Source organism: Sciurus vulgaris (assembly GCF_902686455.1).
Source record: "Sciurus vulgaris genome assembly, chromosome: 9".
Classification (NCBI taxonomy): domain Eukaryota; kingdom Metazoa; phylum Chordata; class Mammalia; order Rodentia; family Sciuridae; genus Sciurus; species Sciurus vulgaris.
In genome coordinates this window covers 45,647,745-45,719,833 of record NC_136469.1, presented here as the reverse complement: position 1 = coordinate 45,719,833, position 72,089 = coordinate 45,647,745, and the positions used below count along the sequence as shown (strand labels likewise).

Below are 72,089 nucleotides of genomic sequence, written 5' to 3'. Positions count from 1 at the left end.
AGTGAGAAGTTTAACCAGGCTCATACTTGACTCTTGGGAACATGCAGTTTTTTTGCTGTTCCCATCTCCCATGAACATCTGACTCTGGATTCTTCAGTCTTTTAATGTAGATTTGCACTGCAAATCTCCAAGAAGTTTCAAGGCCTTCTGTATCAGTCTAGGACTGCATCATTGGTTCCTCTTGGACCGAGCTTCCAACTTCTTAGATTGAGAAACTACTGATTTCCCTGACTCCTCATCCTGAAGATAGTCATCATGGGTCTATTCATCCTCTAATCATGAAATACAATCTAATAAATCCTCCTTTGTAATTACGTATGCATTCTATTGGTTCTGTTCCTCTGGAAAACCCTAATGTAAAAGAAAATAAACTGAGGATTGGCACAAGGTCAAGGAAGAGTTATTACATATGTTTTTATCATTATTTACAATTTCAGGAAATTGAATTCGAGAATTGAATGAATTAAATTCACATCAAGCCAAATCATCATCATCATTAAATCCATGTGAGATTCTGCTCTTAATTCATTTACTCATGCATTTGTTCCTTTTTATTGTATGACCCACTCCTGATTCCCTTCTTCTCCTATATCCCAATATGCAACCATTCAAATAAATTTAATACATTTATTTTTGTTTCATTGCACTGTGGAAAATATTGCCTGATTTTTTTGTGTGTTTAGAATTTGAAGGTATTTTTTGAAGGTTTTAAAATGGTGTTACTCTTGCCTGTTTAATTTTTGTCTCCAGTTGTCTTCATTTTTATTTCCACTTAGCACTATATCTTTAAAGTTGTTCATGTTGCTAAGCATTCTCCATTGCTTCTACCTAGTGCATGATATTCCATGATGTTTCTGACCCTCTCTCACCCTATGGTGATGGAACCATAGAATTTCTCCAACTGTCCACCTCCATGAATAATGCTGCAAAGGACAGTCTCTTACAAGTCACCTACAGCTTACTATTATGTTATATGCTAATATAAAGACAAGTTTATTGATTTCCTCAAACACATCTACTAGAACATTAGAATGAGAAAACACTGAATATACGAATTGAAGAATGCATAATTTACATATTTATAATATTATCCCATCTCATCCAAGAGCATAAATCTCTCCAATTATTTTTTTCTATAGATGTTTTATGTATATTTGATTTATATATTGTTTAGGGCATTTAGTTTTTCTATTACATTTTATTATTACCTGCAGCATCTCACTTTTTGTTGTGTTCTCAACTGTTCTTGTTAGTGTAAAAATAATATGATTGATTTATATCCTGAAATTTTGTTATTGATTCTATTTGTCTATCAATTGTTTCTATTTGTTTTTTCCTGCTAATCATACAATCTTTGAATGAGAATTTACTTCTTCCCTTCTAATATTTATAACTTTTATTTTTTTTGTCTTTTATTATGGTTTTGACCTAGTTTTCCAGGGTTACTTTAAGTGATATCAATGAAAGCAGTCTTTAGCTCCTGATCTTAAAAGTAGTACACCATATGTTTCTCCATTATGTTAATATTCTATAGATTTTTATATAGAAATTTTACCAAGTTAAGGAATCTTCCTTCTCTTCTTGGATTGCCAAGATTTTTTATTATAGGTTTATTAAAAATTTTTATTAAAAATTTTCATTTATATATATACATAAATATTATATATACACAGACATATATATAAACATAATCATATGCATGAACTATCTTGATTATTTTATTTTTTAGGAGCAGTGACTTTTAAAACATTTTCTGAAAAACACAAAAAGTAAATATTTTAGATTACAGATCACATATAGTCTCTGGCAAATATTCCTTCTTTTGTTGGTTTGTGCACAACCCACTTAAAAGGTAAAAGTCATTCTCAATAACCATAAAAACCAAACTACACTCTGAATAGTGTTGTAATTTACTAATCCCTACTTTAGTGTTTTTGTTTGTTTTGTTTTGTTGGTGCTGGAGATTGAACTCAGAACCGTATGATACTAGGCACACACTCTGCCACTGAGCTATACCCTAGTCCTATTTTAGATTATTAAAGTGATAACTTATAGAGACAAATTGTCTAATGTTGAAACATCCTTAAATACTAGAATTAATGTGATTACTTTGTGTCATGTTTTTTAAATAGTTTGGTAATCTAGTGTTAAATTTCGCATCTACAATAGGTCTAAAATTTTACTTTTTTGTATTATTTGACTTTGGATCAGATCCACAAGTATAATGCTATGTTGAATTGTATGAGATTTCCAACATTAAAATCAGCTGTATAGTTTTCAAGTCTTTTAAAATTATTTCTAGAACTTGTCTAAGATGTTAATTAGCTGGTGTTTTATAGAATAAATTATTCTATAAAATTACTCTATGGGTAATTACTCTATGGGTAAGAATTTCTTAAAAGGGAAATATTTTGATTGATACTGCAATTATTTAATGCTTATTTATCTATTTGATGAATCCCATATTTATTTTTATCTGAATTTGTAATTTTTTTGAGAAATTTATTCATGTGGTATAGTTTTCAAATTTGTTGGCAAATAATTATTTTAATGGTCTTGCTATGCTTTCAATTCTTGACCTCTCAGTGATGATTTTCTATTTTAATTTTATATTTTATTTACAACTTTCCCTTTTCTTCCCCCTCATCCTTTTTCTCTCTTAATAAGATTTCTAGGCATCTATTTTATTAATCTTTTTAACAACTCTAATGTGAAGTTATGTTTTTGATTCACTCAATATATTTCATCTTTTCTGTCCTCTTTATTTCCCACCTTCTTCTTACTTCAAGGCTACTTTTTTATTCTATTTTCAACTTCTCAAGTTGAATATAAAGTGTGTTAATCTTTCTGAACTCCTAACAAAAATATTTGAAACAATCAATATTCCTCCAAGTATGGCTTTAGCCCTTTCCCACCAAATTCTGACTTTTCCACAACTTTTTATATCATAATTTTGTTATTTTACCTGTATGTTTCTGGTTTTGTAACTGTGTTTTCATTATCAAGTTGCAACTATTTTTACATTTCTTTTATGATTTTCTGTGTTTGCCAAGGTTTACTTAGCAATGTGTCATTTAGTTTTCTAAACATAGGGGTTTTCAGAATTTCACTGGCTTAGAAACACAACTAATAATATCAAAAAGGTGAAGACAGAAAATGACAGAAAAAAAGTGGCTCTTAGAGTCTCTGCTGGGAAGTGGCATGTGTCACTCATGCTCAGACCTCAAGGGTCAAAGCAAATCACATACTTCCTGACAGGAACAGGGCAATGTGATTCTCCTGCAGGGAAGGGTAGCCAAATATATTTTTTTAGAGATAGAATTTACCATAGGCATTCTTATTTCTATTATCACAAGTAGATTTCTTTAGCAATCTACCAATAAAATGATTACAAGAAGATGGTTCAATGTATAAATTAGAACTATAATTTGTGAGAAAAGAAGTATCTACTTTGATTAACTATCCTATTGAGGATGACTATAATAGTGTCTGAAAATGGTAGTTTTTAACAAAAATTTGATAAATTATTATTGTGCACAAATTATGATACATTAAAGACCTACATCAAAGAGCTAAAGTGTCTTTTCTCTTCTTTCAATCTATTCGAAATGTTCTTGTCAGATTCAGTTTCTTAGGTCAAAGTTGACTGAAAAAAATATCTGAATAGGATTTTGAGACTAGTATTTCATTTTTTTTTTCTTTTTATCCTAGGTTAGCTACCATCAGGTGGATGGTTTATACCTCAAGGATGATTATTTGGTGTCTTATAGTTATTGCTAGCAAACCTTTAAAAAATAATAGTAAAGTGGGAAAATATGCAACAAAGCTTTGACTGTATTATAACAATATTAAGCAATTTAGACCAACATTTAGATCAGTATAAACATGGAGAGTCTATTTGTATAAAATTTTTTAAAAATATGGATTTTACTCTTACTCTTTATTTCTAATTTTACTTCATTTTGGTAAGAGGAAAAACTCTATAAAGTACTGATTCTTTGGAACTTATTCATACCTCCTTTATGGGATCATGCATGATCTATTTTTAAAACTGTGTATTGTATTCTGGAAAAGAATGTGTATGTAGTATCAATGTTATGGGCCAAGCTGTAGGGGCAATGACAAAACAGACTCCATTTTACCCTAAGACTCCATGTCATGTAGGAAATGCTTCTCCCATGAAAAATTCCACCTCTGTACCCATCAACAGTTGCCTAGCATAGCATGTTTGGCAACACAAAATTGCAATTCTTATACAATGTAATATTGTTCTCCCTTTGGGTTCCATTTTTCTTGGACAGTGTACTGCAGTATACCCTAACCACATAAAATGTTAATATTTGTTTAAATGTCAATAACCATTCTCATATTCAACTGAAGTTATTGTGACCCACTTCCCCTTCTGCTTATGATCTGAGGGTTCATGATTTTTGTTTATGGGATTAAATCATAGCAACTATCACTTATAATTAGTGAACTGATATGTTTTATTTGTGATCTATAAAAGATTTGCTCTGATTCTTGGAGGGGGGTCCATGGGTATGAAACTTGAAGTTTGCCTCTTGGTCCACCAGCTGGTGAATAAAGGCAGCTTCATAACATTGCATTAAGATCAACTCAGTGATTTATTGCAATCTCGCTATAACATCAGTACAGCAGGATGGATGAATAGATAAACAAAGTAGCTCAAGAATTTTTATTAAATTCTTCAAGTTTTTGATACCTATGTTTATTTTTGGTCTACTTGTTTATATATTTCTGAGAAAGGTATTTTGGAAATTAACAACTACAACTGGTAATTTGTCTTTCTTCAAGCTTTTTAGTTTTTTGTCTCTTGATATACATGCAATGCATGTTGTTAGATGGGCCTATGTTTAGCACAGACCTATCATTCTGCTCTATTGTATCTTTTACAAAAACAATTCCCTTATGATGCCTTTTTACACAAAAATCTATATTGTCAGATATTGATATCGTTTCCTCGGCTTTCTTTTAATTTCATATTTCCCTGTTATCTCTCCCTCCATTCTTCTATTTCACCCTGTTTGGGGGGGGTCTCAAGTGAATTAATGGAGGAAACATATTAATGGATTCCCTTTCTGAATCGAATCTGAAAGTCCAAATTGCTATGTTTTATTTTTGCTCGGTTTTAGCCACATTTTTTTGATTAGAGTTTCATCTTTAAACTCTCAGGGAGAAATGGATCCAAACCCCAAGATGCTGAAGGGGAGGTGATACAAGAGCAAAAGACAAGTCAATCTGTACATGTTCCCATCACCTCAGTGGGATTTCTCCTCCCTGTTATTTATTCCATCAGCACCAACATCAGCAGTCAGGGATGTTGCTGCCAATTTCCAGTAATAAAGAGCAGGAGACAATCATCTAAAGGGAATAAAGAAAGGATCAAAGGCAAAAATCATAAAACACTTGCCTCCATTTATTTTCTCACCACCACCTTCAGTGGACTCCTGTGCCAATTTGCAGCCATTTGTCATCCAGCCATACCAGGGTGGGACAGTCTTCAGACCCAGAGTGGGCTCTTACATTGTTGTTAATTCTTGAATTGTTCCTCTATTGCTTTTATAATCCTGTCAAGACTGACTGAAAGAGAACCAGGAGCCATGCTTGTTCACCACACCATTTTGACAGGTTTTAACAACTCACATTAATATTTTAGATGGAAAAGATGGAAAACTAGATCAAGAGATTTTGGTATTTTCGAGACTCAGCATGCACAGGTGTTAGTAATAAAGATTCACTAACTTCACAACATTCCCTCTTTATTATAATACAAGTAATTGTCATATATTTGCCTTTATTCTAGCCTTGTGCAATTATTTTGATCACGCTTATTATGGCTATGGCAATTTGATCAGACATGTATGCTATAAGTGCTTTTCTCAGCAGTTTCCAAAGAGAGTAAATCAGTACAGGATTTTGATGAGCATTTGTATGCTTCAAATCTTTAGTTTGCTTAAATAATTCAAAAATTGCAGTTTGATCAAGGTAATAGATCAATAAGAAACGAACATACAACAGAGAGATTATCTATAAACAGTGAAAGAATTTCTTGGCAGTAGAAAAAGAAGAGTACAGAAATGGAAGAAAGGAAATAAACCTGACAAAAAGAAATATTAATGAAATTTGTCCTCTCTTATGAAAAGTAGTAAAATATATATGGTGCACATGTTTTTGAATAATAGAAAAAAGTATTTAGTGAATTGTATGGCCTCCAATATAAAAATAAAATTAAAGAATTGCCTCATTTTCTGCTATTGTAGATAGGGAAAAATGTCCATAAAGCAAGAACTTGGTAGAGTATGAATAGAAAAGAAATGGCAATTGCCAATCTCAAATATCAATCAATGAATTAATGTTGAATTTTGAGTTTTATTTACATATGCTAATATACTTCTGTGACATTAGCACTACTGAAATATATATGTATGCAAAATTCCCCAGGTTGAATTTATTGACATCATAATAGATTATGACAAAATAATACCGAATAAACCATACCTTTTGTAATGCCTTCCATGCAAATTTTGGTCTGGCAAGTTTTATGACTTGCATGGGCCAATAGAATGCTTCCTTGTACAGAACATTCAATAAAGTACAGCTTCAATTCCTGGAAGAATTATTTTCAGTTTCTACCTTTACTCTCTTGCTGTGGGACTTCATTTAATGAAGCCTGGGAAAGTCTTTGAGGATGGTAGAGAATCCCAGTAAGATGAAAGACAGAAGCAGAAAGCCCTCCGACTAGCCATGTATTCTAGCAAGCCAGGTGGGGTCCCGACCTGGGGTGAGGCTCTCTCTAACGTAGTCAAGAATACAACAGCTGGCACCAAAGGAAGCAGACAAGAAGTTCAGCTGAGTCCAGACTTGATCACAGATTCACAAATGAACAAATGTCACTGCTGTTCAGTTTGTTCCTTTTATAGCTTTGCTGAAGTATTATGGACCTACAAAACTTTCTTCTCTGTGAAGGGTATAATTTATGAGTTTTAACATAAGAATACAATTGTGATGTCAGGAATGCAATCAAGATAGTATATCCTTTACCACCCCCCTAAATTTCTCATGTTCCTTTGAAATCTCTCCTTCCAACCCCTCCCCATATCATACCCCCCTGGCTTAAACCACTGATATCCTTTCTGGACTGTAGATTAGTTAACATTTTCTAGAGTTTAATATAAGTAAAGTTATACAATATGTATGCTTTGTGAGGAAGGTTGGCTTTTCTCACATAGTTTAATTACTTTGAAATTTGTTGTGTATGGACTTCTTTGTATTGCTGAGTAGCAATCTATCATATAGACATACTGCACTTTGCTTATAAATTTATAACAGGGACTCAGAGGCTGCTTTTGCTAAAAAGCACTGTTTTTTTTCATTGTCTCGCGGATGTTCAATCAGTAACTAAAAGCAGTCTATGAAGTTTGGTATCTCTGCCTTCATTTTGTATCTGTCTCTTTTATTACCTTAAACTTTGGGTCAGATTCCTGATCAACTCTGTGCGTACACATATTAATCATTTAAAGAGTGTTCATCTGCAACTGGTGATCCTCCCCCTTTAAAGGTGAAGACACGAAACTAAGAGTAACTAAGGTATTTTGACATCTTAATTAACAGATTGTCAATGGCTAGTTTTTACAATGTCCTGTTCCAGATACCTAGAACAATGCCTATAAGTTTCCAGTCATTGCTCTAAACCTACCAGGAACAGAGGGACCTTTCAGACAGATGAACCCATGATGAGTCTGTTCCTGGCAAAGAGGGTGCAAGTACCCCATGACAGGAACTGAGGCTGCCTCCCCGCAAGCAGCAACGATCATCTCATATGAACCAAATTCTTCCCTCAAGTGTTAAGACTTCTCAAGAAACACCTCACAGAACCAGAACCAAGACAATAATTAACCAGATCACAGTTTAAAAAATACTGCTTGAGTATCTATTCTCCACCCTAATTCTTTCTCTATTGAAACCTTAAGCTCATGTCAATACCTCAGAAGACAGGGCTTAGTGACACTGGTCCCTTTGTCTACCTACTATAACTATACTAATCAAAGTAACTTTTCTGCCTTCTGCTGCTTGGGATGTGTGTGGCAGAACCTAGTCTATTGATACCTCTGGAGATGGGGCCTTTGTCCTAAAACTCTGGTGACATATTTACGTGTAAATGGACATTAATATTATTTCCAGTGTTTTACTATTGCACTCCAAGTTGTTCTGAACATTCATGTACAACTTTTCTGAAGACATATGCTTCATTTCTCTTGTGTAAATAACTACAAGTGAAATGCCTGGCTTATGAACTAGACATCTGTTTGACTTTAGATAAATGTTTAACCTTTTAAGAACTACCCAACTGTTTTCAAGAGGCTATATCATTTTACATTCCCACCATGAGTGCATAAGAATTCTAGTTGTTCTTCATTCTTGCCAAAAATTGATGTGGAGTCTTTTCAATTTGGGACAGTCTAACTTGTAGGTAGTAGTGTTTTATTATGGCTTTAGTTCACATTAACATAATGACTCATGATGTCATCTGTTAATTATTTAATTTGTTTTTCATTTTTCTGTCATTGAGTTTTGAGATTTCCTTATGTATTTTAAATACAAATCCTTTATCAGATGTGATCTGCAAATATTTTCTTCTACTGTATAATGTGTCTTTTTCATTTCCTTAACAATGATTTTGAAGAGTTCTTCATTTGGGCAAAGTTCAAATTTTCAGTTTTTTTTTTTTTCTTTCTTGGATATCATTTTTACTGTTGAATCTTGAATATACCACAATAATCGCGCGCGCGCGCGCGTGTGTGTGTGTGTGTGTGTGAATTTATAACATTAATTCAAATAACAAAAATAATAGAAGGGTGCTCAGTAGAGTCAAGCAAGCAGATCAAGGAAGGGAGGAAGGAATGAAAAGTGAAGATACTGAGTTATGCTTTGTGCATATATGAGAATGGCATGATGAATCCCACTATGATGTAGAATTGTAATGCACCAATAATGAACAAATAAATAAGTAAATATTTCTCTTTTTAAAGTATAGCTAACAATTATCTTAGTATTATTCCCAGAAAAGGTTATTCTTTCCCCCACTGAATCACTTTATCATCATTGTCAAAACTCAATTAGCTATACATGTATGGGTCTATTTCTGGATCCATTTATCAATTTTTTTCACCTTATGTCAATAACACCCTATTTAATTACCTTAAGATAAATCTTGAAATTAGGTGTTAAACCGCTAAAGTTTCTCTTTCAAAGTCATTATGGCCTTTATGTATAAAATTTATTCTGTATAAATTTTATAATCTGATGATTTCTATAAAAATAAAAGATGTTCAGCCTTTTTAGAGGGTTGGTACAGTTGACATTCCACCTATATATTTAAAGGGGAAAATTGATATCATAATAATGAGTTTTCTAAGCCTGAACATGTATATCTCTCCTTTTACTTAGAGCTTTTTGTTGTTTTAATTCTTGCTATGGATTGAAAGTTTGTGTCTACCCAAAATCCACATATGGAGGTCCTAATTTCCAGTGGGGTGATACATGAAAGCAGGGCCCTTGGAAGGTAATTATGATTTAGGTGAGTTCTTCTAAAACTCATCCACAATTGGGATCCCTATTGTGTTATTAAGATTTGCATCACTATGATCAAAATGCATGACGAGTACAAAGACAGACCGACTGACAAACTAAGATGGACTGATTAGGTTACAATTTTCATGACCCAATCATTTCACCCCCCAACATTCTTGGATTAACACAAGAGCTTCTAGAGGGCACCTCACATCCAAACCATAACAACTATGATGGGATCAGTGCCTTAAGAGAACAATGCCCTCTTTCTCTCCACCATGGGAAAACTCATTAAGTAGGCACTGTCTGCAAACCATAACATGAGCTAGAACATCAGGGAACAGAATTGACAGGCATCTTGATCTTGCATTTCCCAGCCTTCAGAGCTGTGAGAAATAAACTTTGGTTATTTAAACTCCCTAGTTTTTGACATTCTGTTACAAAATTCTCAACTAAGACAACTCTCTGTCTCAGGAAGATTTTGTGGTTTTCAATTTAAAGGACTTGTATATTTTTGGACAAATTTGCCATGAAGAATTTCATAATTCGATGCTACTTTAAATGATACTTTACATTTTAATTTCAGAGTATCTTATTAGTAGTATATAAAGGAATAACTGATTTTTATGTATTAACCATCATAATGTTGAATAGAAATGAGTGAATATTTTTGCCTTATTCTTGGGATACAACCTTGTTATTCTCAAGATTTATTTTTACACATTTATTAGTGTTTTCTACACAAATAGAATATTCTTAAATATAGTTTTACTTGATCATTTCTAATCTGGATACTTTTATACATCACCTATTGCACTGAATAAAATCTCTAACATAATGTTGACTAGAAACGAGTGAATGTTTTTGCCTTGTTTTGGGTTTCAGACTCTCCTCTCAAGGCTGAGAAAAAAATTTTTTTTTCTTCTTGTGTTTGCTGATGATGTTATCAAGAGGTTTTTCTGAATCTAATGAGGCAATTCTATGGGGGTTGGAGATTGAGGTCTGTGAATATGGTGAATTACAGTGATTGAGTTTTGAATAGTAAACTGTATTCCTGTGATAAACCCCACTTGGTAATCATGTGTTATCCTTGTTACAAACCACTGTCATAGATTTGCTAAAATGTTAAAAACTTTAGCATCTATTTTTGTGAGGTATGTGGGTCCATGGTTTTCTTTACTTGCATTGTTTTGGTTTAAGATCAGAGAAATCAAGCAGAATAATAATCTATAATAATTACATATTTGAACATAAAAACACATTTTAAAGATTTGCTGTTTAAAATGCTATCAGATTTTAAGGCATATACAATAGTAATTTTTATGAGATAAAAATATTAAAACTTCTAGTAGATTCTTATTAGAAATCTAACACGGAAATAATGATCAATATTTATTAAAGCTTTTTACTCTTATTTTCTGTGCAGTTGGATTTGTGATGCAAACTACTTTTGGCTAAGCTTTTGGCCCTGAACCTTGGATCTGTGCCCTCAAATTTGTAATGACAGGTAATGACCTAATTAATGTGCATAAATCTAGGTTTTAGGGATGATGCCAATTCCTGTCATTATAAAAATTTCTACAAACTCTAGAAGATGCATCTAATTTCATTTGCTTCAGGCTGAAGTCTAAATGGCCTTCCAGGAGTCACACAGGCTTCCTCAAGGATACTAACCCATGTCCTATGTTAATTTAATTATAAAGGTCTGCTTTTAATCCTTAATATTAAGGGTGGTTCTCTAAGTATTTTCCAGAGTCTTTAATCTTTGTCACTGCTACATAATATCTGTAAAATGGTAAGAAAAAGGAGAGTTTTCAGGGACTTCCTCATAGAATATGCATTCAATACCGTGGAGCAAAAGTTTTTGAAGAGTTTTTGCTGGTTTTTGTTTTTGTTTGCTCTTATTTTGTTTGACTTTTAGTTTTCTAATGAAAAGAGTTTGAGTGCCGAAGGCATTCACATACAACATATTGCATACAATTTCAGGGATTTTGTAGACCTCCCATGAAGCATAAGATTGCTCCATAAATTCCAGGTAAACACTCTTTCTACTGATGCACATTAAAATATACTGCGAATCTCTCCGACCTACACAGACTGACATGTTTGGATTCCCCTAGATCTGGTGCAAGTCCTTCAACGGTATTGAGAAATTATGTTAATTCCTATAAGGATGCGGTGAGTAAATAGTTAATATTCATTCAGCATCCTCTTTCTAATGCCTTTGAGGGAGGTATTTTCTGATCTCAGGAGCAACCTAAGCAATAGTGTTTATCTTTTGGTAACTGATTGTGATTTAGTCTGGGGGTCTTCTCAGTGACCCACAGTAATTGAGTAGGTAGGTCTTCACTTCATACCACTGATATTGTGGGTTTGCCTCACTGCTGATTCCATTTTACATTGATTCTTTTTTGTCTTTTGCCATGTTATTCTCAGTGTTTTTAATTTGGGTTGTAGTACTATATATGTGAACAATAACCTAGATCTTTCCTGAAATAAATACAAACATCACACTTTAAATTAGAAAATACTATTGTACACTAAAGGAAAATAAGTCAACTGATACTTTTTTATGAAGTAGCAGAGTAGTGATAGAATATGACAGTGGAAAATTCACAGGTCTTGCCATCAGACGTGTCTGAGTTCAAATACTCTTTTTACTGTTAATAATCTTAAGAAAATTTGACAATCTCTGGGGATAATGGTTTCTTAGCCTTTAAATGGAAAAAAATAGTTTTACTAAATGTCTCTTATTTGTCATACATTAAGTTATTTATATAAAGATATCCATTATCCAATTCTTTTGATGATCGCTGAAGAATTTATTATTCATTTCTTATAATTGTGAATATTGAAGCTCAGAATAATTAATAAGCTTTTCTGAGATTAATAGACATAAAAATTGATATCTAAGCCTAATTTAATTACAAAATAATGCATATTATTTTGTTTAAATGATTCTGACTTAAGAATACTAAACTTGTGAAAATTCATCTAAGTAACAGCATATGTATCAAAATTAATGAGTAAGACCCACAGCTAAGAAATTTATGTTCTAAATTAGAGAATCTCTGACTGTTAAGACCACTTTTTTCTTGATCTATAACTAGCATCACCCCTTCATAAATAAAAGATGAATATTAAGAACAAAATAATGTACTGCCTGGTCTCTCTTAGATAGGCAGAATATTTTCCTTCTGAAAACAAGTATAGGAATCTAAAGAGAATTCCTTATAAGTCTGGGATACTGTACACTAAGAGACCTATATTATTTTTTCAGGTTGAATGTTTATTCAAACATTAGATTTCCACCTCTGTAGTTCCAAAGAGGGGTAGAGAATATTAGTGATATTGATTTTTCTGGGGTTTCCAGGCTGAGAGAGGAAGAAGAGAAAAAGTGCCCTTTCAAGGTGTAGTCCCACAGGATCTCCTCTGAGACTCCCCAAGAATAACACAGAGGCCATAGCTTTATAGGTGACCACAAGAGTGTGGGTCACAGATATGCACTTTTCACAATAATGTACAATTGAGGCTGGCAGATGGGCTGAAGTACATGAATTCAATTCACAAGGGAACACCAGTGCCCAGGTGAGCTGCCTGGAAGTGAGCCCTTCACCTGCAGGGCCCCACATGTCAACTTCAAGCCTGTAGGTAATGAAAAAGTTGGATTTTTTTTTTTAACCAGCTTTGCCACAGACAGTCATTCAAGGAAACTGCAACCTATCCCTTCACCCAAATCTGTTTTCTGGAAAGATACATACTAGAGAATGCATAGGGTAGAGACTGAAAACCAGAACATTCACACAGCCTCCTCACCAATACCACACCCACACTTCCAAACTTCCAAGTCACTAGAGTTCAACGTGCTAGGAGTGAGGTGGGTAGGAATGTGAGAGTGATTGTTTTAATATTAGGAAGTATCTGAAAATAATTGTGCACGTGGATTGGGTTTTAGTCATGGAATAGGACTTCAAGATGGATGGATGTTTAGTCATAAAACTGTCAACTGTGGAAGGACTGCCCAACACAGCTTGGTTAGTTTGGTCATTGCAAAAGTAAAAACTAACCATTTGACCTTTTATTCCACTCCTCGGTATATACCCAAAGGACTTAAAATCAGCATGCTATAGTGACATGGCCATAATATAGCAGCTCAATATACAATAGCTAGGCTATGGAACCAAACTAGGTGCCCTTTAACAGATGAATGGATAAAGAAAATGTGGTATATATACACAATGGAATATTACTCAATCATAAAGAAGAATGAAATTATGGCATTTGCCAGTAAATGGATGGAACTGGAAACTATCATGCAAAGTGAAATAAGCTCATTCAAAAACCCAAAGGACAAATGTTCTCTCTGATGTATGGATGCTAACTCACAATAGGTGGGAGGGGGTGAAGTTTCACTGGATTGGACAGAGAGTTTGAGGGGAAGGAAGGGGGATTGGGGATGGGAAAGACAGTAGAATGAATGGGACATAACTTTCCTATATTTATATATGAATACACAACCAGTGTAACTCCACATCATGCACAATCACAAGAATGGGAAGTTATACCCCATGTATGTATGTCAAAAATACATTCTACAGTCCTGTATAACTAAGAACAAATAAAAAGTTTAAAAACAACTAAATAAAATAATAAAAACTAAGTCCATTTTACATTTGTATATCAACATTGATGTTCCTTGATTAAATTAGTTGCTATATATAAAGTGCATAAGTGGTTGCCACAACTAATTCTGACTTGGTAATTAGCCACTTACACTCTTACTCTAAATTCTAATCAGGTCTCAGAATAGCATTATTATGGAAAACTAGTTATTCTTACCTACAGAATATGAAAAGTAAGAAAGCTGATCTGAGGGTCAAATCCTAATTCAAAATTTATCTCAAATCACTTGCTCATCTGAACTAAATCTCCTGACTTCCAGAAATGTACTGTCTGGTGGCTCTCAAACTTTGTGCATATGTGTGTGTGCGTGTGTATGTATGTGTATGTGCGTGTGCATGTGTGTTACTCAGAATTGAACTCAAGGGAGTTCTACCACTGAGATATGCACTAGATATCCAGCCTTTTTATTTTTTAATTTTGAGACTGGGTCTCAGTTGCGTGAAACTGGACTCAAACTTGCCATCTTCCTGCCTCAGCTTCCTGGGTTGCTAGGAGTTGGTCCTCAACTATTTAGGAAGGTAGGGAAGGTTCAGTAAAAATATTTTTCTCCACCCTAGACTAATCTCAAAAGGCCATTTAAAAAAGGGTTATTAATTCTTTAATAAACTGATCCATAGCTAAGCCAGAGGGAAAAAAGTTGCTAGCATCATTCTCATTAAGTTGATCAATAATCAAATGTTTGATCTCATTCCTACCACTGGAAATTGATAAGTGAATAAAGAAAATTATTTTAGTATTACAACATTAGGAATGGCAAACTGGTGGGTAAAATAGCTGCCTGGAAATATTCTGGAGTCAGCTCTGGACCAATGAAATTATAATATTTAGGAGTAAAGCCGCTCATTACCCATATGATGGCATATGACTTCTTTTTTCTGTAACCTTCCAATTTTTACTACTTCTCTAGAGAAAAACTGCAAGCTGGTGGAATAATAATACTAAAACACTAAACTGAAAACACAGCAGGCAAACAATAAATAATAGTAATGGTGATGCTGATGGGGAACATAAAGAAAGCTTTTAGCAGAAAAAAATGGTGAACATAGATTTTCTGTTTCAGAAATTAAAGTAAGAACTATTTAATCCAGAATTTGATGGTTCCTTCCACATTTACCCAAACTTCATTAAGATAGTCTGTGAAGATTAGGTTATTATTTTTAAAAACTATGTTGTGACTAATGATCATTCAAATGCTTTTCCGTTTTACATGGCTATTTTGACCCAAAACATGTGCTGCAAAGCCCTAAAGGCATTTACTTGTATGGGGCACTGTGCAATCTATTCATACATCCTTTCAATTAATCCCTGTCACAAGCCTGTCATTCAGTTTCTGGCCTACAGTGTGGAAACAACACGGTCTCTGTTTCATGGAGTTTACATTCTAGCAGAGGTAGGATAACTCAGAGAAAAGTATTAAGAAATACATAACATGTCAGATGGTAATAAGCATGACTCACAGAAAAATAAAGTAAGAGGAATGTTAAGCAATTAGTGATGGTAGAAGGGTGTTGTTTTATAGGGGTGGACAGGAAAGTTCCCACTGATAAGATGGTCTTACAGGAGAGACTCCAGGGAAGCAAGGAAGTGAGCCTGTAGATATTTGGAGTAGAGCTTTTCAGACAGAGGGAGAAAGGAAGTTTAAGATCCTGAGAAAGAGCATGCTGTCCTACTAGAGTAACAGTAAGGAGGACCAGAATCCAGGAAGGAAATAGTGTCGAAAATTGAGTTCAAAGCAGTAGGGACAGGTGAGCACATTGCCAGGGATTTGACAGCCTTTGCAAGGACCTTTGGCTTTTACATGCAAGAGGTGGTAAGCATTGGATTGTTTGCACAGGAGAGTGAAAGTGTGCATCATTTCTTAGGATTATTCTAGCTGTGTCTTGAGAACAAACTGCAGTTGCATGAGGATAAAGCAGACAGACCACTGACAAGACTAATACTATAGTCCTGGTGACAGAGAATGGTGATTTGTGCTTGAGGTATAGTTGGAGCAGTGGAGATGGAGAGAAGCAGTAAAATATTGAGTAGGTTTTTAAAGGGTGAGCTGATAAAATGGTAGATTAAATATGAGGTATGAAAGTCAGAGAAGGTCAAGGATGAGACTGAGGACTTTAATTAAATCATCATGTCAAAAAGTATTCCCCTAATTTAGCATATGCAAAGAATTTTAACTGAAAACTTCCAAAAAGTCAGATAGTCATCTCTAAAATATCCAACTAAGGGCAATTAAAGGACAATATTTTTCTTTTAAAACTGAAAAACCCTAGTGTTAGACCCACCATGAAATTCCTTCCAAAGTTGTGTTGAATAACATTTATATAAAACAATACTAACAATTTCCTTAAAAGAAACATGGTAAAATAATTATGAGGATATATCTGAGATTTCTCTGCTACTGAAAAGGAAGAGAAATTGTAAGAAAGCACTATCAAGTTGCTGGACTTCTGCATAAATAATCACATCAGAAAAGGCCAAGAACATGGAAACATGATACTTTTAAAATACTGAGTTATTTTTGGAGATAGGGTTAAAAATAAATTTAAATAAATTAAGGATGAGGGTTAAAAAATTAATATGTACAATAAGTAGAGCATGCAATCTAAAGTTAATCTTTCATATGTACAATAAATGCCATGGAGTACTTGTTAAAATTATGAGCAAGCTATAATCCTATAGCAAAGATCAAAATCAACACAAAGAGAAATGAATCATTTGTTTCTTGATCTGAGTATTTACTCATAAGTAGTTCAAGGCAATTGCTAATACTTGTTTAGTTATAGTCACTAATGAAAGTAATTTCATTGTGTCTTTCATTCATGGTTGCATATATATGTTCATTTTCAAGCTGCTTATAATTGGCTTTCAGGAAAGGTCTTCCTTAGAAGCAGGTGAACATTAAGTAGAAACAAATCTGTACCAATGGACAAAACATGTAACTCATTCTACCCAAAGTAGTGAGCAACCAACATGTTATACACAATGACTCATTTTAGGGCTCTCTTAATACCACCATGTGCTACTGGAACTTAGACATATATTGATTCAGGTTGACAGAAAACTAACATTACTTGGAACAGCTGCATGAAATTTCATTTTTCCTAAAGGCTGGAATAGTCATATAGTCATATATCTAGTGGACTAATGTATTTTTTACATTGTTTTAAGGCCTACAAAGAAACTGCTCTTGGAAAAATCTCCAAGATAAGAATTCTAAAGAAAATACTTATATCCTTTCCATCTCATCTATATCAGGAGCTAATCTAAGCAGAGCTATAAAATTTCAGTTGGAAACAGGAATACTGTAAGGTTTCTTATAATTATGTCATTACTTTGTCATGATATATGAGCCATTTTTGCTAACTTACGGCATACTCTGCATTTACATTCCTGATCTCCATTTTAACAAGTAACCTCATTAGAATCACTTTAGATGGAAATGGCATTTTGTTGGTGCACCTGGTTAGATAGAGAATCATTTTCACACATAAACATTTGTGAAAGTTCTCACAATGTACTACAATCTGCAGACTATCATGCAGAAACGACTGATGGAACACACATGAAACCTGACTGGCTGGCAAATAACAGCACTGTTGGAGATTTTCAGTATGACTGCACTTTAAAGAGTTGGCTTCAAATTGAGGAAATGCTTATCCTTTCCAAATGACAACTGAATAGTTAAAAATCAAAAGGAGGGTAGATGGAGAAGAGAAAATGATCATCTTCTATCCCATTTGCTTCCCCCAAATGAACTTTTCATTTTAAGTAGTGAACTCAGAAAACTTTCCAATACTCAATAACTGATCCAGATGTTTGAAGGGATGATGGAGTGTTCTGATTGTAAGTACTTGTTAGAAACAACGACAACAACAAAAAAATAACGTGTTCTTCTTGGGTTGAATTCACATTAAAAAGCATGTTGGAAACAAACATCATGACCTAAATGACATCATGTAGAAAAAAGAAAGTGACTTAACACAGGTGAAAACCAGAAAAGAAACTCGGTATTGTGTGGGGCAGTTTCCCATGGCCAGAAGACCTGGAAAAGGTGGAGAAATGGACTAACAACTTTCAGTGAAAGCTGGGTGGCCCTGAGGACAGTAAACACATAGGGATATTGACATGCGAAGTAAACCCACAGTTCTGAGAAAGTAATCAGTATTGTTAAAGTTAAACCCATCACTCTTGGTACTCTGAAAGTCTGAACTTGTTCTCTGCCAGTTGTCATCTGGCTTTTAAAATTCATAGAACAACCCCAATGTCCCATCTCTGTCTTTTTCTCCTCGATTTCCCCCATTGCCCACCCACAAGGTGAGCTCAAGCACAAATATTTGTATAAAGGTGCACATTCCATATTTCACAGAAGAGCAACAAATCAAAGAAAGCAACAGCACATGGCTTCTGGTGAGCCATCACCTCATAACTAGCTGTAATAACTCTGGGGGAAAAGTGGTGACGCCAGTTTCCATGAGATGTATTTTTGTCAGTTATGTCATCTGCAAGAAGACAGAAGTGATAGTGATGTTGGTTTTATAGCAACTTCTGTTTATTCACTTCCTCCCGTTTTCTAAATGAAATCATGATTTTCTTTGTGCTTGTATGAAGGGTTCTTATTTCCCTACAGTTTACTATAAGTTAAAATCAATAAGTAGAATACACAATCTAACGCTAATCTTTCATATTCCTTTGCTACAAACAAAAGTAAATGACAGGATTAAATCCATATTGAATGAAGATTTACAGAGAACACTGTTCATTGAACACTTACCAGATGCCAAGTTGTGCTAAGAGCTTTAAGTGAGCAATCTCATTTAGTCTTGACAATGGCTGTAAATAGGACAAGTCTTTACTTCCACTTGGCAGATGGGGAGACTAAGGCCCAGTAAGGTTAAGGAATTGGTTGAAAGTAGACCATGCTGAGCATAGTGGTGTCTTGTCATCTCTTCCACTCAGAAGGCTGAGACGGGATTGCAAGTTCGAGGCCAACCTGGAGAATTTAAACCTATCTCAAATAAAAAAAGGACTGGGATGCAGCTCAGTAATCGAGTGTTTGTTTAACATGTGCAAAGCCCTGAGTTTGATCCCCAGGACCTCAAAAAAAAAATAAATAAATAAAATTATTGACAAGTAGTGAGATTGAGATCTAACTAATGGTCTGATTTCACAATTTTTGCTTTCAACCTCTGCATTTAACGATTTTCAATATAGAGGTTTGGGAGATTTTACATGTGAAAGAAAATGAGATAAAACATTCAGAAGGAGTAATGTTACCTGCTTGGTTTCAATCTCCAGCTTCTACTTTAAACGAACGTTTTCCATTTATATTGGTAACATTGAATCTAAAACTACTCTCCAAGTACAATAATGAAGATTGATTTATAATCCAGTATTGACCTTGTAGTCTCTTTGGATTTGGAAAAATAGACAATTTCATTCTACTATTCTCTTCCTGACTTTGTTAGTCATCTACAATCCAAATTGAAGGTAGCTGATTATTTTATATTAACCTCAGAAGGAGGCCCCTCCCTATGCCACTGCTGTGATAATTTAAGTTTTGTCCTTTAAAATGTCCACAAATTTAATTATGCAAGAAATTCCTGACTTATGAATGAATTTTATTCCAAAAGGTTTGTTTGTAGGTCAGTTAGAAACTTGGAACATATTACAAATGAGAGTTAGATTCCCAGGCTAGTCATAAAAGTCTTGAAAATCCATAATGAAACTGCATTACACTACTCGTTTTATTGTCCTGAGTTCCAAGTCATCAGAGAAGGTCATTAGTGATTGAAAAAAAGTTAGAGCAGAGGAGAAAGATGATTCAATTAAATGCAAATACTTAACAGAAGTTCTCAATTTGCAATGAGAAACAATACATTTAAAAAACTTTCAAGAATACTTTAGCTCCTTGTGTTATAAAACTTTGCTCAGTGTGATAAAATGTCTGACTTCATAAATACAGATATCTGCTGCCACTATACCAACCATGAAGGAGATGGATCAGAGAGAAGCACTTGCAATAACTTTGTGAGACTGGCTGCAGTGCTATGTATGTGGTATCCATATTGAATTCCTCAACTCTCCTGTACATACCAGTGGTCTCCAAAGTGGACCCTGCACTTTCCAGTAAGTGTGCAGAGCAATACTTTGGAGTACAAGAATAAATTCTTATAGATGGTATTTTTAAAATGCAGATATATTGGAATGTAAGATTGAAAGCCCTCTTGATATTTAATACTCAGTTTTCTGCCAATGTGTAGTATGACTGGGGTCTGAATTAGCACAAGATATATTCCATGCTTTTATAATTATGTCAACATGGATTTTTTTTGTCATATATAGTTAAAGAGAATGAATAAAAATGAATTTAAAAAGAGACCAGTGGAGCTAAAAATGGTGTTCTTCTTTAAAACAAGAACTTCTTTTAAAGTAAACTCTTTTTATTGAAATAAGCTTAGAGTAAACAAATTATAAGCACAGAGTTTAGCAAATTGTTACACAGAACACACCCAGGTCTATAAAGACAAACTCACCAATAGCTCAGAGGCCTTTCAAGTGCTTTCTCTTCAAAAATGAAGTTGAATTTAAACAAAAATTGGTAATTAATGCTTTTCAAATGAAAGTACAGAGATACCAAATAGATATGCACATTAGGAAATACTTCATGTTTTATGACTGTATTGTTGAAAAAATGTCATAAAACTCTAAAAAAAAACATTTTAAAATGTAAAAAACTGGCAAGAAGATTTTCTAACTTGTTAAAGAATTTTATAAACAATTTTGGTTAAGTTTTGAACATATGAGTTACAAACATAAAAAATATAACACCTAATTCCTTTCAAGAATAATTGATTAATATCAAGAAAAATAAAATTTGTTATATGAATTTCAGCAAAACCCTTTTCATAACTGATAGAAGTAAAAAAGAAGTAACACCAACTAGTAAGCTCAGCCAAGATTTATGTATCTTTTAAGTTATCTTTATTAGCTATCAATGAATAAAGCCAAGTACTAAAATAAAGTGAGCTCAACCAGATCTAATCTCTCTAGTGCTAAATCAAAACATTTTTTATCAAAGAGCCGTTCAATTACATTGTTATAATAATGGTATCAATATTACTGTTTAATGAGGTATATTGGTTTATATTGATGCACATCAAACACCACAAATCTGGTGGCTTAAACAACTCTCCTTAACTTAGTCTGTAAGCCAGAAGACGGGTACAGTGTGGCCATGGTTTCTGTCAGGGAATTACAAAGCAATCTATCAAAGTGTTGAGTGAGCTTGAGTTCTCATCTGGAGGCTCTGAAGAAAAATATGCTTTCAAGTTCATTCTATTGGTGGTGGCTGTGGGACTGAGGTTCCTGTTTCCTTACTGGTTGTCAGTCGGGGGCTGCTCTCAGCTCAGAGACGACCTGTGTTCCTTGTCATACGGCCTCCTCCATCTTGAAAGCAGCAACTGTGCAGTGAATCTTTCTCATGCTTTGAGTTTCAGACTTCCTCTTTAAGCAGCCAGAGAAATTTCTCTGCTTTTAAAGGTGTTATGTTTATTTCTCAAAATAAGAAATATGAATAAACAACATCTTTTATTATTGTTATTTTTTTATTTAGCTTTTCATTTTTTACAAACTGCATTTTGATTTATTGTACACAAATGGTGTACATTATTTCGTTTCTATGGTTGTACATAATATAGATTCATACCATTCGTGTAATCATACATGTACATAGGGTAATGATGTCTGTCTCATTCCACCATTTTTCACACCCCTCCCTCTCATTTCCTTCTACATATTCTCAAGTTCCCCCATTCTTCTCTCATTTCCCATCCCCCCACCCCCATTATATATCATTCTCCACTTATCGGGGAAAACATTCGGCCTTTGGCCTTGTGGGCTTGACTTATTTCACTTAGCATAACCAATCAATGCCCCTCAACAGATGAATGGATAAACAACATCTTTAGCAATCAGGGAAATACAAATCAAAACTACATTGAGATTTCAACTCACTCCAGTTAGAATGACAATTATTAAGAATACTAAAAATAATAAATCCTGGCAAGGAAGCAGGGAAAAAGAAACACTCACACACGGTTGGTGGGATTGTAAAGGAGAAAGCACAATGAAGATCAATATGGACGTTCCTCAAAAGACTAGTAGGCATGGAACCACCATATGAGCCAACTATCCCATTGCTAGGCAACTGTTTTCCACTGAGCTATTCCCCCAACTCTTTTCAATTTTTATTTTGAGACAGGATCTCACTAAATTGCACAGACTGACCTTGAACTTGTGATCTTCCTGCCTCTATCTCCCAAATAACTGGAATTACAGGTGTGAGCCCTCTATCTAGCCAACTTTTAGTATTAGAACAATAACTTTGTGCATATGTTTAACATTATAATTATGAAGCTATATTTTCACACAAGAGAGCTATTTGGTGTATAGTTTGTTATTTAATTTATGAATTTTACCTGTTTAAGATATAACGTATAGGCAATCCTAGGATGGGCCTATTTTTCCAACAAATATCTTGCCTTTTTTTTAAACCACATGATTAAAATGTTTACATGTGGTGCAATTCTGAATCCAAAAAATAAAAAGTAAAAATTGTTCTTTGTCACCATTGTTAACTTACAGCATCTCTGGGCCTGTTAAATCACAACTCTGGTATGTGCAGAACATTCCTCTAGTAACTCCTGGTCACTTTCTTCTAAGTTATATCCTTGAATTTCCCTTTTGGGATTCCAGAATAAATAAAATGATCCTGATACAAAAATGGTTTACCAATAATTTTCTATCTTTTATATTCAGCAATCCCATTGCTGCCAGTGTGGATGGTATTGGGCTCTTTGTAAAAAAATATCTAGTTGAAGTAACTTTTACTTGTTTATTGTACAACTAATTTTACTGTTTGGTAAAGGTTTCCTATTATAAAATTTTTTTAAAGTTTAGCTTTTCTTTCCCAATGAAGTTCTACTTAGCAGCATTTCAGCATCATTAAGTGATGGGAACATGTAGACAGTCTAAAAAGAGGTGGAGTCTCTGCCACAAGTTTACCAGAGGAAACTTCATTAAGCTATCACTTTTTCATCTCAAATTCCATTAGCAGGAGTAGCAACCATGGATGGTATGAATGATTTATTTGTATGTTGTAAGGAACATACAAGTAATCTGCCTAGACAAACCACATTAACCATAGATCATATATTAACTTACAGTATTTAAGGGGGACGCAATGTGATGCTTGCCAATGAAAGTCCAATGATCTCCACTTGAGACATTAAAGTTGTGGTATTGTGTTAACCAGAATACTGAGATCAATTTGGAACATAATATAACTAATGTAAATTAATATAGGATATGAGGGCAGAGGACTGAATCAAGAAACCAAGAACACATGATCATCAGAAAGTCCAGTAGCTTGACTATTGCCTCTGATATAGGCCTACAATTCAAGTTAGTGACTATCAAATGACACTGTTTTCAAATCTTGTCAGAAATTCTGTTTCTTATTGTTCAGTGTTCCGGGCACAATGAATCCATGGCTAAACCCTTATATATTTCTCTTTTTTAACAGTTCCCTAGAATCCTACAAAGTCTTGGAGGTGTTTTGCTTACTCTGGGACTCCAAAAATATCTTATCAGCCCTCTGGCAGGAATACATTAGTGCTCAGAATAGAACCTCTCTATCCACAGTCCATTACGTTAATAATGATGCCTCAGATTAGTTAGTAGATTCCTTGTATTCAAATGAATAGAGCATGTCTTAATTATTTATACTAAGTAGGGTTTTCTGGTTAAACAAATACTACTTCAGTTCAAATGAAGGCAATGCCTAATCTCAATTACATTTTCAAAGCACAATTACCTTCAAAAGAGGAAAGAAATAATATGAACAAAGAGCTTATGTTTGTCCCGATGGCCACATGATGAGAAACTGTGAGATATGTAAATTTAATATCCAAAGAAAACTGACCCAGCAGCCTGAATCTCCAATGAATCTCTAATTCATGGAACTTTTTGAGACTTCCATGATCACATGTAGGTAGGTTTCCATGTTCTCATGTTCCCTGGAAAGGGAGGGGAAATGCAGTTTCATTTAATTATGTGTTATTTCTCAGATTCTATGTCATCATTCCACAAAACTCCATGACATCAAGAAATAATAAACCATCACAAGAAGAAACAAGCAACTGGAAGAGAACAAGCATTTTTTTCTCACAATCATGGTGATAATCTGGGTATGCATATGAACTGAAATGAGATTACTATCATTGTATCCTAAGTCTAAAAATGTAGTGAAAAGAAACAAAAAACAAAGGCTGCAGTTGTATCACCAAACTGTCTTTCATTTTAGTCAATCAGATAATGGGGATCTGATATTACCAAATGTTACAATGGCGGACTACATTTTTAACATGGACCTTGGCAAGGAAAAGGAAAGGAAATGATGAGACAAAATTACCAGCAAAGTTCAATTGAACTTCCTAGGATGGTGGGAAATACTGCATTGTCCACTAGGGTAGCAACTAACCACATGTGGAATTTGAGCACTTTATGTATGTTAGTGTGCTTGAGAAATTTTTAATTTTATTTAATTATAATCAAATTTATATTTAAATGACACCTATGACTGGGCGCCATGGCACAAACCTGTGATGTCAGCAACTTGGGAGGTTGAGACAGGAGGATCACAAGTTTGAGGCCAACCTCAGCAACTTTGTGAAGTCCTAAGCAACTTAGTAAGACCCTGTCTCAAAATAAAAAATAAATAGGGCTGGGGATATTGCTCAGTGGTAAAGCATCCCTGGGGAAAAATTAAAAAGACTACATATAGCACAGCTGTAAATACAAAAACAGTGACAGTGTTTCGAAATTTAGTTCAGAAGGATACAACCTCAGAGATGCCAAAACCTTTGAGTTGATTAATTTGAAACTGTTTCTATATTTTCTATTTCCAGAAGAGAACTAATCCTTGTGTTGCAACTTCAAAATAGTCCTTCAATCTATTCTAGTTAATGACTAATAGTACCCAAGCTGTACTTCTCTAATGGATTGTAAAAAGCTTCCAGAGAGAAATAATATCATCTTAAAGTGTACCTCTAATGTACTGGAACCCACCTTAGACACTTAAATATTTATTACCACAATTTTCTTGGGAAGAACATGATGTATGCCTTTAGCGGATAAAGATAATTTAGACCAGCAAAGTAACTAAATGTGCATATTATAAGAATAGGAAAATGGTTTACAGCACAGATTGCACATTCTCTTCTTCTTAAGTCCTTCGTCTGCGGATGTGTGTATGGTTTATAACTGTGTGGACCCCAGGCAGTAGACACTTTCCAGAGAAAATCAGATGGCTTGGCAAAACTGTATGACTATCTTGATACTTATGTTGATCACTAAATAAGTGATTTTTTAAAAATGATTTTACTTTAATAAAAAAGGAATGAGAGACACTGGGGAGGCAGGACTAAAGGAGAAAAGTCCTTGTCCTAACATTGTAAGCTTCTTTAAAAATGTAAGTATTGGTATTTCTTGAACTAAAATATTTACTCAGTGACTATAATAGATTAACTTAAGTGCTTTCCTTCAACATAACAATAAAAAATATGTTTTTTGAGCAAACTAAACATTTGAATTGATCTTGTACAACTCATCAAATTAAGTGTAATCAATAAAATAAATAGAAGTCATAAGGTCTATTTAATTTAAATTATAACTCATCACATCTCCTTTTAAGGTTCATCTTTCTGAGGGATAGTTAGCAGTGAAAAAATTAAAGGGTAGTTTTATTCCTGTGTTGAGTCAAACCAAGCAAACCAAGTGGCAGATGCTTCTTGGCACGGCCTCCTCTCGGCTACTCTCAGGCTGCCTGGAGTCACCACTTATCCTGATTGTCCCCCAGAACTCCAGTGCCACTGTCTTCCCATTATCACATTTTGATTGTCATATGAGGAAAGCCCCACTTCTCTTTATTGCCCTTCATGATTTCAGTACCACCACCAAGAACTAAATATTACAGACTCAGTGAAGTCTTCATGGTAACAAGAAGGAATTTCAACCTGGAATAGCAGTGTGAGGGATGGACAGCAAAGCCAAGACTGAACAAAAATCCAAGAGAAAGAGATAAAAATCTCCAAAGATCTTGCCTGAGCTGACCTGAGCTGCTAACCTGTTTCCCCCTGTAATAGTCTTCATTCACCCTTCTCCAGGAAGGTGTCCCCTTTGGAAGCTTTATCCCTACACTTAGGGACTGGTCTTAGTCTCCAAATCTAATTATCCTTCTCTGTATCAGGCAACTCTGCTACAAATAACCCACAAAGTCAAATTCATTTCCCAAAGTCCAAATATTCACAATATTCAGGTTGGATTTTATATCTTTTACTAGCTACTCTTTTAAGGATTAATATCCAGAATATATAAAAGACTCAAAAAACTTAACAAAAGAAAAAGTAACCCAATCTATAAATGGTTAAATGATCTAGACAGACATTTCTCCAAAGAAGAAATACAAATGGTTAAAAAATATATGAAAAAAGTTCAACATTCTTAATAATCAGGGAAATACAAGTCAAAAAGTACATTGAGATTTCACCTTGTTCCAGTTAGAATGGCAATCTCCAAGAATATGAAGAACAATAATTGCTGGTGAGGAGGTGAGAAAAAAGGTACATTTATATATTGTTGGGGGAACTGCAAATTAGCGCAACCACTTTGAAGATTCCTCAAAAGACCAAGAATGGAACCACCATATGACCCAGCTATCCCACTTCTTAGTATTTATTTAAAGAACTAAAACCAGTATATTACAGTGACACATGCATATTGATGTTTATAGTAGCATGATTCACAATGTTATGGAACCAGTCTAGATTTCCATTAATAGGCAGTGGAGGATACACACACACACTCTCACACACACACACACAAAACAAAGTTTTGCTCAACCATAAAGAGGAAAGGTATTATGTCATTTTCAGGTAAAGGATGGAACTAGAGAACATTATGCTAATAGAAATAAGCAGATTTGGAAAGGGGTCAAATGCCTTCTCTCACATGTAGAAATGTTTTCTTTCATATTTCTCTTTCTTTCTTTATCTCTCCCTCCCTCTCTCTCATTCTCCCTGTGAGCACCAAATAAACTTTTCCTTCTCAAATTGGTCTTGTTGTGTATGAGAAATACAAAGTTTGGTGGTGGTCCATTTTCAAACTAAAGCCTTAAACCTTAATTTGATTCGATTGTAATCATTTTAATTGTAGCCCTTCCCTTTTGCCCCCCCCCCCAATTCTAAAATTAATCAGTCACATAGATTGTACCTCTGAGTCCACTAATCAGGGAGAAGGGCAGAGCTGTGTTACACATATGAGCAGGCAAACTGCCTGCCCAGGTGCACTTGCTAGCCAGATTTTGGTAGCATGCCCTTTTGGAAGAAGCAAAGGTTTGGCTTGCCCACCCACTTTCCAGCACCTGGTCTATTTCTTATTTCTAATATCCGGTCTTTTGATGGCAGCAATGAAAAAGCTGACTAAAACAGAGAAGATATGGTGAAGGGAAGTTTCAGAGAAATGATCAGTAGAACTTGTTGACATATTGGACATAGTCAAAAGAGGATCATTGGTAAGTGTGGGATATAATACATTCAACCTCTTCAGTAAATATGTCATTAGTGGGATAAAATATGTAGAAAGAGGAGCACATTGGAAGAGTTCTTATGCTGTGTACTTATAGGAAGCTTGACTTTTAAAAATGGAACTGTTTTGGGTGCTGAAAAAAATCTATGGCTTAACTCTATGATTGTATTTCTGAACTATAGTAAACAGGTTTCAGAGTACAAAAGTTTAAGGTGTTAAGGGTTATAAATATTAAATCCAACAACTTTTTAAAGTAGTAGGAAGAAATACGTTGGAAATAGAGTAACATTTTTTCCTAGGCAATATTTTTTTTTAAGTTTCCATTTGAATCAAAGTCTCCAAGTTGTTAATTCTCAAAGCGGGGTCACCAGAACAGCAGTAGCAGCAACATGAAAGTTCAAAATGTAACATCTTAGAGCCCCTATCCATCCTCCACAAAATCAGAAAGTGGGCACTGGAGGCTAAAAATCTGTTTTAAGAAGCCCAACTGGTAATTCTGATGCAAGCTAAAGAATTTCAACCTTGCTTGGACCTTCAAATCACTCAGTAATCCTTAAAATATACTGATGCCTGGACTCCCCGCCCCAAGGCTCTGTTGTAGCCAGGTGTGTTGTGGTGGCATCAGGACTGGGAATTCTGCACATTAAAAATCACTTGGGGATTCACTGGGAATTCCCAAGTGATTCTAATGTACAGCTAGGACTAGAATCATTGCACTAAAGGGTAAAAACACCAACAACACATTCCAAGAGGACAATTCCCCCAATTTTAAAGTGCAAGACAGTCACCTGGGGCTACTCTCAAAAATACAGATCCTGACATGGATGTCTGAGGTAGGAACTTAGACCACACTTCAGTTGCAAAGCTCTAGGACGCCTTTGTGTTATTTCACATCTTTCATAGATGTGAAGAAACAGGATTAACTGGGGGCTGGTTTGTCTGGGATGCTAACTGGCTGCTTGGGAAAAGAAATCAGAGGTGAGAGTGGGAGTTTAGTGAGCTTACAAACATATCCAACTTTAAGAAAAAAATTGGATAAAAATTGTTCAAAAAAATGCTTTTTAAAAAAACTGATCTTTTAAAATGAAAATATGAACCATACTCACCTAAAGTAGTCACCTAAAGTTAGGTTTCTGCAGGTAGACCCCAAGGGAATCATTGGATTATTTTATTTCTGACCATGTTTTCCTAGAAGACATGGGTTTAAATTCTCAGTGTATAGACAGTCCTTTTAGTCATTATTTCAGAAGGTTTTATCCATATTGGTTTCAATCGATCTATTCACAGGTCAATAGGAAAGTGTTTTCTACTTGTGTCTTAGGAATAAGTGTCAACCTATAACTTTGGAATGTAAGAACTAAGGGAGAAAAAAATCCCCAAAGGGGATTATTCAGGATTTTTTGTTTTGTTTTGTTACCATTTTCAAAGAAACATGCCTTTGGGTTTCAATTAAAGGTTCAATTTTAAAAAATGTGGTAGTTAAAGGAAACCAGTTTGGCTGCCTCCTTTTCATCAATGACAACAGTCAAATCATTGTTTGTCTAATGGGCTCAATTACTAAAGGGTTGGGTCAGAACCTGAAGTGACAGTTACCTTTTGTCTCTTGAATTCTGGATACTTCATTAATCAAAACAAAAAGAATCACACATTAGAATAATTAAATAAGATCTGTGCCTTTCCATGGAATCTTTAGACTTCTAAAGTTAGGAAATTTTTCCTCTTGAAAATTACATTCCAGACTTCTTAATAGAGGAACAAATGAGTAAACCAATCTTTTATGGTAAAAGGTTGAATTAATTAATAATAGTAAATGTTGGAGGGAAATGATTCAGAATGCTTTCCTCCTAAGATAACCCAAATAAAGTCATTGTTCCCAAGGAGAAAATCCAAATGGAAATTCTATGTTTACACTAATTACTATATTAACATTTAATGAAGTTATAAGTATATTTTCAAAATCATGTGTTGTTTAATTTCTTTGTGGCTATGTAAATATACTGATTTCACTTTTCTTGATACTATTTTACTCAAGCTCTCCTTTGCATTTTCAGAAATGGTCTTTATCACCATTAGAGTTTTCTGTTGAATCCTCTAATGGCCTTGTCTAGAATACATCATTTCCTTGTTGGACTACACTTTTAAGATGAAGTACTATTTGATATATATATAATGTTCTCATTGAAAAATGTATCCTGAGAGTGTGCAATCATAAAACATTAGTACTTTGGTTCTTATGTTGTCCCATGAATGTGTATCTATGATTTCCGTGACATAACTACTTGCTGCTTTGCTTTTAAAGTAATTTTTTAAAGACTTGTTTACTTGAAATTGTGAAATAATGGTAACAAGAGGAATAAAGAAATATGTTTCTTGTTTTATCATCAGTCAATCAAGTATTAATTATTAACTTTGAGAGATGTGATTCCAGGTTAGTGTATCTCCCCAAAACACCACCTGAAGAGTACAAATTAAATAATCTGAGAGAGGACCATCAATGAGTAAGACTTTGTAAGAAATTGTATATGTACTAATTATTCCTTCTTTCCTAAGAGTTAATATTTTAGGAGAATTTTTTTTCTTACATTTGAGCATGCCCAGCAATAGTTCTAAGTTTTAGTTCACAGAACTTTTACCATTGTTTTGAAGGAAGTCCATTCTAATTATTGTAACTTCTGAAATTTATATTCAATTTTATTTGAATCCAAAATCTGTTAAGATCAGAAAAAAGATTATAGCATGTAACCCAGAAAATTCTCTAAAGATGTTCATGCATTACATAAAGCATATTACATACACTACACACTCTTTACCAAGACCCCAAGGAATATACTTTTTTGCTAGTAAAGGGAGAAACAAATTAATAGGGTTTACACCACGAAGTAAAATTAACTCAACAAGGAACTTTTAATTGTAGGAATTTTCACTGGTCATGGATTCCTAATTTAGGAACTTCTAAAATATTGCCTTACTTTGAAAAAATCCTGTTTAGCTGTATTTTAGCTTGTATTGCGGAAACAAGCAAACCCAAAATTTCAGTGACTTTTCACAATACACATATGTTTATAATCATCATATGAATTTTTATTTTTTTTTTATTTTTTACAGACTGCATTTTGATTCACTGTACACAAGTGGGGTACAACATTTCATTTCTATGGTTGCACATGATGTAGATTCATATCATTCATGTAATCATACATGTACATAGGGTAATGATGTCTGTCTCATTCCACCATTTTTCATACCCTCCTTCCCTCTTATTTCCTTCTACATAATTTAAAGTTCCTCCATTCTTATGCATATATAACTTGAGGGTTACTTTCTGCAGACTTTGCTGGATTCAGCCCACTCTATAAGTCCTGTAACTCCTGGATCCCGTCTAAAGAAAGTCATCAACTCTGAAGTGATATTCTCATGGCAGAGGATAACTGCTCATGTAGGACAGAGCTAACACAAGAAAGGCATTTAAAGCTTTGTTTGAACAGGTGTACATCACATCCACTGACACTCCATCAGCCAAATCAAATTACATGGCTAAGCCTAATGCCAAAGAGGCAGGGAGTGAATCCCCTGACTGTGGGGCAGCATGGCAAGAGTGAAGATCAAACAAATAATTGTGAGCAAAAGTATAACCCAGCTTACCTTGTAACTGATAGCTTAATCACTTTTCTGAGGGTCTTATTATTTATAAAGTTTGTTTCAGCATCGTTAGGTGCAGTAAATGTGAAAGACATATTTCTTTTGAGTATCAACTATAGCCATGAACTTGGATGAAGATAATATGTGAAAATTGAGAGAAAATATTGAATATATTTTCTAATGTTGTAGAAATGATGCCATTAATAACCATTTTCTTTATGCTTTTTAATTTCTCAGAATAATTTTTCATATCTAAGTCTGTCATTACAGCATCCAAGTCTGGTTTACCAGCTCTCAGAGATTCTAGGAGATATTTAATTTCCTTTATTATTTCTGCTAAACTAGCTAGACTAAACTCTTTTCTATATATATCCTATAGAATGGATGGATATGCAGCTTCAAGGAAGTTAATGTGTAAGAAGGCACCTAGCATATGGTATACACTAAAAAAAGTCACATCCTTTTTCAGTATTTAGGAGCACATTCTGAAAATGTTGATATTTTACCTTCCTTTTAAAACACATTATTGATTTTTTTTTGCATAATGACCTCAAATTCTTAATAACTGCTTGCCCTAATTTTTCTCATTATCTCTGCAAGATTGGGGGTAGTAAAGGATGTGAAAGGAAAAGCAATTTTCTATCGGTTTCTGAGGATTTCTCCAAGCCAATCATATCTCAGATAATCTGAGGCAGCTGCAACCTAAAGTTATATCTCCATAAGTATACTTTTTTATGTGAGATATGTGTTTCATATTTTGGTTCGCAAAAAATATGATATACTTAAAGTTACTGGGTAGAATGTGAAGGAAATCTGACTCCAATGTCTCTCACTTCATTTACTATCTGGATTGACCTGGCCTTCGGCTAATCTGGTTGACATAGTGCTTGCCTTCCCGGAAGCAAAATCTTGAAGGCAGCAATGGACCCAAATATTGAAGAAATATGCAACCAGGGTGCAGAAATAACTGTCCATCCTGTTAGAGCCTCTAGCATATGTGGGTCTTGTTGATTCAACAACCCAGGTGTGTTGTTAGGGAGGGAAGGGAAATGAGGAGACATGACAGAGAGAGGCTAGCTGCCATGTTTGAGATCTGTGAAACTGTAGCCCTCAGATGTTCCTTCAGCATGGAGGTAAAAGTCATATGTTATTATGATTAAAATCATCATTCATGTCATGTCAAATATTCCATATTATAGAAGATATGTATTTTTTTAGATATTTAAATTAAAAAGGAAAGATCATTTATAATTCCACCACTTAGGGAAAACTACTATTAGTACTTTGAGTTGTGTACTTTGAGTCATAGTTTTCTACTTGTGTACACTAATTTTCTTTAAAAACTATTTTATGCTGTACATTAGTTGTTTTTGTTACCTACAACTGTATCATGAATTCATTTCCCAGTCTACAATATCATTCTACTACATTATTATGAAGCTGGCATATAATACTCTACCAAATGGAGAGTATGCAACTTTCTAAACCAGTTTGTTTATTTTTCTCTGCTATTTTCTTTTAAATGTTTTTAAGGCAAACATCTTTATAGATTACCTTTGAGGAAATGTAAAATTATTTCTTTAGGATAAATTTCTGAAATTGTAAACATAAGGTCAAAGAGCATGTATTTTTTCAATTGTGAAAATGCATCATGGGATCTTTCTCTAAAGAGTGTGCATCAATTTACATTCAGTACAGAAGTACTCATCAGAGAGCCTTCATTGATAAATGAATATTAGTTTTTAAAAAATTGCTGACCAACCTGAGAGTTTCATAATAATAGCTGTATTTTAATTTGCAATCGTTATCAACTTTAATATTTGTTGTGTGTTTCATTGTCTTATATTTGTAAATTGATACTTGATATTTTCCTATGGAGTCAGTCTTATGCTTGCTAAGCTGCAAGCATCTCTCTTGTGCTACTTATTTTAATCACTAATCCCTCAAACATGTTACAAATATACTTTCTCAGTTTTTGGCTTCTGTTTTAAAATGGTTTAAGGTTACTTAACAAACAACTTTTCTTATTTTTATAATATTTGACAAATAATGAGATTGAAAAGATGTTTTCAGGACAATTGATCTAGTAGTAGTAGGCTTGTTTGAAAAGGGAAAATTCAAGTAGGACATTATTCCAATGATAATTGGACCAGAAACCAGAGATGGAAACAGAAGCCAGACATGGAAATAGAACATAGTTAATAATCCAAAAACAAAGAACAGAAGTCAGAGATGGAAGCAGAGCATAGTGAATAAATGTCAGTTATCATTCAAAGGAAGGATGATGTGAATTGCTTCAATATAGAATCTTAAATGATATAAAAGTCACAGATGATTCCAAACCTTGAGACTGAGAAGAATGTGTGTTAGAAATATAAATTTTTGCATGCTGCACATTTATTTTTTGTTGAAGTTTGTTTTATTTGACCTGAAATACATTGAGTTTAAGGTGAATTCATTTGACATAATTATAAAAGCATGGAATATAAGAATATAATTTGTTCTAAATCAGTCCCTAGCACTTTCCCTTTCCCTCTTCCCTTCCTGTTTCCTTCCCTCTATTCTACTGGTATTTCTGCTATTATAGTTTTTTTTTTTTTAATTAGCATCTTGTGGATGTGCAGATGATGAGATTCACTGTGGTATATTCATATTTACATAGGAAGGTTAGGTCAGATTCATTCTCCTGTCTTTTCCTATCCCACACTCACTCCCTTCCCTTCATTCCCTGTTGTCTACTCCACCAATATTTCTTCTATTTTTTTTTTTAATTTCCACCCCCTTAATTTGGATTAGCTTCTGTATATCAGAGAAAACCTTTGACCTTAGTCTTTGGGGGATTGGCTTATTTCACTCAGCATGATAGTCTCTAGTTCTATCCATTTACTGGCAAATTCCATAAAGTCATTCTTCTTTATGGCTGAGTAATATTCCATTGTGTATATATACAACATTTTTCTTTATCTATTCATCTATTGAAGGGCACCTCGTTTGGCTATTGTGAACTGTGCTGCTGTAAACATTGATGTAACTGTGTCACTGTACTATGCAGATTTAAAATCCTTTTTTCCCCCTTATTACTACAATATTTATTTGTCTTCCCTCTGTCAAACCCTGAGCCAATTGCTTTCCCCAGACTGCCTGTGTAGGTATAGGAAAAGGAACATGAGAGGCAGACAAGACACAGGGAAAAGAATGTGAGGTGGAGGCTGCTCCTTTACATGGTGAAGAGGATGAGAAAGGCCACCATCAGGCAAAAGAGCCCTCATGTCCTCTGAGAGGGCAAAGCCTAGAATGGTGGAGGGAGAAGAGTTATTGCTTCAGAGAAGGGTTCCTGGCATAACCAATAGGCTTACAAATATAGTCCCAATTCCAACCCTAGAACCAGCCACCCGACCCTGGCAGCCCCAGTCCCAATGAACTTGGTGGCTATGTTGATGTCCCTTGAAATAGAGTTGATTTGGAAGCTGCAGTTAGAGAAAAGTGAGATCAGGAGACATGGGACTGCCAAGCTACTGAGGCTCTCATAGGTTATGTCTCTGGTCCATTCAGCACCACTGCAGATAGTGATCAGCTCAGCAACTGAGAGGTGCTTCTGACCAAGGTGTGGGTGGAGAGGAACTTGGAGCAGGCATACATTTTCAGGAAGTAAGGGGCTGTGGCAAGAGAGCTGCTCCTAGTGCAGAGAAGACAGAATTGGAGAGTTCCTTAAACTGCTTTTATTTCTACTATATTGTCATGTGGGGGCTAAGACTCAGGAAACAGATTTGGGGTTCCAGCTGGTGGAAGAAGATGCAAGACACAGGATAGTAGACATACTTTATTCAGAGATAATAACAGCCTCTGGTTTCAGCTTTAGCCCCAGCCAATTCCATTTTAGTTCCTCTTTTACCCCCATTTAGCTTCTGAGTCTTTTCCACAGGCCCTTTTAATATGCAGGTCAAACAAAGAAGGCACACTGCCAACAGGCACACTGTTACATAAGAGGGTGCATACTCACAAGTTAATGTTTATGACCTTGCATATATGCACTGAATTGGAGTGTTTCTCACCTAGACTAAGTATAAGATAGTTGGTTCTCAGCCCTGGCTACACACTGAAAACATTATAGTCCTTCAGAAGTCTGAGGGAACCTAACTATAGCCATTTGGGGCATGCCCCAACACATATCTTTGATAATAATTTTGAAACAATAAAATTCATGTTTTGTTTGATATATTTAACCAATATTGGTGTTTTCATCTAAAGGCTACCAGTTCACAAGAATTTTCTCAGTGTTTCCTATAATTTTTTAAATAGTTTTTCTAGATGTCTATGGACCTTTATTTACTTATTTATATGTGGTGCTGAGAATCGAACCCAGTGCCTCACACGTGCTAGGCAAGTGCTCTACCACTGAGCCACAACCCCAGCCCCTCCTGTAACTTTTTGCTAAAGGTGTGTTATTCCCACCATCCCAAGTTGGTTCAGGATTACCGGTGAGTGGTTTTACTTATCTGCTCTGACATGAGATCTTGGTAATCCAATCTGCTTCTGTCTTTGCCTCTGTCTGTTAGAGGCAACAATATTGTCATATCCAAGTCCAAGTTTGGTACATATCTAGAAACCTGGGCAATGAATGGTAAATAGCTTGGCTAATCAGGCCATATAAGAAAAATATTGGAAGATTAGGTTCAAGAAAATGGGAGGTAGAATCATGTGGATGGATATATGAGAATGGTTGTATATTGTGGTCATATATGTGGTTTTATATTGCACACTAATGCCTACCAGTGATCTTCCATCATGGAAGAGGCAATAGTCAACAAGAAAAGCAAAACTGAATTGGCCAGTTGACACAGCCAGACTCTATCATCACTGCCTCAGTGTTGGCATGATTAACACAAAAAGAAGCGCCCATGATGATAGTGATGGAGGCTATTCACGGATCATCAGCTTTTACTCCTCGTTGGCAAAAGCATGAACTCCTCAGCCTTCCAGGAACAGAGACCACTGGTGAACCCTGCATATGGTACTGTCCCTTGACACCAACAGGATGCCTGGTGACCAGCTGAATACAATTGATCCTTCACCTTGGAAAGAACCATGATTCATTTTGGTAAGAATACACACATATTACATTTATGGAATTGTGTTTTTCTCCCTCTGTCTGAGGGCCAATAAAACACAAGACCCATTACTATAAGATTCCAAAGGACCCACCTTATAGCAAAGTAACTGTGCAACTGACCCATTGACCCATTACACAAGATCCACTCATTATATTACATACTATAACATTCAGAAACTACTGGCCAGGCAGAACAATGGAATGGCCTACTAAAGACAAACAGCCTAAGTATCCATCACTTATGAATGGATTTTTTAATGTGGTATATATATAAAATACATTCTTTTTGGTCATTAAAAAGAATGAAATCCTGTCCTTTGGGACAACATGGATAGAACTAGAAGTTATTACGTTTAGTGAAATAAACAAGGTACAGAAAGATAACAATTGCATGATCCCACTCCTATATGAAATCTAAAAAGGTTAATCTCATGAAAGTTGAGAATCTAACAGTTATCAATAGAGGATAGGAGGGGATAGGGAAATTTGGTCAATGAATACCAAGTTATTGTTAGGAAAAATAAGTTCTAGTACAGTAAGGTGAATATAAACGATGTTAGTGTACTGTCTATTTTAAAAAAGAAAAAGCTAAAAAAGGTTTTTAGTATTTTCAGTGCAAAGAAATGATAAATGTTTGAGAAGATACATATACTTACCTGGATTTGAGCATCATATAATATACATATGTATCAAAACATCACATGTATCCCATAAATGTTCACAATTTTATGTGCCAATATTTTAAAAATGAAAATCATGTTTTAAAAAGAAGAAAAAGGTATAACTATAGTGTCGTTTGGTGACTACTATGGTTTGAATATGGGGTGTCCCCCCAGAGCTCTTGTGTTAATGCAGAAATATTCAGAGGTGAAATGATTATAGACTTTTGAGAGTTATAAACTAGTCCATCCTAGTTCATATGGAGTGACTGGTAATAACTGTAGGCAGGTGAGGCATAGCTCGACTACACGGGTCACTGGGGACATGCCCTGTAAGGATTCATCTTCCTTGTGGTCTTTTTCCTGCTCTTTCTCTGTTGGTCTCTCTTTCTCTCATTCTCTGCTTCCAGGCCACCATACCCAGAGTAGCTCTTCTCCGCCTTTCTCTTCTGCCATAATGTTCTGACTCATCCCTGGCCAAGTACAACAGGGTTGACTGACTACGGCCCGAACCTCTGAAACTATTAGCCAAAATAAACTTTCCCTGCTCTAGATTGTTCGTGTCAGATATTTTGATCATAGCAATAAAAGCTAATACAGTAGTGGTACTTTACCATGACACCATTTCTCCAGCACATAGTTTCCACTTTAATTCAAAGATATTTATATAATCCTGTGTCCCCAATAAGTGGAACACATAAGTCCAGGGAAGAAATTTTAGAAGCAGGATTAACCCCCCTTATCATCACTCTGGGTGACTCACTTGGTGACTTTGGGCTTCCCATTAGTAAAACTTTGGACTCCCTTCTCCCAAAAAGGGAACATTTTCACCAAGGGGTACCACAGCAAGAGCTCTACCGAATGTTATAAACTAATGATTATGCCTTTTATACCTCGTGTTCCTCCTATAAGAGCAGAAAGCAAAAAGTGGAGTTGACATATTGGCAGTAGTAATTGATTCTTTTCACCTGAAGAGGATCATTCAGAGGGGACAGGGAGGTATATGTTTCATTCTCAACTTATCACTTGGGCACCTCTTGGTTCCCTTTCTTAGTTCATTGTTTCTTCCATAGCAGAATACCACATACTGAGCAATTTATAAAAAATAGAAGTTGATTTTCTCTCAGTTCTGGAGGCCAGGAAGTCCAATATCAAGGTGCCAACAGCTTCAATATCTGGTGATATTGGAGTTGCTGCTTCCAAATTGTGCCTCTTATTATGTCTGTAAAAATAAAAAAATATTTTAATAAGAAAAGCAAAAGGCAGAAAGAATTTAAAAAGCATAAAATAAATTAATTACTTCCAGCCTTTTCATAATGCCATAATCTTTGCCCTCTGGACTTAACTGTCTCCTGAAAGTCCCCACCTCTTAATATCACCATAATGTGAATGTATTTCAGCATAAATTTTGGAGAAAAAACACATTCAATCCACAACATATTCAACCCACTCTTCTAATTTGTGTGGTCATGGAGGATTAGTTAGTTAACATTTTCCTGAGAAGGACTTAATGACCTGGGACTCAGAAACCTCAGGAAGAGTGAGCAGGGTCACACAGTAGAAATGAAGAATTAATTTTTTTAGCTAATGAGAGGGTTTCCAGAAGGCCTCCAAATGTCAGCCCTTTTCAGGCTCAAGAAAACTGCAATACTCAAGGCCATCCTTTTTCCTATTGGTAAACCGTTTCCAGATATTTGACCACATGGGGTTATGAAACTTATTTTCCTCACTCGGATTTGGGACAATGAAAAAAACTGTACCAATCTGAGAATGTTGTCTGAAGTCTTCACTGAGAGTAAATCAACTTTTCTTCTGCCCAGTTCTATCTCCTTAACCTCCCTTCTTTAGGTGTTGGTCCCAAGAGCACATCCTAATTAACATTCTTCCCTGAGCTTGAAACCCAAAGTCTGAGTCTTGTAGCCTACAACACGTTCATGGAAAGGGTACTGCCTCGGACATTGTTGGGAATGTTATATACTTTATTGTATATATATTGTATTCCCTTTTAAATTTTTTAAATTTCTGAATTTCAAAGCATGGATGGCTCCAACATTTTCTGATAAAGGACTGTGAACGCTTGCACATCAAATAAATAATTCTAATAGAAAATAGACTCCATAAAGATGAGAGTACAAATCTTCAATATTTTCCTATAACCAACACTTCCTATTTTGTGCCTTCATTCCTCCTTGCAAAAATCAGCCTTTGTCTCTCTGTGATTGACTCAAGAATCCTTTCTAGGCCTAACTTTTAAAAAAGAGTCCATCTTTTCTTTTTCATAATATCACACACACGTACACACACACACATCTTAAACCTATCCTTAAATTTTAATAGATTGTAATTTTTCAAAATGTATTTGCCTACATGCTTGCTAATCAATATGTATTTCCCAAAGAATATGCCCCTCAAATTTCTCTATGTGAAATGTGAACATAATCAAATTATTCTATCAGCCCAAGAATATATACGGCTTTTTCTCTTTGATGGTGTTATATAAATTTCTTGGTGAGAGAACAGTAATCACTAGAATACTTCCAAATAATGATTAGGATTATACATTTTATGTACATTTCTCAAAAGTATGGTTTCCATGTAAATAACAGGTTTTTTAGAATTATCTGGCATGATAGCTCCATCAAGTGGTAAAATAAACATGAAGCTTTAAGGTTGTATTCTTAGTCACCAAACACCTTGCTTAATTTTCATACCAGAGTGTCTCTCAAGAATGGATTTATAATTAAATATCTCCTTGCTTCAGAGCAGAACCTGGGTTATTTTTAATTTTGAAATTCTAATGATTTCATTTATGGACAGATAAACTTGAAGCTTTGTAGTAATGGAAATGGGAGAAATCTCATTTTCCTACTAGTTACATTTTAATTTTTTTTAATGTCTTTTCATTATCACTTGCTAGTGGAAGTTTTTTCAGGTCTTCATTCATTTTTGGCCAGAAACATCAGTTCCTTGCCACAGGGGCTTCTCCATATGGCTGCTCACAACATGGCATCCTGCTTCTTCAGTCACAGATTTGAGAGGAAGCAAGAAAAAGGGAGGAAGAGCAAAATGAAAATCGGTCTTTTTGGTAACTGAGTTTCAGAAGTGACATTGCATCACTTTTTCTGTGTTCTCTGTTCATTAGAAATGAGTCATTCTCCAGCTCACACTGGAGTGGAAGGGAAAATACTGCAGGTGGCAGGATCTTTGGGGCCTTCTCAGAAGCCCCCTTCCACAAATTGCTTTCCTGAGGTGGATATTCAAACTCGGAGGTTCTAAAAACTTTATAAAAATTCAAAAACATCCTTCACTCTCAGAAACTATAATTTCTTTATTAATAGATTTTACTATGTTTCAGGTACCATATTAAATGTTAATAGTATATGTACTCATTAACCATTAACCCTTGAATCCTTACAAATACTGCATTAGGCACTATTATTATTCCCATCCTACAGATGAAGTAACCAAGGCAAGAAAAGCTTAGTAATTGTCAGAATTTGAAACTTAGCCACCTGGGTCCAGTAAGAAGATAAGTTTTAATGCAATTTCTATTTGCCATACAACAGAAATGTAAGATGGAGATAAAGAATGCTACTGAAATAGAAGTAAAAACAGAATTCATGTGATAATTCTGTTTTCCATTACTCCAATTGATATGTAATGGAATACAAATACAGTGACCCAACTTCTGCCTCACCTGGCATAGCCCCCACTGAGTCTGATATTCTAGCATAATTATTAATAAAGATTCTTGCACTCTTAAAAGTGTTCAGATTTGGATGACAGATTATATAGTTCCCATAAATATGAGACTATCAAAGTGTCCCAACATGTCTGAGAAATATCATACACTTCATTACTGGGGAAAATTTACTCTTCCCATCATACCTCTAAGTGATTGTGATGTGACTCTAAGGACTGTAATTACTGTTCTATATGGTGGCATTAAATAAAGCCATTAAATTACTTCTTCAAATTACAATTATTTGGTCTTAGGAAGAGGCTCATTAGTATTCTTGGTTTTAAGATTCATCTCCAAACTCCTTTGTAATAAAGGATACATAGAAACACTTGGATAAAAATTGTGAAGACAGAAATTATTAAAAATAACAATAATGATATCACTGTGTATTCTTCACCAATAGTAAGCAACACAAATCATTTAGTTAGGTCTCACACATGTGCAGGCAGAAACTCACATGTTAATTAGATTAACACCATGTTTTAGAACGTATCTATTATTTTGTTCTTTTTACTATGCAATCTAAAATGTGGTAAGCTCATTAATTTTGTCAATAAAAAATATCCTAACTAGATAGACTCCAAACTTTTGCCAAAAGAAGAAGAAGGAGGAACAGGAGAAGGGGAAGGAGAAAGAGAAAGACAAAGAGAAAAGGGAAAAAAGAAGAAAATTTTGGGATAACTGTGTTAACTAAACTTAGTTAAGCAGGTGAATGGTTATATCAGCAATCAAATTCATTCATGTTTAGAACAGATAAAGACTAGCTGTTAAAAAATGTTGAAGTAGACATTAGACTGTAAATATACAGAAAAGAGCTAAAAGTACATGTGAATTTCCAGGTGATCACCATTTCACTGAGGAAGGTTGTGCTTTGATCTTTAGCCAGAAGAGGGCACTATATGACTGCCACATGATGGTGTACTATTTGCTACTTTTAAAAATCTACAAGGAATGGATTTAGGGGAAGAAAAATGTAGTTTAGGGTTAATGAATCAAGGAATCCCAAAAGTACACTTTGAAATTTTTCTGCTTAAAACACTCAGCTTTCTTTCCACCTGAGAATTTAATAAATATATGCTTTCCTTATACACATGGCTCTGTGCTTCATTACAGCCAAGCATTTAAGATGGAGGAAAACCATTTAGTGTTAAAACATAAAGGACCCCAAGAGCATCCTAGTTGATTTCTTCATTCTGTTGATGATGGGAACAGGGCAGGGACTATCACCTGAGTCTCCTAGCAAGACTGAGTTTTCTGACTTCCCCTCTGAGAACAGTCCTTTTATCTTTTCCAGCTTCCCTCACTTCAGAGCATCACCTGAGCATTGACATGTGGTACTTAACTGACTGAAGTCAAAACGCTTGCAGGATTGACAGCACCAAAAGGAGAAGGGACAACTCCCTCCAGCAGGATGAAGTCAATACAATATAAACATGAGCATTTTCACCGTGACTCTTCTTGTTTCAGGTAAGATGCAATTTTCTCCTTTTCCATATCAAATCCGATGATCCTCTGTGAAAAGGGGCATGCACAAGAGAAGATAGCAAAATCCTACACTGTTCTTCTTACTAGTCCGTGTAATACTAACTAGTCTCAGGCAAAATGACCAACTTACAGAAATGGAACATTAGCAATTTATTTGTCTCTCTTGCTTATAAATATTTACAAATGAAGAATCTAAGGTCTTTGGGAGCATAAACCTGGCAAGTGCCAGAAGAGATAGCTCACTGAAGGTCTGTGGAAAACAGAATTCTGTGATGACCTTCTCTCCCTGGCATTGGTCCCATAACTGTATTACCATAGAGAGCAAGAGATTTGCAGGTGTAATTAATGTTGCCGATCAATTGACATTTAAAGGAAGATTATTCAGGTGAACTTTATCACATGAGCCCTTTAAAGGAAGGTAATTTTCCCTAGCTCTGAGCAGAAGAGGACATCAGAAATTTTCAAAGTATAAAAGGGATTCATTGCAAGCACTTCTCCATTTCTAAGAGAGAGGTACCATGTGGCAAGGGTCCAGAAGCAGCAGTCCCCAGTTGACAGATAGCATGGAAACAAAGTCCTACAACTGCAAATAACTGAATTCTTCCAATAACCTGAATATAGTTAGAAGCCGATTCTTCCTAGAGCTTCTAGAGAAAAGCCAGTCCAGTCACAGTTGGTACCATGATTCCTGTGAGACTGTAGGCTGGGAACCCAGTCAAAACCACATGAGATTTTAACCTACAGCACTGGGCCATAAAAAGTAGATGTTCTTTTAAATTACTAAGTTTACATATCTTGGCACACAGAAATACAGATAGAATACTAGGTCTAACCTAAAAACAGAAAGCTTGCAGGTTTTTAAGGTAACAAGACTGCAATATAAGAATTTTGTTATATATATGATGGTAAGTTGTACAAAAGAGAGTGAAGCAACTCTGATTTTAGCAGCTGCAGAGAGCTCTCACCACCCCCAGGTCACAAGGACCATGGGAGCTAAGAGAACAGAATCTGCAGGATGAAGACACACAGCAGAAGTGGGGACCACGGCAACCAACTCAGTAAGCCCACAACCCCGGGTGAGCTGGCAGCTGCCAGACAAGCAGGCAGAGATGTGGGTAGGGGTGTTTCCCTTCGTCCCAGAATAGCTGGAAGTCAGCTGGCACAGGAGCCTGAGGTCCTTTAGGATCTGCCACATGTCACAGACAGCAGAGCAAGGGAAGGACAAGGAATGGGTTGGACTGCAAGACAAATAGGCCCAAGACAGGTTGGTACAAATGGCATCAGAACCCTCAGGAAAACAAGGCAGCTGAAGTTCAAGGCCTGGTGTTAGATCAAATTTTATCTATTTTGGTTCACCGTTGATCTTAATAGCTTCTGTTTTATAGTCCTATCTTACATCTGAGTAAATCAAAGTTCAAGAGGGCTCATAGATTTTTCTCACATTATATTGTCTTAAGTAATAGACCTCATTTTAAATGCAGATTTATTTAATAATCACAATCCAACTTGCGTGGCTCACTGTGAAGCTCTTCAGATGCTTATCATTTTGAAGCAGTAGAAAATACTAAAAACAGTAGAAAAATTAGATGCAGTTTTAAATATTTTATTTCCTTAGATAAATAACTTTGTTTTTTTTTTTTTGCTGAAAATAAAATATATTTTAGGTCATTGTATTCAATAATTTATCCATTAACTTTTGTAGTCCCCTATAAGGGTTAAGTCTATGATTCCTCTGTCTACAATATAAGAAGCTTCCTCTTATAATTACAGAATCAAATATGCATGAAGCCTTGCAAGATTAATTTGTACACACATTTGTGAAGTTATTTTCCAAAGACTTTGTTGCAATAATCTTATTTAGTATGAAAGAACTACCTGCTTCTTTTTAAACATAAATTTAAAATGCATTAATAACAAAATGTGCAATGATAAAAGTACAATGGTTGGAAAACAAATATTTATGCTTATTAGAGCAATGATGAGGCCAAGTACAAAAATTGATCTTGGTGGGAATAGTATAGGAACTTCTATTTATATTTAATTTTACATAAAATGAGAAAGAAAACAACCTTTTCTACTCTTCTATCTGTGGATCCATTCTGGACTTGATCCATTCTGAAGGAAGAGGGAAATAATGGGCTGACCAAGAAGAGGGGATTCCAAGACTGGGTGACAGGAATCTTATACCCAGTTGTGGAAAGAACTGTAGGTCTTATCTGGAAACAACACACCTGCTTAGTAAAACTGATCCCAACTGACACCCCAGGCATGCACAGTAAGCAGCAATATGTCCAAAGGTAACTGTTTGCAAAATACCATGCCATTATAATATCATTAGCATTGCAGTTTTAATATCCTTATGGGCTTTCACTAGGGAATGCTGGGACAGTTCTTGAGGCCTTCACCTGGAGTTTTATAACACAGCCTGTAGATCATGTTTGCCAATCCTATAAGGTAGGGAGAGGGAAGGAACAAAACCAAGACAAGATGGGAGGAGGGGGGCACAAAAGATAGACTGAACCCCATCACCACCCCTGCTTAGGACAACCTCCTCCACATCTTGAGAGTATATTTTCCCTTCTTGTTTAGTGCAGTTTCCTTGCTCTCACAATGCACTACTTCTGTGTCTCCTCTGAGATCTCTTCTCCAAGAACACAAGAACCAAGCATCTCTAGGACCCTGTAACAAAAACAGATAAAAGCCTGTCTTAAGCAACTTTTTTCCTAATATTAGACACCAACAGTTATCTACCACAGCAGGAAAGGGAAGAAGGAAAAAAAAACTAAATGCAGGTTTTCTCTTTAATTCTTTCCATTCATGCACTATGTTTTAGTCATCTTTCTTTTTCCTGCCATGATCAAAAGACTTGACAAGAACAATCAGAGGAGGAAAAGTTCATTTCAGAGGTCTTAGTCCATATATGGCAGACTCCATTCTTTGAAGGTGGGAGTGTATCAGAACTTCATGATGGAAGAGTATGGCAGAAGATAGCAACTGGGGACATGGTACCAGGAAGGAGAGAGAGACTCAGCTATCCAGAGACAAAACATGTATCCCAACGTCATGTCCCAAGAGACCCACCTCCTCCAGCAATACCCTACCCGACTACAGTTACCACCCAATTAATCCCTCTCAGTGGATAAATGCACTGATTAAGTTAAGCCTTTCATAACCCAATCATTTCATCTCTGAACTTTTTTGCATTGTCTCATAGGAGAGGTTTTGGTGGATATCTCATATCCAAACCATAACACACTATGACTGCCCCCACAAAGATAAGCAATGAGAAAAGTTGGCAACAAAGAGTTATTTTTGTATCAGTTGCATTCAATTCCCCTTTGGCAAATTCTCTTCTCTCATTTGCTGTAGGGAACATTCCTCAAGCTTATCTGACAGCAGTTAACTGACACCATGGTCTAAGCAAACAGTCTGGACAGAGAAACTGAGGAAATGGTAAAGACTCGCCATGGAATGAAGGTCTTTGCAGCTGTTGAGGCTGAGCTAGGAGCTGAGGGGAGGCCTTGCCCTGTCATGCCTCCCAGAAAGCTGGGATGTGAGCTCGCTTACACTGCCTTGACTCATGCTGTGTGCAGGAGCTTGCCATTCCCCCAGTCCTTGGTCTCCGACCTGTTGCTGGGCAGAATTGCTTAGACATGCTTGGTTTGTTTGAACTACCTCAACCCTCGACGTGTAGTTCACCTATAGGCTGACTCTGTTATACTTTAACAAGCATGTTAACCTGATTGGATAATGTGTCTATATATGTCCTGTGCAACCCTAAATAAAATTGGATCTGTGCCTTCAGAGCTCGATCTCCTATGCCTGATTAGGTGCGCTGGGTAAGCTAGGTAGGGTAAGCATGGTTCGTCCTCACCCTCAGCGAACCTGTCTCTGAACGTCTACAATTTGCCACAATTCCCATCCAACCTGGCCATTTGTGCCCTTGGGCTGAGGGGCTGCCAAAGATACCATCACACCACTCCATTCTTTAAGCAGCAAAGTAGTTCAAAGAATGAGGAGTTGTGGAGAAAAGTCTACAGTAGATGTGACTGCCAATCATCTGTGTATAGCCATAGGAGGTGCTCCCAACTTTAAAAACTGAAACCATATACATTTTGGATAGACTTTAGTAACATCAAAAACTACTCTTTCCCTGGCAGCACCAAACGCTCCTTGTACTTCTAGATTCTCACTTTAAAATACACTTTTATATCCTCTTCTCTTGAGACAATTCCAGACAACTCTCTACTCTACCACATTGATTTGATAAAGATGTTATAAAAAAAAATGGATTCTTAACTAATTACTAAGAAACATAGGCTAAACATGCTGTAGAATTCTGATGTGTATTAGAGTTGAGTCTAACAGTAAAATCTACTCATATTGTATTCATAATTTATAGCCTTTTCTTTGTACAACAAATCTATCCTAGTATTTTCAGAGTGGTTAATCTTCTGGAAACCAAAAACAAGAAATAGATTGAGTAAGCAGAAGTTTGCCATCCATTATTTTTGACAGAGTCACATAAGAAGAGCTGCTTTTAAACGACAGATCAAGGATGCACTTCCATCATTTCAAAATAGTCAATATAATAGAAAAGACAACATCAAAACCAGTCTAGGATACACAGAATGGTTTTTCACATTGCATCACAATGTGAGAAACTTCTTTAGCCTAAATCTATACAGGAAATCATCCAGCAGAATTTAATTTGCTAGTGTAGAAGGTCTGAAAGTCTTTCCCATATAGACCTTAAAGTCAGAGACTCATGAGACTTTTCCCTATCTCCCCTGATCTACCATGGCATATCTCTCCCACTGCCATCCAACTTCACCCTGACACGCACACACACACACACACACACACACACACACACACACACACGCAGGCACACACGCATGCATGCTTTGCATCCTATCCAATAACAGAACTTGACAGAGATGACAAATCAACAACTCAAAACACAAATCAAGTACAAGACATAATAGGAAAAAGCAAAGTGGTTAAAAGGATAAGTTGTAGAGAAAAGTCTACAGTACAGGCGACTGCCAATCAGCTGTGTATAGCCATAGGAGGTGCTCCAAACTTTAAAAATGAAACCATAGGGGCTGGGGAGATAGCTCAGTTGGTAGAGTGCTTGCCTTGCAAGCACAAGGCCCTGGGTTCGATCCCCAGCACCACAAAAAAATAAAATAAAATAAAATAAATAAAAATGCTAAAAAAAAAATGAAACCATATACATTTTGGATAGACTTTAGTAACATCGAAAACTACTCACATATTTTACCTCTTTGTAACCACAAACACAAAGTAAAGCTTTGTCTGTTTATTTCTGTTTCTCTTACTGATTTGATCATATGACCACAAACTTTATCCTCTTCTTTCCTCAACAGGGGCAAAAGTGCTGGAATGACACATGGCAGGGAAGCAGATGCTATCATCGAAGATTGTTGAATATGGTCTATATCTAAATCAAAATATTCATTATTCTGAGTGAAAGAATTCTGTTCCACTCTATTATCTAAATTGTTAATGGAATGGTGCCAACTTAGAAACAAAAGGGATTTAGCACAGATTATAACACAGTTTAGAAAACACATTCAAATAAAGAAGAGCTCAATATACATAGCAATGATTTCACAGCTAGAGCTGTTTTGTGAGAACAATTTTGAAATAAATTCCTTAAACAGAGACTCAGAATTATGCTACGCTAGAAGTTTACTTTGTTGGTTTCCTTCCAAAGCCTCCCACAAGAGATGTCACCTGTGCAGTGTTTTGGAGGTTCAAGTTATTTGGCAAGGCAAGGATTCTTTAGAAATCTTAAAGAAATATAAATTGCATTGGGAGAAAAGCAAAAGGTATATTCATGACTGATATGGCAGAGAAGTAGATGGGCCCAAGTAGATGAGCTTAGGAAGTCACTATTTTTATCAAGGCAGATGACTTGAAATCACCTAGCTATACGTTAGTTTGAAACTTGTGTTGTTTGTTATCCCAAGTGTCAAAAGCTAAAGTGTTTTCATGTTTTTGAATAGAGGTAGAAGCCTGGGGATAATGTTTTTGAACCATGAAAAATGTACTAGGAAAATATTTCAAAGTATGCAAATTGAGAAACAAAACAGAAGTTCTAGAGAGTTTCAAAAGCATCTTTCTCCCTTAATGCTGTGTGTGGGTTGAGCGTCTGGGATGTTTCAGTCTTGGTGTATGATTGCTTTAGAATAAGTCTCTGAAAAAAATATAATGTGTTTAGTATGCATATGTCAAGTTCTCCATCATCCATTCTGTTGGAGGGTTTCAAGATTTCAAGTGATGGGGTTTATAAAAATGAGCACAATGTAGAGGGAACCATGCATACTGACCAGAAAATTAGTGTAGTTCAAGGAAGTGTTTGGGAAAGTGTTTATTACCAGGACCTGTAAATTAAAATCAGGAATAAAATTAACTTGAATGTCACTTAAATTTCTCACCTACTGCAATTTAATTCCACTTGGGAATTAACTGGGTGATGGAGACATTGAGAACACAGCAAACTTTCAAAGCCAATATCTGGACAGGAGTGATGACTCAGCACCAAGTTTGTGCCTCAGTGACTAGGTAAGAAAGTTTTAGAGAGGAAAAAAAAAAAAAAGAGTGGTACTTGAGAAACTCCATGCGAGGAAAAGGCATCAATACAAAGAATCAGTTTAAATTCCAGACAAAGATCACCTGGCTCCTGTTACCAACATGAATATACTCCTGTAATCTCCTAAGTACATGTTTTCAGGTAATAACTCTTTTGTGTTGGAAAAGATGAGGCCATGTTGGCCTTTTGGACCTAGGACCATCTGGTCCTGCAGATCACTGAATCCAATCTCATTTCATAGCTCTGGGAGTCCATCCTGTCTCCACCCTTCCCTCAAAATTCCTTTGACAAGACTCGTAGAAGGTGCTGATTCAGATAAAGGGAGACTCTGTCTCTGAATAAGTTCTGTAGACATATCAAGACATTATACATTTTCAGTAATTTTGAGGTAGGATAGAAGAAACAAGGATAGGTAAAAGGGAGACAAACAGGGAAGGAAAGAGGGACTGTAACTTCAAATCCAAAAGCCTCATCAATGCCTTCACCTTTACCCCCCAGATCTGTTTTCCCCTGGGTCTAACAGTCTGATAAATCTTACTCTAGATCCAGTTAATTAGTGCCTGTATACTTTGTTAGTTTACAGAATATATTTTCAGACTGATAAAGGAAACCTGGAGAGAGTGGTTGTTAGAGACCCACGACGTGGGTATAGTCCAAGTGCTACATATTAACCTGCTGGCATTCACCTGAAGACTGAGAAGCACCAGACTGCCAGGACCTATTCTGGGACCCATGAAAGAATGGAGCTCATTGACTTGACACCTCCACCTTCTGCTTGTCATGCTCACCATTTACAAGGTCTCCTTCAAGAGAAGAAGCCTAAGGCCTGCAAAGCGCGTCTTACTCTTCAGCTACTCTACTCCGTCTCCGAGTGTGCATCCTGCTCTATTGTTTACTGCCCTGAGTAAGACTTGATTTCCTAAACAAAATTCTACTTATGCCTCCTTTGACCCATCCTAAAATTAATTTCTCTCCTGTAAGTCAGGTACATGCCAGGGCCAAACTGAGATCCACATCTCCCTTCTGGGGACCGTCTCGGTCCTCATCTGGTGACATTTCTATTAGTCTGTCTCACCAATTTCTCCTGCAGAACTTAATGTGGTTTAAGTCTCTGTGACTTGAGTAAAGGACTGCAAGCACAAGAGTAATTTAGGTGGGCTTAGAATTTCCAGAGAAGGTTTCAAGGGTGGCAGGAGGAATGTTGAATACTTTGGTGGAACTGTGGCCTTGAATGTCTTTCTGAAATACATCAATATGCAGCATGGATATATATTTTCCCACTACTATCATGAGCAGGTTATAAGAATATAACCACTCTCTAAGAATACTCCAGAAATACTCAGACATGCCATATCTGTTAGAGTAAAGCAAACATGAGCAAAAGGATAAGGAGAGGGAGAACAGGGCTCACCCCACCTCAACTGATGGAGACCCCCACCTATGAACTGCCTCCTTCACAGCCGGATACAACCTTCTTTTTTTTTTTTTTTTTGGTACCAGGAATTGAACTCAGGGGAACTCAACCACTGAGCTACATTCCCAGCTCTTTTTTGTATTTTATTTAGAGACAGGGTCTCACTGAGTTGCTTAGCACCTCATTGTTGCTGAGGCTGACTTTGAACTTGTGATCCTCCTGTCTCAGCCTCCCTAGCCACTGGGATTACAGGCATGAGCTACTGCACCCAGCCGGATACAACCTTCTTAAAACTGGAAAGAACTGTGTATGACAAACCCAGTTTTAGAGCAAGCACAGAGCACTGAGGCACTATCCTTTGGGTGACCCTGGATGCACTCTAATATCACTTACATTTTGGGTGTGACCCCCATATGTTTTTCTTAGGTACTAATGGGAACTTTTCCAACATGGCAAAATTGTCACAGGTTCACTCAGTCAAGGCAGGAATCAGCAGTAATTGCCCCAAATACATGATTCATGAGGAGGGAGGTTTCTGGACAAAATTTTAAAACCCAGAGCATGGAAGACTCTAGGCAACATTCATTCTTGGGAAGTGAATACAAAGTTGAAATTACACAGTTGATTTTAGTTGGCCAGGAATCATGACTAGCTGAGTCCTGGAGAAGCTGTGCCTGGACAGATTGAACTTAATGAAAGAATCGCATAGACAAGAGGCAAACTATACTAAGTGAAGTTGGTGCTCTGCCAAATTTCCCACTGCTGACTAGTGTGCCCATCCCACACGTGATGTCCACCTTCTCTGGAGTGTACTTTTACTTTGTTTAATCAGCTTCTCTTACCTTTGTCAGTTGGCTGAAATCTTTCTGGAAGACAAGAATTGAGAAAACCTTCACTTGACAATGAATCTAGATGCAGGAAGACAAAGGGAGTCCATTTGTAACTCAAACAACCAACAGCTTGCACCTGCCCTCTCCTTCTAGTGAAGAGGAAACTGAGTTTAAACAACTTTACTGTCAATGGTTCTCCAGCTCCTGACGTCTAAGGAGTTATCTCTGCATGAGAGGACATACACCGTGCAAAATGAGCACATCGTCAAATAAAATAAAATGTGTAATTCATATAGGCATGTTTAAGAGGATTGTATGCTAAGAGATCAGTAATTTAAGTTTTTGGAAAAATAAAGACCCATAGCAGGCATTTCTCCAAGTCTATGTTTTTGTTCATTTTGTTGGTGGAAGAAATCTAGAAATTCAGAGAAGTAAGGATAGTTGTGGTAGGTACTTTAAAAAATAAAAAAGAAGAACTAATAAAGATCACTGTAATGCAAATGAAAAAGTTGCTGAGGGCACCCAAAGAGAATAAAAACTAGTAGGCCATGTCTTATAGAAGTTTTCCTAACAAGCAAAGCCTAAGGCAAAAATTCATTTTCAAATAATTTATTAAAAAGTTTCCCTCAAGAGAAAGGGAGTTAGGAATGCAAATATGAGCAAAGAAAAAGCTAAAAACGTGATCTCAGCTGGAGACTCTCTTCAACCAGATCCCATAGTAAAGTTCCATAACAACTCATGAGATTATAATTTTATAATCATATCTTGAGGGGGATAGATTAAGAAGGAATATCCAACTGGTTGTATTTAGAAAAGGACAATTGTTTGATGAAGGTAGCATCTGTTAACTGTTAACAGTCAACCTTATGTCACCTGGGGGCTGGGTGCTTTAGTTGGCAGTGGGGAATTTGGCAGAGCACCATCTTCACTTGCTATAAATTACCCCTTGTCCATGTGATTTTTCCACTAAATTCAGTCCATCTGTTTACCGTTTCTCAAGGACTCAGATTAGTTACAATTCCTGGGAAAACCTTTAAGAGGAGGATAAATAGGTTGAACCATAGTTATGCTTTGATTGGTTTTGAAATCATAATTGACATTCATCATTGCCCTTCCCCATGATACATTCTAAATCCCCTTTTTCTTTGGCAGGTTCTTCTTCTAGCCCATGTGACTTGCTTGTTTTGAACCCAGACCTTCATCATTCATCATGCAGCCTTCCTTACCACATCCTTATGAGGTTGTGATTGCTGAACTTGTCTATCAACAGTTTCCACTAGACATAAAGTATCAAGAGACAACCTAATAGATTGTTAGTACCCAAAATATTTCTGATTATCACCCTCAGTTAGCAGCAGTCCTATCTGATGACTATTACCAAGCCAATGTGGCAACTCTTATCATTGTTGACTTTTCTACTGGCATGAAAAGTCAAAAGTAACCAGTCAGCAGCAAAAGCGTAATGTTCAGTGATACCCTTACTATGTCCCCTGATAGAAGCATTTCTGGCCTTAGATTCCCAGAAACTAAAGGAATGAGGACTAAAGTATAAATTCTCTATATGGATTATACAGACCTATGGAGGGTGGATCTATATTTACTTTTACCCCTCTTGTGAAGAACAGTGTCCAGGGGAGTCCCCTGTGATCTCTGCCTACTGGTGTTCACATCTTTGTGCAAGTTTCCTTCCTTGGGTAAAAGTGGGACCTGTGACTTGCTTCTAATCAAAAGAATGAGCATTGTAATAGGATGTGTTTTCATTTCTTAGGGTTGATGTAATACATTATCACAAACTAGGTGGCTTGAAACAACAGAAATTTATTGTTTCAGAGTTCTAGAGACTTGAAGTCTGAAATCCAGATGTCAACAGGGCCATGCTCCCTTTGAAACATATAGAAGATGATTCTTCATCACCTTTCCTAGCTTTTGGTGGTTGTGGCAATTCATGGCATTCCTTGGCTTGTAGATGAATCACTTCAAATTCTACTTCCTTCTTCATATATCTTCTGAGTCTCTGTCTTCACGTGGTTTTCCTATAAGACCTCAAGTTAATGGATTTAGGACCCCCAACTCCTTATCCAGTGTGCCCATGTCTTAACTTTATTTGCAAAGCTCCAATTTTCCAAATAAGATTACATTCTGAGGTTCTAGGTATACACAGTTTGGAGGGACCCTATTACCTAGATCAGTCGTAATTTCCACAATTATACTAGAGAGATTCTCTTTGATGACTTGATGAAATAAGTAGCCATTTTAAAAAAGGCCAAGGGGCAAGAAATTTCAAGCAGCTTCTAAGAACTGGGGGAGACTTCTGAATGCTAAAGGCAGCTTCTAACTGATAGCCAGCATGAAGATGGGGATTTGAGTCCTGAAACTACAAGGAAATTAATTCTGACAATAACCTGAATCAGTATTTTGGGTTAAATTGTGTCCTTTTAGAAGATAGATTGAGATTCTAAACCCCATTACCTCAGAATGTGACTGTTATTTGGAAGTAGGTCATTGCATATGTAATAAGATAAGGTCAAACTGGACTAGGACAAGCCCTTAATTCAATATGACTAATGTTCTTATAAGAGAGACACATAGGAAGATGGTCATGTTACAACAGAGGTAGAAACTGAGTAATGTATCTACAAGCCAGAGTATGCCAAGGAGTACTGGCAACCATAAAGACCTAAAAAAGGCAAAGAAGGATATTCTTCTATAGATTTTAGAAACACCATAACCCTTCCAAAATCTTGATTTTAGACTTGTAGCCTCCAGAACTGTGAAACAATAAGTTTTTGTTGTTTTAAGCTACCCAGCTTATGATATTTTGTTATGGCAACCCTAAAACTTAATACTATAAATTTTGAAACAGATTTGTTTTCCAGTCAAGGCTCCAGATGAGGATATAGTCTGGGTTATACATTATTTAAAACCTTATGAGATGACAAGCAGAAGATGAAGCTAATCTGTATTATAATCCTAATGACAGAAACTACATGTTCTCTGAAGCAGCTAAATTTGTGATAAGTTGTCACAGCAATTCTGGATCCACATCATCACCACTTAGGGACATAGCATTAGAGACATATAGTGGTCATTTAAAATGTGTACTTCATCCTGAAGGTCAATGTCTCATTATCCAGGTGAGCTGTCATCAACCTCCATTGCCTCCATTGTGCCTTCAAGAGATTGGAAACTTCTTAGATGGTGTGGTTTGTGGTAGAACCAGTGGATCCCATGAAATACCTTTGTTGTGAGGTAGTATCTTGGTCCACACCAATGGTTTTTACAGAACTTCTTTTATGACTGGATACTTAGAATCTTTGGATGGTGTTTCCGTATGGGAAATTGAGCAGGAGAAGCAAATTTATATGCATGATGTTTAGATATGAGGTGTTTCCCAGAAACTCATGTTAGGCAATGCAGGAATGCAGAAATATTCAGAGGTGAAACAATTAGATTATGAGAGTTATAACCTTATCAATGGATTAATCCATTTGATGGATTAATAATTTGAATATACCCCTGGTTGGTTACTATAGGCAGGTAGATTATGACTGGAGGAAGTAGATCACTGGAGTTGTGACCTTGGACTTTATCTTGTCCCTGGCTTCTCTCTCTCTCTCACTCTCTCTCTCTCTCACTCCTTCCCAGCTGCCATGAGCTAAGAGGTTTCCTCTGTCATGCCCTTTCACCATGATGTTCTACTCAGGTCCAGAGCAAAGGGAGTCAGTGGACCATAGATACAGAAACAGTAAACCCAAGATAAACTTTTCCTGCCGTAAATTGTTTTTGTCAGGTATTTTGGTCACATCAGCAGAACCTAACTAACATATAGAATATGTGTCAAATTTGGCTTGTATGAATCTTGTTTTCTAAGTAGAAGGGTATGATATGAGTATCTTGGTAAAAATGCACTTTTTGAGTTCCTTGGGTATAATACAATTGGGGGGCATTGGTAAAGTTCTCTGTTTATGGTAGAACAGACATTCAGTAGAGTTTGGTTCAAAGGATCAGCCTTGGTGATACAGGTTATGCTGTAAGACATACATGGCATCCATTCCTTCTATGTCTATTCTGTAATGAAATGATCATAAACACTGGGTTGACTGAGGACAGAAACTGACTGACATTAAGTGGGTTAATAATCCTATCTACTTATCTTTTCCAGTAATTACTAATGTATCCTCTATGTTCTGTTGTTTTTTTGTTATGTCATGTTTTCAGTGTTTAGCCTGGATTCCCAGGATTTGCTCCCATGTATTCATGGATTAATGATCAGTGAACAGTGTGAGCTGTAAGGCTTCTACCCTGCCAAATAATCTATGTGAACTGGTGAACAGATTCAGAATTGAAGCTTGTTACAAGTACTATTGAAGAATGTGAATAGTTACTGTGTTGGTTGTCTTTACTTAGTAAACTCTTTCACATGACCCCATTTCCTTGGGTCTTTAGGTTCCTTCTTCCATAGTTTTCCCATAGTAGTTCTGTAGCTTCACTTTATTTTCTTCAACTCATTGCTTTCAGAGTTATCAGTGGATTAAATTACAATCAATTCCTGGAACTCTGTCCAAAATATTAACCCTCATAATGATATGTTCTCCTCTAACTAGTGCCTCCCTTAACCCAGCAACATAAATATCTACTTCAAAGCATACTCTTCTTATTCATGCCAATACATGGAGCCTCACCTATTTTACTCTACTGTCAATAATCATTGGTTATAATCTTTAGCAAAAATGAACATAACATCTTGAGCTACATGGCTTCCCTTGGGCTGAGGTTAATTCTTTTAAGAAGCCAAAATCACCCAGTGATCAATATGGTGATGAGTAGCTGGGACAGGGGACCCAAGTAGGGCAGCATTCATTTTACCATACATCATCTGCTAGAGGTAGGTGGAGTATAGACACTACTCAATATCTTTTCTTCTGTACACTATGTAGCAATATTATTTCTGGAAACTGAACTGTTTATACATTCCAGATTCCATGTTTATGCTTACTAAATAAATACCAAATCTCCAATGATATAAAGAATACTACAGTCTCTTGAAATAGTAAGTGTCCTGCAATAACACTTATTGCAGAGTTATCTATTGTTATTTTTTAAAAATCAAAAATTTAGTTTTTATTTATCCTATCTTGTGCCAGGAAATTCCCACTTATGAGAGCTGCCTTTCTGGCTTACAGACTAAAAACCATCTATCTGACTCAGGATAAAACAGTCGGTTGATTATATAAAATTGTTATTTGAAGTAACCAAAAAAGGAAAAAAAAAAAGCTTATGTAAATCTTTTCCACTTTTTATTTTAACTAAAACATACAAATGTACATTCTAAAATCCATTTGGAAATCTCTTTTTCTTAGACTATGGGGTCTGTGTCAGTCTCTGTCACACAAAATATACCTGATTTTTTTTTTCCTCAAAAGTGAGGGAGATTGTCTAATTCAGAAACTCTTGTATTTTATAGATTTTCCAACTTTTAGAGTTGTCTTGTCCACCTTAATTTGGGAGCATCATTTTTAGCAATTCATTGTTATCATTTCTAAAGCATTGGTAGAAACAGCTCTCTTTCTTTTATACTGATTTATTTGATAATGTAAAATTTGATTAAATTACAGAATTATAATGGCAATTACAATGATGTAATAGATCTTGCGGAAAGTATCACTGGTTGTTGATAAGTATATGATTCAACCAGTAAAAGCAATACAGCACAGTTCAGCAGAGATTATCCCTCTTGCCAAATGCTTTTAACAGGTCTATACTATTTTATAATGTCTGTTAATCCCTAGAGTAAGTCATGTGGGTATCGGGAGAGCAGCTATATGCTCTTGTCCTTACCATTTTGGAAACCAAAGGGAGTGCTCTGGGCCAACCTTTCCCCAGATAAACCAGACTTCTATACCCTCAGGTCCCATGTCTGTTGCAAGGGTAGCTCCTCCTTAACAAATAACTCCCAGGGTCTTTTAAGCTTTATTTTTCACTATGGTAATAATTTTCAGACTTTGTTAATTTAATAATTTATTCGCCTAGCCTAGTGTTGGAATCTTTCTCTATTCAAAATCATGTAAGTCATTATAAGATGGTAAAAAGAAAATTCTGCTTTAAAAAGTCTCACGACTCATTTATTTGAATCCTATTTGCCAAAGGAATGACCACTATGGTAGAGCTGCAAGGAATTCAGTTTGAATACCACTAATGTACAGAACAGCCTTCTTTCTTAATTCATTAAGATGTATTGTTGTCTGTAGAATACCATGTATTTTAAAGGCTCATATTTCCGATATCAATTTTTTTTTTCTTTAAACTATAGTTCGGGAGGATGATGGGCTGCTAGAAATCATATTTGAGTACTTACTACCTTAACTTCTAACCCGAACACAAGAATAACCAGGGAAGAATGACCAATTCTTTTCTGTGTGGACTTGATAGTGCTGTCTACAGCACCTCTTTCTATATTAAGTGTTTCTCTTTTAACTTTGGCCTTGAATGCTCAATTTAAGTGTCATAAAAAATAGTTGTTCAAGGGTTGAAATCGGTGCTCTTTGGATCTTCAATGTTCTTTTGGTCTGAGACTGAGTATTTTATAGCTTTATAATCAGATGTCCACAATTCTGACTGTAGCAAAATTGCATTTTTGCAACATGTAATGAAAATAATAAGGAAGAAATAGCTTGAATTGCTATAAAAGATTTGTTGATGGAGACAGCAGTATGCTATAAAGAGCCTTAGAAATCATTGATCACCCAGAGGAAGCAACCATACAACTAACCTAACCATACAACTAGTAAACAGCACCAACTGTAACATGCCTTAGATCTTTCCTTGATGCTGATGGCACTCAACCAGTTTGTAAATTTAACTTTATTTTTAATTATTTAATTTAATTTAAATATTTAATTTATTTTAACTAATATGTAAAAACATAATCATACATATTAATGGGATTCCCCATAATGTTTCTGTACACAAACACATTGTATATTTAGATTAGCTTAAAATTACCTCCTCAACATTTAATATTTCTTTATGTTGAAAACATTCTACATCCCTTTTCAAGTTTTTTAAATACACAGTACGTGAATATTATCTATAGTCACCGCAATGTGCAGTAGTATACCCAAACATCTTACTCATATCTAAGTATTATGCCCCTTGATCAGTCTTTCCTTAATCTCGCTCCCTCCTACTCTTCCCAGCCTTTGGTAACCAACATTATACTCTCATCTTCAATAAGATCATTGTGTTTTAGATTCCTTCCCAAGAGTGAGGTGGAGAATATTTCTCTCCTGGCTTACTTCACTTAATGTAATTATCTCTAGTTCCATCCATATCCTCACAATGACAGAGTTTTATTTTTCTTTATGGCTAAGTAATATTTCATTGTGTACCACATTTATTTTTCAGTCGATAGATACTGAGGTTGTTCCCATTTCTTTTCTACTGTGAATAGTGCTGCAGTGAACCCAGAGGGCAGGTATCCCTTCAGTATACTTATTCCATTTCATGCCATTTCAATACATATGCAGTAGTGAGATTGCTGGATCATGCAGTAGTTCTATGTTTAAGCTTTTTGAGGAATGGCGATCCCATTTTCCATAATGACTAAACTAGTTGGCATTGCCACCAATAGTGTGCAAGAGTTCCTATTTCTCCCTGTCTTCACTAGTACTGTCATCATTTGCCCTTTTATTAATAGGCATTTTTTATTGGAGTGAAGTGAGACCTCATTGTGGTTCTGATTTGCATTTCTCTGATGTTCAGTAATGTGAGATTTTTATTTCATATTCTGCTATTTGTATATCTTCTTTAGAGAAACGTCGGTTTCTTATATATTCTGAATAATATTGTGAATATTAACCAGTTATATTATGTGCAAGTATGTTCTCCCATTCTGTAGGTTGTTTTTCTGCTCTGATGTTTCCTTTGCTATGAAGAAAATTTTCATTTTAATATAATTTGTCCATATTTGCTTTTGTTTTGTCTGCTTTAGGGGTCCTGTTCAAAATAATCTTGCCCAGTCCAATGTCCTGAAAATGTCATCTATATTTTCTTCTAGTGGTTTTGTAGTTTCGGGTTCTATATTTATTTTATCTATTTATTTTTGGAGGGAGTACCAGGGGCACTCAACCACTGAGCCACATCCCCAGCCCTATTTTGTATTTTATTTAGCGACAAGTTCTCACTGAGTTGCTTAGTGCTTCACCATTGCTGAGGCTGGCTCTGAACTGGTGATCCTCCTGCCTCAACCTCCCAAGCCGCTGGAATTATGGGCCTGGGCCACAGCACCTGGCTACATTTATATCCTTAATCTCTTTTTAGTTGATTTTTGTAACTGGTAAGAGACAGAAACCTAGCATCATTATTCTGCATGTGGATATCCAGTTTTTCTGGCACCATTTATTGAAAAGACCATCCTTTCACCAACGGGTGTGTTTGCCATCTTGCCTGGATGTCAATTGGCAGTCAGTGCATGGTTTTACTTCTGGGCTGTCTATTCTTTTCCATTTTTTCTATATGATTGTTTTTGTGCCAATAGCAGCATTTTGATTACTACAGCTTTGTAACATATTTTAAAGTTAGATAATAATTCCTCTTACCTTGTTCTTTTTGCTTAAGTCTGGTTTATCTACTCAAGGGGTCTTTTGTGGCTTCCCTATTAATTTCAGAATTTTTCTAATTATATAAAGAATGTCACAGGTATTTTGATAGGGATTGCAATGAACTTATACATCACTTAGGGTAGTATGGACATTTTAACAATACTCATGTTTCCAGTCCAGTAATGTGAAATGGCTTTCCAGTTTTATTGTGTCTCTAAAAGATTTCTTTTATCAATGTTTTAAATTTTCTGTGTAGAGATTTTTCGGGACTTTGGTTAAATTTATTCCTAGTTATTTTTAATTTTAATTTTTATTTTTGGTAGCTATTGTAAATGGAATTTCTTCTTTGACTTCTAGGAAATACACTATTGACTTATGATAATGCTACTGATTTTTGTGTGTTGATTCTGTATTTGGAAACTATAAAATTTATCAACTCTGATCATTTTTGGTGGATTCTGTGGTATTATATATAAAAGATCATGTCATCAGCTACCAGTGACAATTTGACCTCTCCTTTTCCAGTTTAGAAGCCCTTTATTTCTATCTCTTGTCAGATGTTGAATAAAACTAGCAAAAGTGTGCCTCCTTATCTTGTTCCAGATCTTAGAAAACTTTCAGTTTTTCCTTATTGAGTAATGTTAGCTGTTGGCTTATCATATATAACCTTTATTATGTTGACATATGTTTCTCTTATACCTAATTAGTTCAGTGTTTTTAGCACAAAAGAATAGTGAAGGGTATTAAATGCCTTCTAATGATCTATTCGGATAACGTGTATTTTGTCCTTTATTCTGTTGACATGGTATATCACGCTCATAGATTTGCTTTTGTTGAACCATTCTTGTATTCCTAGGCTGATTCTCACTTGATCATAGTAAGCAGTCTTTTAAAAATATTTTCATTAATGCATTATAGTTAAACATAATAGCGGGGGTTCGTTTTGGTGTCATACATGCATGGAATAAAATTTGTTCAATTTCAGTACCCAGGAGTTCCTCTTTTCTTCCTTTCCTCCCTTCACATATTTCTCTCTACGCTATTGGCCTTTCTGATACTTATTTTTTATTTGTGCTGTATAAATATACATAAGGGTGGAATTCATAAATGTACATAGCATAATTTTGTCATTTCATTTCACAGTTTCTCCCTTTTCCCATACATCTTTCCTCTCAGTTCACTTTCTCTGCTCCATGGATCTCCCATCTTTTTTCATGGGACTCAACCCCTCACTTTTCCCCTTATTTTGCTTTAGCTTTGCATATTAGAGAATATATTCTACCCTTGACTTTCTGAGCCTACGTATTTCATGTATCATGATTTTTACCAGTTTCACCATTTACCAGCAAAAACAGTAATTTTATTCTTTTTTATGGCCGAGTGAAACCCCATTGCATATATATACCACATTTTTTTATCCATTAATCTGTTAGTGGACATCTGGGCTGATTTCGTACCTTGGCTATTTTGAATTGCAATGCTATAACTATTGATATGCCAACGTCACCATCACATGCTAATTTTAACCATTTGGAATAAATATCAAAGACTGAGATAGCTGGGTCATATGGTGACTCTATTCCTAGTCTTTTGACCATACTGCTTTCCAAAGTGGTTTTACTAAATTCAGTCCTACCAACAACATATGAGTGTATTGTTTTTCCTGAATTCTCACCAGTATTTATTATCACTTGTATTCTTGATGATTAACATTCTAACTGGAGTGAGAGAAAAATCTCAATGTAGTTTTGATTTGTGTCTTCATGATGTTGAACATTTTTTCTTATATTTGTTGGCTATTTGTATTTTTTTTTAAGAAATGTCTGTTTATTTCTCCTATTAATTGATTGGGCTTTTTTATTTTAGAGTTCTTTGTAAATTCTGAATATTAATCACCTATTGGATTAATAGCTGGCAAAGATATTGTCCCATTCTGTAGGCTCTGTTTACAAGTGTTCAATCATTTTCTTTGCTGTGCAGAAGCTTTTTATGTTTAATTGCATTCCACTTAGTGGTTCTTGGTTTGATTTCTTGAGTTTTTGGGGTCTTGTTAAGGAAGTTGGTGCCAGCACTCATATGTTGGAGTGTTGACCCTATGTTTTCTCTTCTAGCAGCTGCAAAGCTTCTGGTCTAATTCCAAGGTCTAGATCCACTTTGATTTGACTTTTGTGCAGGTTGAGAGCTAGGGATCTAGTTTCATTCTTATACATAAGGATAGCCAGTTAAAGAGGCTATTCTTTTCTTCAACGTGTTTTAGGCACCTTTGTCAAGAATCAGATGACTTTAATTATATGTCTTTGTCTAAATCTCTTCTATTTCTTCTATTCTAGTCCATTGGTCTTCATGTCTGTTTTGATGCCAATATCATACTGTTTTTATTATATAGCTCAATAATATAATTTGAGATCAGATATCATGATGCCTCTTGCATTGGCTATTTTGGCTCTTTTATTCTTCCAAATGAATTTTAGGACTGTTTTCTCTAGTTTTGTGAAGAATACCATTACTATTTTGATGGGGATTGCACTGAATCTGCATAACACTGAATCTATATAATATGGTCATTTTTTTACACTGTTAATTCTGCTTCCCCAAGAACATGTGAGGTCTTCTTCAATTTCTTTCTTCAGTGTTCTGTAGTTTTCATTACAAAGGTCTCTCAACTCCTTGGTTAGATTTATTCTCAAGGTTTTTTTTTTTCTTTAAGATTTTTTGTGAATGGGAGTTTTCCTGATTTCTTTCTCAGCATATTCATTATTGGGAAAATCAGAAATCTATATGTTGTCTCATATACTGCTACTTTGCTGAATTCATTTATCAGTTCTAGAAGTCTACTGGTAGAGTTTTTTGGGTCTTCCAAATATAGGATCATGTCATAAGCAAATAAATAATTTGATTTCTTCTTTTCTTTTTTGTATCACTTTAATATCCTTCTCTTTCCTGATTGCTCTGGCTAGAGTTTTAAGAACTATATTGAATAAGAGTGGTGAAAATGGACATCCTTGTCTTATTCCTGATTTTAGAGGAAATACTTTCAGTTTTTCTTCATATAGTATGATGTTGATTTTGGGTTTGTCATATATAGCCTTTATAACATTGAGGTAAATTTCTTCTACCCTGGTTTCACTTGTGTTTTTAACATTAATTAATGCCAGATTTTGTCAAAGACCTTTTCTGCATCCATTGAGATGACCATATGGTTCTTGTCCTTACTTAAGTTTATATGGTGATTAACATTTATTAATTTGTATATGTTGAACCAAACTTGCGTCCCTAGAATGAAACCTACATATCTTGATGTACTGTCTTCTTAATGTGCTTGTGAATGCAGGTTGCCAATGTTTTATTAAGGATTTTTGCATCTAGGCTTACCAGGGATATTGGTCTGTAGTTTTCTTTTATGCCTGTGTCTTTGTCTGGTTTTGTTATCAGTGTCATACAGGCTTCATAGAATGAATTTGGGAGTTTTCCCTCCTTTTCTCTTACGTGGAATACACTGAGGAAGACTGGTATTGTTCTTCTTTAAAGACCTGGTAGAGCTTGATTAAGAATCCCTCTGGTTACAAGTTTTTCTTTTTTAAAAGGCTTTTAATTACTGCTTCAATCTCATTGTTTGATATTGGTTTGTTTAGGTTTCTACATCTTCCTGGTTCAGTATGGGCAGGCCATATATATCGAGAAATTTGGCAATGTCTTCTAGATTTTCCAATTTATTGGAGTATAAATTTTCAAAATATTTTCTAATGATCCTTTGGACTTCAGAAATGTCTGTGGTGATATCTCCTTTTCATCTCTAATTTTGTTGATGTGGGTTTTCTCTCTCTTTTGGTTAGTTTGGTTAAGGATTTATTTAATATTGTCTGTCTTTTCAAGGAATCAAGTCTTTGTTCCATTTCTTTTTATTCTCAGTTTCATTTCAGTTCATGACATTCTGAGGGCTAAATCACTTTTTTTTTTTTTTTTTGTATTTGCTAAGACTTAGATTATGACTTAGAATATGGTCTATTTTGGAAATAGTTCCATGAGCTCTGAGATGAGGGTGAATTCAGATGTTTGGGGTGAAATATTCTGTAGATGTCTGTTAGGTTTGTTTGATTTATAGTATTATTTAGGTTGGAAGTATCTATTGATTTTATGTCTGAATGACCTGTCTTCTGGTAAGAGGTATGTTGAACTCATGTGGTATTATTGTATTGGTGTCTATCTGGGATTTAATGTCAAGAAATTTATTTTCGTTTTTGTTTGTTGTTGTTGTTCTTTCAATGTAGTTAGGTACACCAACATTTGGGACATAAATATTTACTATCATTATATAGTCTTGTTGGATTGTTCCTTTATCCAGTATGTTATAAATTTCTTTGTCTCTTCTGATCAACTTTTGCTCAAAATCTGCTTTTCAAAATATGAGAATAGCTACTCCTTGTTTTGTTATTCAAGTTTCATGGAATTGTTTTTCATCCTTTTACTTTCAGGATGTGGATATCTTTGCCTATAAGATGAGTCTCTTGCAAATGGAATATGTAAGATCTTGTTTTTTTTAATCAATTATACTAATCTATGTCTTTTAATTAGGGAGATGAGATCATTTACACTCGGTGTTTGTTATTTTCTTGTATTTTTATTTGTTTGATATATTTAATTCAGTCAAATTTCATTTAATCAATTGCTCTTTTAGACAGCTTTATCCATTTGGTAGCTTTGGGGTTTGTTTCTGAGTTCTTCTGTGTGTAATATATTTTTCAGTTTTTTGTACTGCTGTCTTTTCTCATCAATGAAAGTTTCCCCCTTGATTTTGAAAGAGAGCTTTGCTGGATATAGCAATCTTGTATGGAAACTGCTTTCTTTCAGAACTTGGAATATCTCATTACAGGTCCTCCTTGATTTTAAGGTCTGAGTTGAGAAGTCCAAAGTGAGTCTTATTGCTCTGCCTCTAAATATGAACTGATGTATTTCTCTTACAGATTTTAATATTCTTTCCTTATTTACAACATTAGGTATTTCCATTTTGATGTGTCTTGGAGAGGTTCTTTTTTTGATCTTTTCTATTTTGGGTTATATATGTAGTCTATATGTGGTTGTTCATCTCATTTCTAAGGTAAGGAAATTTTTCTGCTATTATTTTAACTAAAAAATTCTGAATGCTATTAGTTTGTATTTCCACGTTCTCTTCTCTCCTAATGACTCTCGAACTCTCAAATTTGGTCTCTTGAAATGTTCCCAGAATTCTTGCATATTCTGATTATGATCTTTTTCCCCTCTATTTCATACTCAGCATTAGAGTTCATATACTGTCTTTAAGGAATGAAGTTCTATTTTCCATGTAATCTAATCAGTCAGTGATACTTTCTAGAGAATTTTTTCTTGGATGCACTGTGTCTTTCATTCCTAGGAATTCTAATTGGTTCCTTTTCAGTCTCTCCATTTTTTTTTTTTTTTTATTGAAATGGTGTTTCACTTTCTGTAGTTGCTCTCTTAATTCATTCCTTAGTATTCATTGAACATTTTAATAATCAGTTTTTTATAGTAGTCCTCTGGAATTTTATCCATTTTCATATCTGTGTCTTCCTTTGGGGAATTATAAATCTGTGGGGGAGATTTGTTTACCAGTTTTCTCATATTTTCAGAAGTCTCAGACTTGTTCATTTTTTGAAATGGGTTCCTCTTCCTCTTTTATGTGTATGTGTCCTTCAGTGTGTAGTTATTTTGGTACTTCTGTTTTAGCAACTTAAGTAGATGTCCAGGAGTGGAACTTGGTCATTGGTTTGGATATTTTCTCTCCCCAATTCCTGTGTTGAAGTATTGTTGAGGCTCAAGTGAGGCTAGTTCTTGCATGGAGTGAGATTTACTGTCACTTCACAGAGTTGTGAGTGCTACTCAGCAACAGGATCTCTACTCCATGAATTTATAGTGTCCCCATCACTTTCCAGCCTCTCTTAGGAAAAGGGGGAATAAGGAATAGCAATAATAGTAGCAATCAATTCAGAGCTTTAAAATAAGTCTCCTGTGCCCACTAAGATATATATAACACTAATTGACACATAAAGAGGATTGGTGGGCTGGGTATGGTGCCACACACCTGTAATCCCGGAAATTTGGAAGGCTCAGGCAGGAGGATCCCAACTCCAATGTCAGCCTCAGCAACTTAGTGAGGCCCTAAGCAACTTAAGGAGACACTATCTCAAAATAAAAAATAAAAAGGACCGAGGATGTGGTTCAGTGGCTAAGCACCATTGGGTTCTATCCCTGGAACAAAAGAGAGAAAGAAAGAGAGAGAAATGGTGAGGTCAGCATTTAACATTAGCACAGCACCAACAATAAACAGCTGTGAGCTGGAGCTAATATTCAACAGCAGGTGTCAACTATATCACTACCACATTAGTAACCACAATGACATGAATAGTAGGGGTAGAAATTATATAAACCAATTAGTTCTAAAACAATAAAATTATAGTTTCTTAAGTGAAAAGAAAATGAGGTAGGAAGACAAGAGAAAGCTTGAAATATTTTAAAACCTAACAAAGGTGAAGCAGGAGAAAGTAGCAGGTGATGGCAATAGAGATGGAAGAATGGAAAAATAACTGAAAGAAATAAAATAGATAAAAGGAGGAATAGAAAACAAGACATTTGACTATTAGGGAGAACATGAAGAACAGATAAGAGGAACAAAAACAAAGGTAACAAACAAAGAAAAAAATCACACCAAAGCAAACCCACATAAAGTTTTACTTCTCCCAAGTAAAAAAAAAAAAAAAAAAAAAAAAAAAAAAAAAAGAAAAAAGACTGAATAACAAATGGGTGAAGAAAAAAGTTATTAAATGAAAGAAAATTATGGGAACACACACACACACACACACTAGAATCTATCAACACAGTGAGAAAACACACACACACACATGAACAGAGAACAGAAAAAAAATTTTTTAAAGGAAAAAATCAAAAAATTCCTAATAAAAATGAATTATGTTCCACTCAGGTGGTCAAAACTGTTGGCAGGGATAGGTGTTCGTTGCTTATTCTGTTGCACCATTCTTTGTCTTTCTTTTCAGGATATGTACCCCTTGAACCAAGGGCTTAGGGTTGCTAAATCTGAACTCTTTGTGTGTCTCACCAAGCCAGCAGCCAGTGTGGCCTGGAAACTAAGCTGGTTTCAGTAGCTCTTGGCTGCCTGCCTCACAGTGTAGGATATGACAGACTGTTAAGTTCCAACATTGGGAGTTTGTCTGGACTGACAAGGTCAATGCACTCCCAGAGTGGGTCTGATGCAGAGTTCCCCAAGGGAAGTTCCAGAAACTGGAGTTAAGTTCTGCTATCCTTTTGAACTTTGTTGGAACATAATGAGAGAATTAGTTCCACACCCTGCGTTCCTGGGCATTTGAGGATCTCAGCTCCACATCAAGGTCTCAGGGACTTTCTGAAAATGCCACTCTAAGAGTGGGGAATCTTCCTCCTCTGCAGGTCTCTCATATTCTACCACCATGGATATAAATTTTCCACCATCAGACCTGGAGTGCAGATGTGCCTGTCTGACCAGTTTCTGGTCTGCATGAGCTGCCAGCAACAGAGGGAACTCAAGCCTCTCTTCCCTGGGTATCACTTGGACCACCTACAGTTTTCTCTCTGCCACTTCAGTCACGCTGGTTCAGGCTCACTCTGGATCCCTGCCAACTGGAACAGGATGGTAACACCTTTTATGAGCTCCTGATCTCCTGTCTGCATGCTGCCACAAGGCCACTTGCAGATGGTACCTACTGCAACTCTCTGCTGGACAGCCGAGAGATTCTGATCACTTTTAAATCATAAACTTTCAGCATTGTCTCTGGGTCAGTTGTGACCAGCCTCCCTCTCTACTCCACAGGCTCTCCCAAGTCAAATTTATTCACAGTGTTTTCCTCTCTTTCTGCCTATGTCACCTCACTCCTCTGCAATAGACTGGTAGTGCTGTCACTGGCAGCAAAGTTGGATTATCTAATGTATTATTACATGTTCTACATTAAAAGCTCTTGAATTTCTGCGTCTCTATGATGATTTTACTGCTTGATGTTGAATTTCAGTGAATTCCCTTTGCCACTACCTCGCTGAGGAGCAATATTGCTGCTGCTTGAATCGGGAGCTGAGGAGAGTGCTGGAGAGTGCACCTTCATCTGATCTGCCATCCTCCCATTCCCTGAATGCTCTTTTTAATGTGCTCTTGGATTCAGTTAGCTAGTATTTTGTCTAAATGCAAGGGTCTTTGCATCTAGGTTCACCAAGGCCTGTAATTTTGTTGTGTCCTTATCTGCTTTTGGTGTATGAGTAATGCTGACCTTGTAAAATGTGTTTCGAAGAACTTTTTCTTTTTCTTTCTTTCTTTCTTTCATTTTTTTTTTTTTTTTTTTTTGGTAAATTATTAAAGGAGAATTGGTATTCTTTAAATTTTTGAAAGAACTTAGCAGTGCACCCATCTGGTCCTGGACTTTTCTTTGATGGGAGAATATTCATTACTGATTCAATCTCATTCCTTGTTATTGACCTGTTCAGGTTTTCTATTCTTTTATGTTTTGATTTTGGTAAGGCATATGTGTCCAGAAATTTCTCCATTTCTTCTAAACTATCAAATATGTTGGCAAATAATTATAATAATTTCTAATAATTCTTCAAATTTTGTGGTATCTGCTCTAATGACTTATTTTTCATTTCTGATTTTATTTATTTGGGTCTTCTCTCAACTTTTCCTTCTTTTTAATTCTGGATTTGGTTTGTCCTTGTTTTTCTAGTTATTTGAGATGCCATGGTTAGATTGTTTATTTGAGATCTCTCTGCTTTTTTGATGTAGGTATTGATTGGTCTAAATGTCCCTCAATATGGCTTTAGCAGAATCCTATAAGTTGTTTTTTTTTTTTTTTTTTAATGTGGCATCTCCATTTTCATTTTTTTTCAAGAAAAATTTAAATTTCCTTCTGAATCTCTTCCATGATTCACTGTTAATTCCCAAGACAGTTGTTCCATTCCCATACATTTTTGTAGTTATTAAACATTTTTGTATCATAGTTTTCAGTTACCAAAGTTATTTTCTAGTTATCCAAGTATGGCTACTCCTGTTCCTTTCCAATTCCATTTGCATGGACTGTCTTACTCATTCCCTCGCTTTCAGTCCATGCATGTCCTTAGAGGTGAAGTGATTTTCTTGTAAGCAACATATGTAGTTGAGTTTTGCTTTTCTTTTTTTAATATATTCACTGCACATCTTTTAGTTGGAGTATTTAAATCCATTACATTTAAACAGGAATATTTAATCCATTTACTTTTACAGCTAAACATGTTATTGAATATAATAAATCACATGAAAAAAAAATCCCACAAAGTGCAGTAGTTCAAACAATAGAAACTTATCTCTTGCTCATTTGATTCAATGCCAGGTGAGTCAATGAACTGGAAGGGTGGCAGTGAGTGGTTAGTGAGAGTGTCCTGTGCTCTGTATAATTATTTAGTGAGCTGAATGATGAATGCTTTGTTTCTTCAACATCTTCTTTCTAAAGTTGTCCTGTAAATGGTTATGCATGGGAGATTCTTCTCAGCCAGGCCTGTTGCTGTTTATAAGATACAACTAAAACAAATTCATAGAGAAAAGTCAGTTAATTTTCCTGGCTTCATTACTAAGTTTGGTTATTTTGAGTTTTTCTCTCTTTTATTCCTTGGATGATCTTGCCAGCAATTTACTTGTTTTAATTGTCTTTCCAAAGAATTATGGTTAGAGAAAAATTATCTTCTTTGTTCTTCATAATTCAACATAAGAAAAATGTTAAGGATTTAAGGTAGATCTGCTGTTCTTTATTCTCAACTTCAGAATTTATTGTTGTTATTATCGTTGTTATTTTCTTGGGGACTGAGCCCAGGGGCACTTTACCACTGAACTACATCCCCAGACACCCTCCCATCTCCCCTGCCTTGTGTTTTAAGACAGGGTATTAGATGCCCAGGCTGTTCTCAAATTGTGATCCTTCTGCTTCAGCTTCCTGAGTCACTGGGATTATAAGATTGTACCCTGCACCCCAGTGTCTGGCAACCTAGTATTAATTATGATTTTAATTTTGAGTACATGGTTAGTTACTGTTAATGTATTAATGATTACTTGTCACTGTAAAACTCTAAAGGTATGCATATTATTCATAGAGACAAAAGAAAAAGGCTAAACAGCTATTGTAAAGCATGTACATTTTTAGCATTTTCTGCATGCTGCTTCTCCTCCTAAACCTTCTCATATTTTTTCCTATTATTACCATTATTAATTTTTATAGGAGTCAGAGTGTTCAAATAATCAAATGGACAAAGTAAAGTAATCATAAAGCAAGTCCTTGGGTTTGATAATAAGAACACTGGGAGAGAAATGGAAATGTGCACTGATTTTGACCTATAAAGCTATTAACTAGAAACAAGGTTGTGCCTGGATGCTCTCTCATCTATAAAAATAAAATGAAAGAACTTAATCCAAAATTCTATTTTCACATGCATTTCAAACACATGTCATACCACTTAGTTCCAGTGGATGGAGTTGCAACATAAATTTATTCAGTTTTGATCAGCTTTCCAATGAAGTATCTTTTCTGTACCATAGATCTTAGAAAATAGATCTGATTGCCTAAATGCAGCATGAATTAGATAAAAGTGTGTGTGTGTGTGTGTGTGTGTGTGTGTGTGTGTGTGTGTGAGAGAGAGAGAGAGAGAGAAAGATTTGTATCAAGTATGTGACAATACATTGTCCTTTCTGCCTCTTTTCATTTTAGAAATTGTGGTTTATAATAAAAATTCAGAAGTGCAGAAAAACAAACACAAAAGTTGGTAGATCAAATCTTCTAGAATGTTAAAACTATAAAATAATATCCGGGCATAAGTCTATACACAGTGATACATTTCCACAGGCACAGACATTATCAAATCTCTTTCTGCTGTCTGTCAAACCCCTGGCCCAAAGCAACCAAACAAAATCCAGTAAAAACACCCCTCTTTTCATGCCCAGGGCACCTAAGAAAGAAAACACAGTTAGAAGCATTAGAGCAGCCATGGGGACATGTAAAATACCTGGAGTTTATTTTTGCTTTTCCATTTCACCCTTCCCCAGCAGATGCTTCAGGATTTTTCTTAAGAACGGTGTGAAGCCTCCCATGGCTTTGCTCTGCTCTTCTCTGGAGTACTTGTTGAAATCTACCACCTGAATTGCACATAATGGGTTTAACACCTCAGACACTCCAGAGGATAGCTGTGGGGGACGAAATACTTGCCTTTCTAAGTAAGAGTTATCTCCTGTCAGCCTATAGAAACCTCATAGAAAATAGAAAGTGTCAATAGAAATGTCATTTAAAGCCAGAGCTCCCAAGATGCTTACTATTCTGTAAATTGTCTCTGACACTTGGTTATGACCTGTTATGCATCAGTGCAATCTACAAATGCCCTCTCTTTATAAAAATCTTCTCACAAGCCCACTTTATTCCTGCAGGTACATCCTATTTTACATTCAATTTGTAATGCCATTCTCTGATGGTCTACACTAAATTGAGCTAGATAATAACTGCTCACTTGGAATAAATGTTACTATGATTTTCTTATAGTCAAAAGTTAAAATTTTTATATGACATTCTTAAGAAAGAATGATGAAATAAGTTTGCAAAACGATCATTAGCTAGCTCTCTAATAGAACAAAATTAAATAGTATATGAAATAGAAAAAAATTTATTTGTTTAATTATGTTATTCCAAATATAGTTAACCACTTCTCCCTCACATTAAATACACCAAACTAAACATATTAACAACACATGCCATTGAATTTTTAGTAAACACACTTTGGGGAAAATTTTCATGCTGTTGTACAAATTTGCTTTATGCCTACATTGAAAAGTTTCTAAAATAGGTTGTGGAAACAATTTTTGATTATCTTATCTGCTTTGATACAGACCCTATGATAAAATGTTAATAAAAAATTAAAACCTGGTTGCATAACGGTTTTGCTCATTGTGTGCATTCATTGAAGAGGTAAAAATCATTATGGGGACAAAACTCTGTAGAATGTGATGTGGATGATCCATTTAGAGCAGAGCAAC

At 35.6% G+C, this 72,089-nt stretch overlaps 1 pseudogene across 1 annotated transcript; it reads right to left on the bottom strand.

Annotated features, from left to right (window-relative positions):
• Positions 1 to 34,771: 34,771 nt before the first annotated feature.
• LOC306669786 (ATP synthase F(0) complex subunit C2, mitochondrial-like) lies at positions 34,772 to 68,169 on the bottom strand (annotated as a pseudogene). The gene is made up of 2 exons: positions 68,088 to 68,169; positions 34,772 to 35,261 (listed from the first exon to the last, which is right to left on the bottom strand). The product of its transcript is annotated as an ATP synthase F(0) complex subunit C2, mitochondrial-like (transcript).
• Positions 68,170 to 72,089: the final 3,920 nt, after the last annotated feature.